This window comes from Panthera pardus, unplaced genomic scaffold (genome assembly GCF_024362965.1).
Source record: "Panthera pardus isolate Hobbes unplaced genomic scaffold, ASM2436296v1 HiC_scaffold_9, whole genome shotgun sequence".
NCBI lineage: Eukaryota > Metazoa > Chordata > Mammalia > Carnivora > Felidae > Panthera > Panthera pardus.
The window spans coordinates 713936-783212 of record NW_026527024.1 but is presented as its reverse complement, the minus strand read 5'-3'; the positions used below and the strand labels follow the sequence as shown (position 1 = coordinate 783212).

Genomic DNA, 69277 nt, shown 5'->3' with positions numbered 1-69277 from the left:
AGACAGGTCGGAAGGAATAGAATAGGATATAAAAATCTAAGCAGAATACACACTATTTGTTTAATGTTTTGTTGCAATCGAGGTTTGGAAGGAATGACCATTTATTATGTTTTTTTTTTTTAATACCTTACAAACTTTCATATTGAGCATTTTTTCTTTTTTTTTTAATTTTTTTAATGTTTATTTATTATTAAGAGACAGAGAGACACAGAACGTGAGCAGGGGAGGGGTGGAGAGAGGGGGAGACATAGAATCTGAAGTAGGCTCCAGGCTCTGAGCTGTCAGCACAGAGCCCTACGCGGGGCTTGAACTCACAAACTGAGAGATCATGACCTGAGCCAAAGTCGGTCGCTTAACCAACTGAGTCACCCAGGCGCCCTGAGCATTTTTTCTGATCACTAAATGAATTCATGAGGTTATTTCAAAGTAGCGTTAATAGTCTCAGCTAAGAAAGCATAATTCCTAGGATTAAATATTCAAGAGATATGCAACACTTTTATGGAGAAATTATAAATAAATGGGAGATAGCGAGGCCCGTAGATGGAAAGACTAAATACAGTAAAGATGATACTTTTCTTCCAAGTTAATATGTAAATTTACCGCAGTTTTATCAAAATGGCAGTAAGATTTTTTGTGAATGTAAACAGATTTTATTTTTTGTTTAAAAAAATTTTTTTAGGGGCGCCTGGGTGGCTCAGTCGGTTAAGCGTCCGACTTCAGCTCAGGTCATGATCTCATGGTTTGTGAGTTTGAGCCCTGTGTAGGGCTCTCTGCTGTCAACACAGAACCTGCTTTGGATCCCCTGCCCTTCCATGCTCGTTCTCTCTCTCTCCCCACTCCAAATAAATAAACTTTAAAAAATAAAAAAAAATAACAGAGAAGACATACACAAGGACAAAGTATTTGTAACCTAATTTAGTCAACAATTAATCAATATACAAGTTATATAAATAAATTGTAGAAATGAGCACCTGGGTGGCTCAGTCAGCTGAGCATCTGACTCTTGGTTTTGGCTCAGGTCATGATCTCAGTTTGTGGGATCGAGCCCTGCATCAGGCTCTGCGCTGATGACGTGGAGCCTGCTTGGGAATCTCCCTCTCCTCTCTCTGTCCCTCCCCTATTTGTGCTGTCCCTCTCTCTCTCAAAATAAGTAAACTTAAAAAAAATGAAATCCTAGAAATGAAAGCATAAGTCACCCAGTAAAAACTATAGGTAAAAGATCTGAACAGTCAGTTCAGAAAACTGAAAACAAATGGTCAGTGGATAAAAGAATGGATTAAAAATTGTGACATATTCAGATAATAGAACACGACACAAAATTAAATCAATTCTGTATATATCAATATGGACAGATCTCAAAATGTTGAATGAAAAATCCAAGCTGCAATATAATAAAGCATTTGTGCATAAAAATTAAAGTAATATTTATAGATACTTATGTGTATTTAAAAATTAAAAACATGAATTGAAAAGTTACTACATGCACATAATGTTCGCTTCTTGGAAGAGAGAATAGGACTGAGTATAAGATATATTGAAGGGGCCCCTGGGTGGCTCGATTTGTTGAGCTTACAGCTCTTGATTTTGGCTCGGGTCATGATCTCACGGTTTGTGAGATCGAGCCCCAAGTTGGGCTCTGTGCTGACAGCATGGAGCCTGCTTGGGATTTTCTCTGTGCCTCTTCCCAGTGCCCCTGCCCTCTCTCTCAAAATAAATAAACATTTAAAAAAAACAATAGGACACCTGGGTGGCTCAGTCGGTTAAGCAGCTGACTCTTGATTTCAGCTCAGGTCATGATCTCATGGTTTGGGAGACTGAGCCCCAAGTTGGGCTCTGCACTGACAGTTGGGAGCCTGCTTGGGATTCTCTTTCCCTCTCTACCCCTCCCCCACTCACACATTTTCTCTCTCTCTCTCTCTCTCTCTCTCTCAAAATAAATAAACTTTAATAAATTTTAGAAAGATTTTAAAAATATTGAAGAGGGACTAAAGAGGACTTGAGTTTCATGTCATATTCTATTTCATTAAAAGGAAGTCTGAAGAAAAATGTTGAATTCTTAAATCAGTAGTATACTGATAACAACCCAGGATACTTGTTATAATGTTCTAATTTTCTGAATCTTTAACTTCTGAAAATTAAAGTAATAATGAAGGCTTTTTGAGCATTTCTTGAAAACATGTTTAAAGTAAGGAATTTAATCAGAGGAGAATAAGTATATTTTAAACAAAAACATGCATTCATTTCTGCTATAACACATCACATGCATTTCTAAAAATCACAGTGCAATGCAAAATCATGTAGTAAAAACCATAGCTTACCGGAGGAATGGTGTTTAGATACACAACATTCAAAAAGTTTGTCAGTGACATGTTGAAAAGATAGGAACCTAGTAAAAACACACTTTTATGCGTGTTAAATTATTAACAAAATAAACTAGCTTAAAAACTACCTGAAATTTGCTTATGGAAGTGGGTGTAAGAAGGGGCGGTGAGGTGGAAGGACCATTATCCGAAATCAGACGGAAAGTTTCAACACCAGGTTTGGAGAGGTTGGGCTCATAAAACAGGGTAATTAATCTGAGGAAGCTGGCGGATTCTTCTCGAAGGGTATGCGCGGGCGTGTTTTGTATATTCCTTCTCATCTCTCTGTGGCAGCCTGGCACGGTTCCTTCCCCTCGCCACTGCTGACATTCTGTAACTGGCTAGTTTGTGTTTAGGGGGCTGTCTCGTGCTCTGTGGGATGTTGACCAGTATCCACTACATGCAAGTAGCAGCTTGCCCAGTCCTGACAAAAGTGTCCCCAGACATTGCCAAACGTCCTCTGGGGTATAAAATTGTCCCCATGTGGAACTGACCTAGAGTTTCTCACTGACAAACTTGCATATAAGCAAGTGTAAAATTTTGTGACAAATTATTTTTGTTTCAGTTTTTTTTTAATGTTTATTTTTGAGAGAGAAAGCGTGAGCAGGGGAGAGGCAGAGAGACAGAGACGGAGAATCCAAAGCAGGCTCCAGGCTCTGAGCTGTCAGCACAGAGCCTGACTTGGGGCTCGAACTCACGAGCTGTGAGATCATGACCTGAGCTGAAGTCAAACACCCAGTCTACTGAGCCACCCAGGCACCCAATACCAATCATGTTAGGACAAATTCACATTTTGAAAACATAGCAGAAATGACTGTTTCATTAAACTTAATGAATCTCTGATATAAATGTAAAGGAATTATTAGATTTTTTTAAAAACGTAAATCTAAGCTTCATATTCAATATAACAAAAAGATGAATAAAAATAAAAGTTGAAACAAACTGGACTTTAATACCCATAGGAAGTAAACACATATGGCAAAACATTGGGAGTTAAAACTGATGTAAAGAAGACAATAGGGGGCGCCTTGGTGGCCCAGTTGGTTGAGTCTCTGACTCTTGGTTTCAGCTCAGGTCATGATCTCACAGTTTTGTGAGTTCCAGCCCCACGTCAGGCTCTGTGCTGACAGTGGGGAGCTGTTTGGGATTCTCCCTCCCTCTGCCCCTTCCCTGCTTACATTCTCTCTGTCTCTCTCAAAATAGATAAATTTAAAAAAAAACTTAAAAAAGAAAGCAATAGGGGCTCCTGGCTGGCTCAGTCAGTAGGGCATGTGACTCTTGATCTCAGGGTTGTGGCTCAAGCCCCACATTGGGTGTAGAGATTACCTAAAAAGAAAAAAAAAATCTTAAATATAATTTGAAAAAGAGAGAAAAGGAAACCATAAAAGAATGTGCATTTAATGTAAATTACTTTAACAAATATATAATTTACATGCTTCTAGTTATAAACCTTAGACAGTTGCATGCTATCACCACTCTTATTCAACATTATTCCAGCCAATACAATAAGAAAAATAAGAAATGATAGGCTTAAATGGTTAAAAGAAATGTTAATTTGCAGATCTCGTTCTCAACATAGACACTCCAAGGCAGTCAACTAAAGTGTTAGCCAACAAGGGAATTCATTTCCAGAATAAACACAAAAATTAGCTTCCCAACCTTTCATAATTAGAAATTTTAGTGGGGGAAAAAAAACCAAAACATAGTAGCAACAAAAACTCTACCATTCCTAGAAATGAACCTGTTGAGAATTATGTAAAATCTACATGAAGAAAACTAATTTTACTAAAGCACATAAAAATGTCTAGAAAAATGAGAAAGATGGTTCTGCGTGGAAAGAACCCATATTTTAGAGGCCCATTTCTCCCCAAATTAATATATTAAGCACATTCGTATCAGAATCCCATGAGAATTTGTATAAATTTGACAAAATATCTTTACTATTTATGTAGAAGAGAAAACAGACAAGGAAAGCCAAGACGTTTTCCTATGGGAAATGATGGAGGTTAGTGGTGGATGGCCATGCCCCCTTAAAAAGCAAAATATGTAGGGGCGCCTGCGTGGCTCAGTCGGTTAAGCGTCCGACTTCGGCTCAGGTCATGATCTCACGGTCTGTGAGTTCGAGCCCCGCGTCGGGCTCTGTGCTGACAGCTCGGAGCCTGGAGCCTGTTTCAGATTCTGTGTCTCCCTCTCTCTGACCCTCCCCCCTTCATGCTCTGTCTCTCTCTGTCTCAAAAATAAATAAAGGTTAAAAAAAAAATAAGAAAAAGCAAAATATCTGATAAAACTATAAGAATTATACTGCAGTATTGGAGCAAAAAAGGATAAATGGAAGTATAAATGGAGTATAAATGGCAAGTATAAATGGAAGCCTAATTAATGAAAAACAATCCCAAATCAGTGGTGAAAGAATAGACTGTTGAGTAAGTTTTGTGATAACTGAAAATCCACTTGGAAAAAGAATTATGTTCCTTCCTGTTATGTTACACATAAATAAGTTCCAGATGGAAAACGGTATAAGTCTAATAAAAGTTATAAGAATGTTATGAAGAATTTAAGAGAATATTTTATAATTTTAGAATAGGAGAAGTCTTCCAAATCAAGATACTAAACCCTAAAGCCACAAAAGAGGTTCTCCTGAAAACTATAATAATATAAGAGAAAAGCAGTGTAGAAGATGGAGAAATTATCTTTATTTGAGAATTTTTATTGTATCCCACCATAAACTTAATAGGATTGATAAATAATATGGCACATTAATTGGATACACAGTAAGTTTACAAAAATCAGTAACTTTTTAAAAAACTATTAATAATAATTTGAAATGGCACCCCAAAAGGGGTGGTCTCATTTACAATTGTTGGAGAGACCACAGAAGACCAGAAATAAAGTTAATAAAAAAGACTCAGAACATTTATGAAGAAAATAATTAAGTTTATTAAGGATAGCAAGCTGGACCAAATGAATGTAGAACATGTTTCTAGATGAGATCAATCTTTCCTAAATGCATATATACAGTTAATGCAGTCCAGACTGGAATTCCAATGCACTTTTTTTGTTGTTGGACTAAATAATTTTGGAGTTTATAAGGAAGGATACATATCTACGAATTCACAGCAGTAACTTTGAAAAGAATGTGAGGAGAGGGTAAGACTTATCATCCCATTATTACAATATTGCATAGGTACTGTAATCAGACACATATAGAAAGTGTAAGAATATATAGATTCACATATTTATGAAAATCTAATACATGCAAAGATTAAAGGTTGGCATTCCAATCTAAGGAGAAAGGATAGTATACTTATTGGTGTGTGATTGGCTCTCCATATGTATCTATTAAAGATGCCAATCTCATCTGTAGAATTTTCTTTGATTTTTACTAAAAATATTAACTTATTTTGAGAGAGAAAGAGATTATGTGAGCAGGGGAGGGGCAGAGAGAGAGAGGGAGAGAGAGAATCCCAAGCAGGCTCCCCACTGTCAGCACTGAGCCTGATGCAGGGCTCCATCTTGCAAACTGTGAGATCATGACCTGAGCCAAAATCGAGAGCCAGAAGCTCAACTGACTGAGCCACCCAGGTGCCCCTCATCTATAGAATTAAATTGCAAATCTAAGGGCAAAAAATATTAGTAGAATATTTGTATAACTTTTTGGTGTGGGGGACATTTAAAAAGCTGGAAACTATGGGGGCACCTGGGTGGCTCAGTCTCACGTCTCTCTCTCAAAATAAACCTTTAAAAAATTGAAAAACAAACCTGGAAACCATGGAAAGGACTGACAGATCAAATTAAAGGCTCAAAATGCTCTATTTGGCAGAAGATAAAATCAAAACACAAACGACTAGGGGAGAAAATGTTTGCTAGTCAATCAAAGGATGATTAACCCTGATATAAAGAAGTTCATTCAAATTATAGGAGTCCACGAGAATGTTGAGCAAAGGATGTGAACAGACATGTACAAAGATACTGGAACATCCTCCGCACCCGAAAAGTATGAAAAGGATGTTAAGCCTCACAAATGAATGCAAATTAAAACAATGAAATTTTTTACCCATTGCACTGGCGAAAAAAAAAAAAAATAATAAAGGTTTAAAAACATGCTGTGCTGATGAAGGTGCAAAGAAATAAGTCTCATTAACAAAAGGGCAAAAGTGCTGGATTTTTTTTGGAAGGCAGTCTAGTGGTGTTTATTAAACTGAACATTTTTATACCTTTTGATTTAGTAGTTCTCCTTTTTAGGCTTTTTAGTGGTAAAAGCACTAGTATATCAGGAAGCATATCAGAGCATTGTTTGTAATTTATAAAGGAAATGGAAACTATATGTCCCATTCATGGGGTACGTGTGCCCATGCAATGGAATATAATGCAGTTTGCAAAAACCTGGTTTTGCCTATACACACTGACCTGGAAAAACACCTGACATATTAAGTGAATGAAGTTACACAGTGCTTTATTCCCTCTTTTGTTTTTAAAAGAAGAAAAATATCCTATACAAATGCATATGTAGTTTGAACAACCATAAAGAACCACGGAAGGTATGGTGGTTAACAGAACCACATGGTTGGAGTAGGGGGAGGAGCAGTTCTCAAGGAGGAAGCTGCTGAATACACAAGAACAGCATCCTCTAAAAAAGTCTTTTAAATTGATGAAAAGGAGGGGCACCTGGTTGGCCAGTGGGTAAAGCGGGTGATTCTTGATCTCAGGGTTGTGAGTTCGAGCTCCATGTTGAGGGTAGAGTTTACTTAAAGAAAATAAATACATTGATGAGAAGGAGCTGAAATCATTTTGAAGCAATAATGACTATGTATGTATTATGTCTGTAATTTCAGTTACCTCTGACTTTTGAAGATGTTGCCATTTATTTCTCTGAACAAGAATGGCAGAATCTGGAGGCATGGCAGAAGGAGCTTTACAAGCATGTAATGAGAACCAATTATGAGATTCTTGTTTCTCTAGGTAAGAAGTGCTTGATTTTGTGGGTAGATCCTGGAAATGGGCCTGAAAGAGGTCTTGGCCACTTGATTTTCCTGTTTGTTAGCTGGCCAGATTTCTCAGAAATTAACTCAGAAAGGTATTTTTGTTTTACCCTAGAGTCATATGTTAAATACACCAGGACTTGGGACTTTTAGTTGCTACACAGTCATAGGGTGCCATGATTTCCATATTGGAGCACTCCTAGCTCCTATCCATAATGTACCCATATTATCTTTAATATGGGTAGTGTCCCTACTTGTCAGCTTTTACAGTGGGGTCTGTATAACTCAGAAAAGCTACGATATTTCCCTGCAGTGAGATTTTGTAAGGCTATACCCTGAGATGTTTAACAGGAGCTGTCTCTGCTTGGTTATAGTAATGTGTTCTTTTTAGTCTTTTTCCTTACTTGGTCTTCGTATGTTTTGTTTTTTTTAAATTTATCAAATGTGATTTTTAAGAATCAGTCTGTTCAGAGAAGTGTCGAATGATGAAGTCTCTGCTTCATCCTCACTCCTGCACTCAGTTCATTTCCCAAGGCAACCACGTTTAACCTTTTCTGTTTTAGTTCTTACTGTGGTGTCCTCCAATCTTACTATCATGCTTGTGTCTCAGTTTCTTGATTTATCACGTCTAGACAGCATTAACTCATTACTATGAAAAATGAGGGATTAACTCACTTACAGGATCTTCTGTCTCCTTTTTTCCCTTTCCCCCGAATTTTGAGGGTTTTTTTTTTTTCAGGCCTCTATGGGCTAACTTTATAACTTAAATAATAAACTTCTAGATCATGTTCTGTGAACTTCATATGACATCTCGATTACTTCAGTGTATGAAGATAAGGTGATTAGTTCTCCTGTACTTCCTGTCACCTCTTCTGCCAGCTCCTAACAGCCATACCACTTCTTTATATCATAAGGTTTCTAATACTTTATATTCTATTCTTTTACCATAATTAAGTTTTCTAGGCTTTACATAGATAGTGTTGTTTCTAAAACATATAATCTAAGATATTACATATTTTTATTTTTACTGAAGAACCAATTAAAGTAATTGAATCTATAGAGAAAGAAAGATAATCTTATTATCATCCATCCTGTTCTACCCAGAAAGAATGTTCCAAACATCAGGATTAAATGGATGTGAAGTGGTATATTGTTGTGGTTTTGATTTGAATTTCCTTAACAGCTAATCATGTTGAGCATCTTTTCATTTGTATACCTTCTTAGGAGAAATGTCTGTTCAAATACTTTGCTCATTTTTAAATTTATTTCTTTGTCTTTTTATTGTTGAGTTTTAAGAGTTCTCCATTTGTAGGGCGCCTGGTGGCTCAGTCTGTTAAGCATCTGACTCTTGATCTCATCTCAGGTCTTGATCTCAGGGTCATGAGTTCAAGCCCTGTGTTGTATTCAAAGCCTATTAAAAACAAATTCCCTATTTGTTTTGGATACTGGACCCTTATCAGATACATAATTTGCAGATAATTTTCTCCCATTCTGTGGTTGTCTGTTCACTTTCTTTATTTTTTAAATTTTTTTTTGGGGGGGGGAGGGAGAGAGAGAGAGAAAGAGAGAGAGAGAGAGAGAAAATATGAGTGGGGGAGGGGCAGAGAGAGGGGAAGGACAGGATCCTAAGCTGGCTTGGTGCTGTTTTTTGACATCTCTTCTCACAGACTGAGATCACGACCTGAGCCGAAGTTGGATGCTTAACCGACTGAGCCACCCAGGTGCCCCTGTTCACTTTCTTGATATTATCCTTTGAAGCACAAAAGTTATCAATTTTCATGAAGCCCAACTTCTTTTTCTTGTGTTGCTTGAGCTTTTGGTGTCATATCTGAGAAACCATTGCTTAATCCAAAGTCACACAGATTCACTCCTATGTTTTCTTCTGAGAGGTTTAGAGTTTCATTGCTTACATTTAGGTCTTTGATACCTTTTGAGTTAATTTTTGTATACAGTGTGAAGTAGGGATCCAACTTCTTTTGCATATGGATATCCAGTTGTCCCAACACCATTTGTTGAAAAGTCTTTCCCCATTGAATTCTCTTGGCACCCTTTTGGAAAATCAGTTTACCATAAATGTAGAGTTTTATTTGTGGATTCTCAATACTGTTTCATTGATGTATATATGTTTGTCTTTTTGATTACCATTACTTTTAGGATCAATTTGTCAAAAAACAAGGCAGATTGGATTCGGGGAATATTGTCATTTTAACAATATCAAGGCTTCCTTTTCATGAACATGGGATATCTTCCTATTCATTTAGGACAAAGTCTCTTTGAACAATATTTTATAGTTTTTATTGTATAAGTCTTGGATTTCTTTTATTAAATTTATTCCTAAATGTTTTATTCTTTTTTGTGTTATTATAAATTGAATTGTTTTCTTGGTTTTGTTTTTTTATTTATTTTTTAATTTTTAAGTTTATTCACTCAGAGAGAGAGAGAGAGAGAGAGAGAGAGAGAGAGAGCGAGAGCGCGCAAGCACAAGCTTGGGAGGGGCAAAGAGAAAGGGAGAGAGAATACCAAGCAGGCTCTGCACCATCAGCTCAAAGCCTGATGTGGAGCTTGAACTCACAAACTGTGAGATCATGACCTGAGCCAACGTTGGACACTTAACTGACTGAGCCACCCAGGCTTTACTTTTGGAAAAATACTTTTATTTTAAAAGATGCTGGGATTTCAACAGATGAAGATTGAGAATAGGTATATGGATTTAAACAAAAGATAGGGATTCCTTTTCTCATGAAAGAAGTCTTAGAATTCTTTTGGGATTGAAGTCAGATTTCAGAGGACAAGGAGGAATCTAGAACAGTGATCTGTCTCCACATGTACTACACCACTCTGACATTTTATTCCTGAGGCAGGCATTGCCCAGCGTACCCTCTTTCTCTTATTTGAACCATACACTGATCTCCCTTTAGCAACCTATGAAGCATACTTTAGATTCTGTTAAATATATTTTATTGAAAGAAAATTTTACTTGAAAATAAATAAATTAAACATTTCTTTTGGGAAATGGGGGTCATATATTAAAGAATCTTGTAACTGTTTTCATCTGTTTATTTCATTGCTTACAACCCTTTTTTCTTTTAAAATAATTTGTTTTTATTAATGTTTTTTAACGTTTATTTTTGAGACAGAGAGAGACAGAGCACGAACAGGGGAGGGGCAGAGAGAGAGGGAGACACAGAATCTGAAACAGGCTCCAGGCTCCGAGCTGTCAGCACAGAGCCTGACTCGGGGCTCGAACTCACGGACCGTGAGATCGTGACCTGAGCCGAAGTCGGACGCTTAACCGACCGAGCCACCCAGGCGCCCCTCAACCCTTTTTATTCTAGCAGAACTCCACCATGTTTGGAGTCATGATTAGCACCGTCACCAGAGAACTTCTGAGAATATTTTAGCTGGAGCTACCTACTTTGAAACTGCCTAGGACAGGCATTCGAGTTATTTTTCCATCTCCCCCTCTTCTCGTGATATCTGTCCAGCTGTCTCCAGAGCTGTCCCACCATTCTCAGAGCACCCTGCTAGTGAGTTTTAGGAAACCCATGGCTAAATACATACTGCTAGACATATGGGGACCAAGACAGGATTTAAACAGTATAACTGATTTAACAGGTCCAGAAAGATGAGGAAGAACTTTTAAGATGTGTGGGCAGTTTTACTCCTCTTTGTGCAAACCTATAATCTATTTTTTGACATCTCTTCTCATACATTATCCCAGGAATACATTTAAAAAATTTAAAAACAACTCCGCGTGCTTTAAATTTAGTGCTCAAAGAAACCAAACTACCCTGTCTAACTTCTTTGTACAGATGATGGACTTCCCAAACCAGAACTAATATCACGGATTGAACAGGGGAAAGAGTTCTTCAAGAACTGGGGAGAATCACAGAAATCAGGAAACATAATTTGCTCTTCAGCTGATCTGCATTTTGGTCCAGTTATTGAGGGACATCTGTTTTGGCGTGAGTATTAAGAAATTAGGGCCCTTTCCTGAGGACATCACATTCAGATATCTTTGTTCCAGTTCTCTGATCATGTCTTCCTGTTTGGCTAGGCTGAGGCTTGATGTCTGGCATATTCTAGAAAAAGGCAGTAAAGCACAGTGGTTAGGAGTATGGGTCCTGGAGTCTGAGTCTGGATCTTGCTTTTCCGGGTCGCCTTGGGCAAGTTATTCAACCTCTCGATATTTCAATTTCCTGGCCTATGAAATGAAGATAATAAAAGCACCTACATTATAGGTTTAAATAGGTTAGTATACATAAAGTGTTAAAATGATACATGGCACACAGTGAGAGCTCAGTAAGTAGGCACTGTTGTTAGTAGGCAGGGCTGGTGTGGGGCGGGGTGGTAGCGAAACTGGTTACCTAAATCCTAGTGACCAAAATTGCTTCCTTCCTATCTGGGAACTGTTGTCTCTACTTGAATACCTAAAACTTAGCTCTCCTCTGTTGTTTCTTGTTATCATAGGAGAGTCTGAAATTTTTGGATTCTTAAAAGGCAGCATTAAAATACGGAATGAGAAAGCCAACGGGAGCATCATTCCCAGAAATTTGTTTAGTTTGCTTAGTTTGTTGCTGCTGCTTTCTGGACAGTAAAGGAGTTTTGCTTCACAAATTCTTTCACTTTTTACCATCTGTTATCAATTCTTCCAAGAAACCTTTTTAAAAGGTTGGTGGGAATAGGGGCGAGGAGTGGGGAACAGAGCCCAAGCCCTGCTGCCTGGCCTGAGGGACATCCCCTGGGTGACATGGGACCGTGGTGTTAGGGTCTATTAGTGACACCGTCATCATGCTGACTCCAGAAATGCCTCCACATCAAAACGGCACAAGTTGGATGGTCCTGTAGTCATGGCGGTGAGCACATGGGGTGTGCAGTATGCCAGGCACATGTTCAACACTGTAACTGCAAGAACTCACTTAATAATCATGACAATCAAATGTCCTGTCGTTTCCCTGTTTCTACGGGAGAAGGAACCAAAGCCAAGAGAGATTCACTTGACAGAGGCTAGACAGCGGAAAGGTGGGATTTGAACCCAGACGGTCTCATTTCAGAGCGTAGGCCCTATTAAGACCTATATTTTCCTTTTTTTTTTTTTTTTTAAGTTTATTTATGTAATCTCTGTACCCAACATGAGGCTCGAACTGATGGCGCTGAGATCAAGAGTGGCATGCTATTCCGACTGAGCCCGCCAAGCGCTCCTAGATTTTCCTCTTTTAAGATAAGTTTTTTTCGGTTTAATTTTAGCAGACTCTCACCAAACTCCTGGTCATTAAATGGAACCATACTGAAATGTCCTTGGTTGTGGAGCTCCGTGGGAGCTGGGTTCCCAGAGGTCACTGTTACTGCTCCCTTTCCTGGTGATACAAACCTTTAGTCATGACAGGAATACGGACTGAAGTTTTGTTTTCCATTTCAGGAAGTCAACAAGCTGTGAATTCAGGAGAAGCTAAATGCCGGTTCCAAGTAGATCTCCTACAGGGCCAGTGCCCCTCTGAACCCTCACTAGGAGGAAGGGCAGATGCTTCCTTCGGGCCTGACGGGAGGATCGCTCTCGTGAATCCACACAGACGTGTCGCATGGGCTCCGATTCCAGTAGTCCCCAGCTGCAGGGAACCTACCCGGAGAGAAGGAATCCCAAGTCGCAGAACTCTGGCTCCCCCTGCCTTTCAGGAGGTCCCCTCCTGGGAGGGCACCCAGCACCCAAGCGCCGTCAGTGAGGAAAGCTTTTGGAGGAAGAGTCACTTAGAGAAGCACCAGAGCCACTTGAGTGACCAGCCGTGTAGGCCCTGGAAGAAATTCAGCAAACAAGCCGATCCACAGCAACAGCGCAGCATCCCTCAGGGTCCGAGGCATTTCCGGTGTCACGACTGCGGGCGCAGCTTCCACCGGAAGCGGTATTTGCTGAGGCATCATCTGGCTGTACCCGCGGGGACGAGCCCCCCGCAGGGCCCTGGATGTAAACGGTGCGGCCCGCGCCAGCAGAGCCTTCTCGGCCACCGCCTCCGGCGCCGGGGGGAGAGGCCTTCCCAGTGCCCCAGGTGCGACCGGAACGCTCTCCCGAAGAACAGCCTGGAGGCTCCCCAGGGCCAGCCCGGCAGCGGGAGGCTGGTCTCCCGTGGCGAAGGTGACCTGGCCCTCCCAGGGAAGGCACGGCGGGCCAGCTTGCGCTCGGGAGGGAAGCCAGGCCCGTGGCCGGGGGCCGCGGAGACTGTCCGGCACCGCCCCGCCGGGGAGAGGCCGTTGTCTTGCCCCGAGGGTGGCGAGCGCCTCGCTGCCGGGTCCCAGCTCGCCGAAGCGCTCGCCAGCCACAAACGGGTGCAAGCGGGAGAGCGGCCCTTCCGGTGCCGGGAGTGCGGCGACAGCTTGCGCCCGAGCGGCTCGCTGGAGGTCCACCGGCGCGCGCACGGCGGCGGCAGACCCTTCTCCTGCGCCAAGTGCGGCAAGGGCTTCGCCAAGCGGTGTAAGCTCACGGAGCACGTCCGAGTGCACAGCGGGGAGAGGCCCTTCGGGTGCGCCGACTGCGGCCGGAGCTTCCGCCAGAGGGGACAGCTGCTGCGGCACCGGCGCCTGCACACGGACGAGAAGCCCTTCCAGTGCCCGGAGTGCGGGCTGAGCTTCCGTCTCCAGAGCATGCTGAGAGCACACCGGCTCCGGCACGGCGGGGAGAGGCCGTTCTCCTGCGGCGAGTGCGGCAGGGGCTTCGCGCACCGCTGCAAGCTCCGGGAGCACCTGCGAGTGCACAGCGGGGAGAGGCCCTTCCGGTGCCCCGAGTGCGGCAAGAGCTTCCGCCTCAAGGGCATCCTGAAGGCCCACCAGCGCACCCACAGCAAGGAGAGGCCCTTCTCGTGCGGGGAGTGCGGCAAGGGCTTCACCCGGCAGTCCAAGCTCGCCGAGCACTTCCGCGTGCACAGCGGCGAGCGGCCCTTCCGCTGCTCCAGCTGCGACCGCAGTTTCCGCCTCAAGGGGCAGCTGCTTAGTCACCAGCGCCTGCACACGGGCGAGAGACCCTTCCAGTGCCCCGAGTGCGGCAAGAGCTACCGCGTCAAGGCCGACATGAAGGCCCACCAGCTGCTGCACGGCGGCCAGATGCCCTTCTCCTGCGAGTGCGGCAAAGGCTTCGCCAAGCAGTCCAAGCTCGTCGAACACGTCCGGACGCACACGGGGGAGAAGCCCTTCCAGTGCCCCACGTGCGACAAGAGTTTCCGCCTGAAGGCGCAGCTGCTCAGCCACCAAGGCCTGCACACAGGCGAGAGACCCTTCCACTGTCCCGAGTGTGATAAGAACTTCCGGGAGAAGGGACACATGCTGAGGCACCAGCGCATACACAGGCCCGAGAGGCCGTTCGCCTGCGGCGACTGTGGCAAGGGCTTCATCTACAAGTCCAAACTTGCCGAACACATCCGCGTGCACGCCAAATCCTGCAGTGCCCCCAGCGAGCCTGACGTCAAGAAGAGGCTCAGCCAGCTGTTCGCAATGATCGAGGCTGACTGGAGTTGAGGCCGGGAAGGGCGTCCAGAGCCTTCCGCAGGCTTGACATTCCCTGGGAATCCACAGCAGCCATAGCGAAACCCGCCGGGAGACAGATTTTAGGAACAGGGGCCCTTTTTTGAGCAAGAATGGAACCAAGTTAGGAGTATGAGAAGCCACAAAGGATTTTCTCGGCTAAAACATCACCAGGAAGGGGCGCCTGGGTGGCCCAGTCACTTGAGCATCCGACTCCTGATTTCGGCTCAGGTCATGATCTCAGGTTGGTGGGTTCGAGCCCCAGATCTGGATCCATGCTGACGGCCCGATCCTGCTTGAGATTCTCTCTTACCCTCTGTCTCTGTCCTTCCCCCCGCTCAGGCGTGGGCGCTCTCTTTCTCTCTCTAAGATAAACATTTAAAACATCACCAGTTCTATTTCCTATCCATTGATAAAAGAGATACCTGTTCTTCTTACCATCTTAAGTGGTAATTTCCCCCCAAATGTTCAGCTAGCTCTGAAATCCCAGCTTGAATTAAGACAAAAGGAAATCCTTCCAGTACTGTTCCCAAAGTTGAGGAGATGAGGTGGCTATTAAATGTCCACTGTTCTCTTTTTCACAGTATGATTCTAAAGTGGGGGTTCAGGTATGTGTGAATTTTGTTGCAGCCCTCATATAATGTTGAATTTGGTTTTGATTCATTTATTTTGAAACTGTGAGCAATAAAACAAGTTCTCTGAATCCTGGTCTGTTTACATGAATGCTGAGGCTTCACGTTATGTTTCGTGGCAGTGATGTATATAGTTCCCCCTAAAGAAAACTGATAATTTCATCGAAGTTTGGTAATCTGAGTTGAAGAAATGTAAAAGCAAGGGTACTAAGGGGAGCCTGGGTGGCTTAGTTGGTTAAGCGCCAGCTCAGGTCATGATCTCACAGTTGGTGAGTTCGAGTCCTGCATCCGGCCCTGTGCTGACAGCTCAGAGCCTGGAGCCTGCTTCAGATTCTGTGTCTGCCCCTCCCCTGCTCGCACTCTGTTTCTCTCAAAAACAAATGATCATTAAAACAATATATATTTTTTTAAAGTGAGGATGCTAAGATGTATAGGGCTAGAATTTAGATGAGAGATGGATTGGGACAGGAGATACAGGTTTAGGAGTTGCAGAATAGGGGAGCTGTTCGAAGCCAAGACAGTGAAGGAGGTTACCAAGAGTGCCTATCTAAGCAGTGACTAAATCTGAGTAAAGACAAAATAAAGCCAAGGGGCACCAGGCTGGCTCAGTGAGCAGAGCATGCGACTTATCTCGGGGTTGTGAATTCTAGCCCCACATTGGGTGTGGAGATTACTTAAAATCTTTAGGAAAAAAATAAATAAAGCTAGACAGCTTTGTCATGCAGCAGTACAGGCAACAACAATTTAGTGTGGAGTTTGAAAGCAAATGTTAAAAGTAAACAGAAGTCCAGGAGATTACCCCACTTGTTACATGAGGTGAAGACGGCAGGAGCACAGAATGTTTGTACATTAGGGACAGAATTCCACTGCAGACAAAGAATTCCTGACTCAGAGGGTTCATGTTTCGTGTAAAGAATGGCTGACCTGAAATTTGGAGGGATGACGGAAAATGAGACTGCAACTAACCTATAACAAACACACTATTAAAACAATGTTTCACAGATGATGTGCTCTGGAACACTAGCTCCAGAGGTATACTTTTTTTTTTCATTGTTTATTTTTGAGAGACAGAGCATGAGTGGGGGAAGAGCAGAGAGAGAGGGAGACACAGAATCCAAAGCAGTCTCCAGGCTCTGAGCTGTCAGCACAGAGCCCGACACGGGGCTTGAACCCACGAACTGTGAGATCTTGACTTGCGCCGAAGTCGGGCGTTTAACCAACTGAGCCGCCCAGGCACCCCTCCAAAGGTGTACTTTTGAAAAAAGAGAAAAGCACCACATGGCCAATTGAGGTAAAAACAGTTTTCCTCTGTTCCCTCCACCCCACCACACACACATGAAGTCTATTAGGAATACCTAATGTATAGTATATTCTTATATTGTGAATATATTTGACCTTGGGATTCTTTTTCAAAAACATTTACTATGACCTTGGGGACATAGAGTTCTGCAGGATTCATTTTGGAAAACATTACTGAAGAGCCCTTTTGGCTCCAGCAAAGCAGCCCTATGTCCGTTAAGAAGAATGAGAATCCGGGGAGCCTGGGTGGTGTAGTCAGTTGAGCATTGGCGTCTTGGTTTCAACTCAGGTCATGAGTTCACTGTTTTCGTGGGTTTGAGTCCTGTGTTGGGCTCTGCGCTGGCAGTGCAGAGCCTGCTTGGGATGCTCACTCCCTCTCGCTCTACTCCTCCCCCACTCAAGCTGTCTCTGTCTCTCTCAGGATAAATAAGTCAATTAAAAAAAAAATTTTTTTTTTAAAGCATGAGAATCCAAGGAAAAGAGGTCTTAGGTTTTATGGGGCAAAGAAAACAGACCTTTAAGTCAGAATAAATTCTTATGTGGTTTAAGAGTACCCTCTTTGCTCAAGTGGTGGGACACCAGCAAAGGTCACTGACAACGTTGAAAGATTATATCATTTAGGCAGGTTTACAATCAGAGCCACGGTGATGTCTGTTGTGTTCACAGAGTAGCCAACCTCAACGTGTGGAGCTAGACTCAATGTAAGCAAAGAAGGTGGATGCCCGTGGTGGGGACCCTGCCAGCAGGATGTGATCAGGAACCCAGTAGAGGTTTCATGGGAGACTGAAGGCCGGAGCCTCTAGTTTGCTGTTCTCACTTATTGCCTGTTACCCTTGCAGGATTTCACAGATGGTAAAAGATCCAGAGTGTTCAAAATATTGTTAAAAACTAGAGGTGCCTTGGAGAAAGTCAAGAAGAAAGGTAAGATCCAACTAAACCCAAGTACTCCTTTCAATTCTTTTTAGACTTTATATAGATATAAATATATAAGGAATATAATAAATATATAGAATAATTTATAATTCTAAATTCCGAATTTTAGCATTATAAGGAGCAGGAAGATTTTTTATTCCAATCTCTAATGTTACAGAGGAGGAAACCAAAGGTATAGTAAATGTCTCACCCATAGTTAGTGGCTGGGTTGGGACTCTGTGGGTCCCCAGGTACGAGGGCAGGGATCCTTCCACCACACTTAATTGGAAATTCAGGAAATTCATATTCTGTGCATGAGAAATACCAAGTGCTTAAAGTAATAAAACCAGTACAGTTAACTAAACCAATTAATTTGTTGCAGAAGAGAGGGGAAAACGTTTTCAAAATACGAAAGAAGATTGCAAAGAAAGAGAACAGAAAAAAAAAACAACTAATGAGGACAAAATCACACAGGCCTAAGGAGATTATTAGCATCTGGAAGAGACCAAAAGAGTAATGAAAGGTATTTTTTTTTTAATAGGGAAGAAAAGCAGAGAATTAATGGAAACCCTTTATGATTATAAGAACAAAATGATTAGGGATAAAACACAAACATGTTTCAGACTGAATGTAATTCACTGCCTTACTCTTTACCAAGCAAGTTTGCGGGGGAGGTTTTCATCAACTTAACAAGGGCAGTTTGGAGTGATTAAATAACTACAGATCCAGAAACTTTTAGGTATAATTGACAAAATAAAGGACAGTTTGTTATCAGAAATTTTTTTTAACGTTAAAAAAAATTTTTTTAATGTTTATTTGTTTTTGAGAAAGAGACAGAGCATGAGCGAGGAGGGGCAGAGAGAGAGGGAGACACAGAATCCGAAGCAGTCTCCAGGCTCTGAACTGTCAGCTCAGAGCCCCAATGTGAGGCTTGGACTGATGAGCTGTGAGATCATGACCTGAGCCGAAGTTGGATGCTTAACTGACTGAGCCACCCAGGTGCCCCTGTCATCAGAAGTTTTAAAATGAAATGGAACGGAGCATCTGGGTGGCCCAGTACGTTGAGCGTCTGACTTTGGCTCAGGCCATGATCTCATGGTTCATGAATTAGAGCCCCACATTGGCCTTGCTGCTGTCAGCATAGAGCCCTCTTTGGATCCTCTGTCTTCCTTTCTCTCTGCCCCTCCCTGACTCTTTCTCTCTCTCTCAAAATAAATAAAAAATAACAGCCTCCACATTACATCCTTAACTTACAAACACTCATGCTGGTGAGTGCTAGCTGGGTCATCTGACCATTGAATAGTAGTAGAATATGCCACCCCCAAATATGCCACTTTGGCATAAGGAAAGCAATGGAAAGGAAGCAGATACAAGTTTCCTGCCTTCCCCCCATTTGCCTAAAAGCAGGACGTCAATTTCCAAAGCTGTGCCTCGGAAATCGCCCATTGGTTTCTACCGATGCCTACTTATCAGGAAGGACAAAAGTTAATCCAGAGACAACGTTAGACTCTAGCGGCCTGGAGACAGCACCAGAGAAATCTACATAACGAACATTACTAACTAGCCTTTACTCATCGTTAGAGTACCTTCCTCAGTTTGCCTCCCTTATCACCTTCCCCCACCCCCAAGCTCCTTATAAAAGCTAAAGGACTTGTTCTGAGCCCAAGGCAGTCCAGACCTTTCCTGAAACGACGGAACGGTGAAAACCACCATGGTGAGTAAGTGAGTGGCGGAGAGGTGGGTGGAGGGGTGCAATGACTCACAATTTCATTTTGAAGAGGGGCAATTTGGGTCAGGAAAAATTGAGGCAGAAAAAGGAACGTTATGCACGGTCCAATTCCATGACTTATATGCCGGTCAATCTTGGATCTAACCTTGTGTAGCCTCCAAAGGAGGAAGGGTCAGAGCTGTGGAGTGCAATTCCAGTTCTCCCAGTCCGGAGAGCAGGGGAGATCCGGATGCTGTTAAAGGATGCACAGAGCTGCCGACGCTCCCGGAGCAATCTGCTCCTCCTGCCCGCAGGCGGCACTGTGGGGGCCGAGTTCAGGCGCAGGAAAGGCAACATTTCCCGGATGCCTTGCGTATCTCCAGGGCGACGGCCGCCGCTGGGGCAGGCGCCGCCCCCAGAGGTCGACGGCCCAGCCTTCCTGGTGGCAGTGTGCGGGGTGGGTGGGGATGGGGGCTGCCGCAGTGACTGGGCATCAGGAAGGGGCAGCTGGTGCCGGACGGAAGCGAGACTCCGGCTGGAACCAGCCTGGGGTGTTGGATCACGCAGATGCTTTAGGTGCAGCATCAGGTGTGAGCCGTGACATCTCGGCCGGGCAGAGAGGTTGGCCCTCGGTCCCAGGGTGGCCTGCTGGTGCGGTTCCGGCCAGTAGGAGGCGCCCTCCGAGAAAGTCGGACGGTGGAATCTGCAGCCCTGGCCCAGCCCTCCAACCTGAGCTTGTGTTGTGGGATCCGGAGAGGGCCGTGCAGACAAATCCGTGCGCTCAGCCCTGAACTGAGTTCCTTGAAGCAGAGACTGATTTTTTTCTCTTCTTACCCATCCAGTGTATGGCCCCAGTGGGCGCTCTCCGAACGCTTGTTGAATCAATCAATGAATTAATGAACGTAGAGCCCTACACATAGCTACTGAATCTACAGTCAGCCCTGGGCTGAGTGTTCTAGTTTCCCTGAAGCTGAGTTTGCGTGTTGGTGAGGTGCAAAATAGGAGAAAGAACAGAGGAAATGATGGCTGAGAAAAGGAAAGAAGCCCTACAGGGGGACGGGGGGACGTATGATAGATAGTACAACTCTAAATTGCAGTGATAGGGACCGTCACTCTAGTAGTTCTTAAGAAAATGGTAATGATGGTCCTAAGTCTTATTTTAGTTTCAAGGTTTTCAAAGACCCCCGGGGTGACAGTAACTCAATTTCCGATACTTAGCCTAATTTGAAACAATGTTTCCCAAGAAACATGGCAATTAATTTCTTACTGCCTTTTTCACTAATGCAAAAAAGAAAGAAAGAAAAAAAAAGTATTAAAAATAGAATCCTTAGTGATTGTAATCTAACTCACTCATTTTATGGGTGAGTAAAGCGAGTTACAGAGATTGAAGTGACTTCCTCCACGTGACAGATAATACGACTTTGGTTTCCTGAGTTCCAGTTCTATGCCTGCCTGCCTTCCTTCCTTCCTTCCTTCCTTCCTTCCTTCCTTCCTTCCTTCCCTTCAACAAATACCTGTTAGGACTTGTTTCCTTTAACAAATATTAATAAAATTCACAATACTGCTTCTCTTGGGTTGTGACTGCCTAATTAGCTTCTGTTCCACATTTTCCAGGTTATCAGACATATCCAGCTTTCAGACATTTTCCTTGTTCCCCTTTGTCACCTTCTTCTAGGTAAAGTGACTATCTGATTTTATGGTGCTAAAGGTAATTGGTGTTCTGACACTTGTAAAGTGTTCTTGGGCCAAATAATCAGTGTTCAGTTTAAATTTCATTTTAGTGGAGCAACACAGTACCAAATGTAGAAACCTCTGCAGATGTAACTTTCTGTATTTCTTTCTCATAAACGCATGAGTGTTTGAATCACAGAAAATGTTGAAGGCAGTTCTGTGCATACTTCATCACGCACTACCACGTTGACATGACTGTGTCCTGTGGTATGTGCTCAAATGTTCATTTAATTGATTCAAAGTACTCATTTCAAGTTGTGTTTCTCCAGTTACAAATGAGTGTCTATGGCATTTCCAATGACTGCTTTATGAGTCGCCCTACGACACACAGATCCTTCTTCTAAAACGAGAACCTATGTATTCAATATTCTACCTCTGCCGGGGGCAAATCTGGTTTGGGTGAAGTATAGGTTAACTTGCAGAAAAAGGACAGCAAAATCGTTGCAAGCCGTGCCTGTCGTACATATTGAAAAGTGTGGCTTCTCAAGATCCACGAACTCCTTATCTGAGACGAACAAAGGTAGAAGGTGTCTAAATATTTCTGATGAGGACAGGCGTGGAGCCATCCTGCGACAAAGGCAAGTGTGTTTGTGGGGCCAGGCGGCAGGGTCCTTTGATGATGTAGTCGTCTGTTTCTGAGCACAGGAGGAAGATCTGGATGAGCATCCGAAGGAAACCTTCACGCATGTTATAAAGAATATCTATGAGACTGATCTTTCTAGGCATGATGGGGCTTTGTTGAAAAATTGAGAGTAATTCATGAAATCAAAGACTAAGCAAGTCTCAGCAATTCATTCCTTCTTTATGTTTGCTGACTGGCCAGGCTTTCATGAGATGGCAACCTTCTTTATCAGTAGGATTTCCTGACCTACCCATCCAATGACTTTTGAAGTCACATATATTTATTTTGAAGCCACTTCCTGTTGAAGATTCAGCAGCGAATCAGAAAGTCTTCCACATAGGAGTGAAAGAGTGTAACTGTATGGGAAAATCATTCCGTTTCTCCATTCTCTTAGAATTTTCAGGCAGGGAGAAGAGAAAACCTCCCGCAATTTTACTATTTGCAAAACATGTCATAACTCCTTTATTCTTTGAGAGTGACTTACATGGGGGGAAAACACCCTCCTTCCTGCTGGATCAGAACGAGGAAGGATGTGGCCCTAAGAACTGCTCAGCCAACACATGGAAGCAGAACTGAGAGACAGGGAAACCTCTTCCTGTTAACATCGTTTGAGCCCTGGCGTGACCTGTGCCTGAACTAATACTACCCCTGGCTCCTCAGTTATGTGAACCAGAAACATTTACTTCTTGTTTAAAATGTTTCAGGTTGAGTTTTCTTTTACAAAATAAAGAATCCTAATTGGGGCACCTGGGTGGCTCCGTCCGGTAAGCCTCAGACTTCGGCTTAGGTCACAATCTCATGGTTCATGAGTTCGAGCCCCGCGTCAGGATCGGCACTGACAGCTCAGAGTCTATGGCCTGCTTAGATTCTGTATCTCCCTCTCTCTCTGCCACTCCCCTACTCACACTCTCTTTCTCAAATAAATAAATAAATAAATAAAACGTTAAAGAAATAAAGACATAGAGATAGCTAACAGAAGGGGGGAGTTTGCAAGTAATAGAGACTAAAGTCTGGAATTGGCTGCTTAGAGAAAGTTAGAATGGAGAAAAGCAATGAGTGTTTTGGTCTGAGAAGTTGACAGTCTTCGTTAATAGTAACTGTCACCTGTTGAATCTTGGGGCTCCGACCGTGTACATACTAGCATGTAGCACTGTGGACTTGGCAGGTAGAAAAAAATATTCAGGTGTGGCAGCTTGCTTGTTTCAGCCCTCGGTACATTTCTAGAAAAAAGAGACAGCTTCAGGCTGTCAGGACCTTCATAACTTTCAAGAATGCAGGACAGTTGCTTTATAGAATGTCCCCCAGTTTGAGTGTGCCTGATGAGTCTTCAGGATTAAGTTAAGGTTATTTCCCTTCAGAGGGATGGACAAGAAGTGATGCTGTGTTCTCATCACATCTTGTTGGGTAGCACAGGATTTCAATTTGTTCTGTTACTGATGATGTTCACCTTAATCAGTTGACCCAGGTCGTGTCTGCCAGACTTCTCCACTGTGAAGTTGCTTTTTTTCTTCTCTGTGATTATTAACTATGCGGTGATTTCGTGGGGATGTATTTGAAGCCATGTAAATATCCCATTCCTCATCGAATTCTCCATTGATTAAGGTATAAATTTTATATCTCTGTGGCCCATAGGTTCTTTTATTCTTATTTTATCCAGTGGTTTATAATTCCTTTCTGTCAGTATTTATTTTAATGCTCCAATTTTCCCAAGTTTGGCCCACAAGGGGGGCCCTACACAGGCTTCTTTCTGTGTCTTTTTGACATGTTCCCATCATTCCTGAGCAACTTCCTTTGTTCTCTGGCACAGTTATTCCAGGCTCATCTTCCGTTTTTCCCTGTCCTAGTGCTGGAGCTGACATTTCAACAGGGATCCTTGGTTCCTTTTAGTGGGCAGTGGATCAGAAGCCAAGATCTGCCACCAGCAGTGTTCATTGTTACTCTGGGGCCCTCTCAGTGCCTAGAGTGAGGACGTACATACACATAACACATACATGTTTACATTTACACACTTCCCTTTCTCTTTTTAAAAAATGACTCCCCAGCAATACTGCCAATTTCAATCCAACACCACAGGGTCCATTCAAGTTTGTCCCTTCCCATATTTGTAACTCTGTCTCCGACAATGAGAAGCCTTGCTCCCACTGTCCTTAATATAGTTATGTAACTGACCGATCCCCTTGTATGTAACCCATCTCACCTGGCCACTGCCACTCCCTGCCCTTAGCAGATGCCCTCCTTGCCCCACTGTGGGTGTGACACTGAGCTCTGGACTGACCTCCCCCCACCCTTGAATCCACCGCTGGTGTGGATGCCCACCACACCATTAAATGGCTCCACTTAATGATTTTGGAACTGAATTGTTCAGGAAAGGAAGAGAAAGAGGAAGGAAAGGAAAAGGTGGTGACACAGTTCACGGAAAGGGTTTAGTTGACAAAACGAATCGGTGTAGAAGCAGAAAAGATCAAAAGGAGATCATGTAATATGCAAGAGGATATATGACTGAAATTAACCCCAAAAGTGAGTCTATAGAGTTATAGATTTGGGAATCGTTTAAATAAATGTGATCTAATGCTATAGTATTAGGAGTAGTTCACTGAGATCATAAACATCAACGGCAAAGTGTGACAGCCATGGCTGAGGTTTGGAAATCACACCCAGTCAAAGGGCAGCACCAGAAAGAAAAGCAGTCCTGTGCGTTTGCCCAGCACTGAGATGGCCAGGTACTGTCCTGCCCTCGGGAGACTCACAGTCTAGTGGGCAGAAAGAGGAGTAAACGGGCAGATATAGTGAAGTGGAAAAAGCGTCAGGCTAGAGGGAAACCAGCAGTGTGAGGATAACACACAGGAAGGTCACTTGACCCAACCTGGAGGGACCGGGGAAGCGGTCCTGGAGAAACAGTCATCTCAGCTGAGTCCCGACAACCGACGAGTGGGTGGCTGCTGCCCGAGTAGACTAGAAGCTGATAGAAGCGCAGACTGGACAGGCTAACAGAGCCAGGGAGGAAAGGAACGCGCATTTTCGACAAAGCGGTCCACGTGTGGTCTATGAAAGAAGGCAGATTCCGGTCCCTGGAAGGAGGCAGTGTAGACTCAACCTCAGACCGCGGCGCTCCCTCGCCGGCCCCGCCGGCCCCGCCCCCCGCCGGCCCCGGCCCCGCCCCCGCCCCTCCTCCGACCCCGCCCCGACCGCGCTGTCTCCTGGCATCTGCTGCCTAAGCTGCAGCCAGTCATTTCCTCCGCTCCTTCCTGGCACCGTGTTGTCCAGCTTCTTAGAGAACGGTTGGAACGGCCTGTTCTGAACACAACAGTCCTAATACTTGGGTTAGAGGCTACCATCTGCGCATGCCTGCCAGCGTTTCTCCTGGGGTAGTATCTCCCCTACTACCACAAAATGTTACCACCCCGGGCTTTTTCGTCACGTGACAGGTGTACCAAAACAGGCGCCTCAAATCCAAGTAAAGGTTACATCCTTGGAGTGCTGACCGTTTTATTTTCCCTTCCCGGCACCACAGGGTCGTCAGGGGGTTAGGTTTTTGTTTGTATTTCCTCTCGCCCGGTATCTTGTGCCTTTCGTGAAACATGGGAATTCTAGCACCACTGAATGTGCTTTTGGACGTAAAGTTGGAGGAAACTAATCCACCTCTCGGTGACCTCTCTTCAGACGGTGATAGTCCCAAACCAGTCGCGATACCCCAGACTGAAATGGGCAAGAGCCACTTGCTCTTTGCGGATCCAGGGGAAAGGAGACAGAAAAGACAGTTAACTCCCATGCTGGTGAGCTTGTGGATTTGAAGAGATCAGAGCGTGGCTGTTTTGGGGCAATCACACTGGCTTTTCAGACGCTGTACTGAGATTATACAAATCCCTTCTCTTAGTCTCCTTGGTATGGGGGGGTCGGGGAATGGAAGTGACTGAACTAGAAAAGGGCTCATTGCTCTTCTAGAAAGGAATAAGAGATGTTGGTTTATTCACTGTTTGATTTATACAGCTGATATAAAAAAACAGGACAAAAACCCTAAGAGGTGACCAAGATGTCATCTCTGTCCCCCAGATAAATAAATAAACTTGGGGGGGGGGATAAAGGCCTGGGAAGCCATTCTTTAAAAAAAAATAAATATAAGTTTCTGCTTTTATAGAATGAGCCTTATCCCAAAGTCTCCCTTTGACACCAGTCATAAGCTGAAAATGTGACTGTAACATAGTTGAGAGGATCCGAGGCATCTGGTTCCACTTCCTCTCTGTTCTTTATGGGGAATCTGCCCAAGTCCTGGCATCCTTATTTTGATTGCCTTATACCTTGGTATATCATGTATTCAGGGTCAATGCCAATAATAATCTGGGGACGAAATTAACAACCTCCCTGAAGTTCAAGAAGTCACTTTCTCCTCCACAAGATGCTTTGGAGAAGGTCAGATAGCCATAGTCCGTAGGACACAGATTTTCAAAGTCGGAATTCAAAGGCAAGGGAAGAGTTCTGTGCAAAGACTGGCCGAGCAACCACTCAGGTTACTTAAGCCTATGAGGATACGCATAGATTCATCTCCAGAGTTGCACGCGCAGGGATTCTACCCAGAGACCCTGCGCACAAAACCTACAGCAACCTGGATCAAAAGGTAGCAGCTTAAAATACTGTGTCTTGCTGGTGTTTCAGGGCCATTGGCAAAAAATCATTGAAAAATACAAAACTGTACAAAACAAAAACCAAACTTTTCTCTCTCAAGTTATAGTAAAGCTTTTTAACATTTTTTTAATGTCTTATTTATTTTTGAGAGAGAGAGACAGAGTGTGAGTAGGGGAGGGGCAAGAAGAGAGGAGACACCGAATCCAAAGCAGGCTACGCGCTCTGAGCTGTCAGCACAGAGCTGGACGTGGGCCTTGAATTCACAAACCATGAGATCATGACCTGAGCCGAAATCGGACGCTGAAACGACTGAGCCACCCAGGTACCCCACAAAGCTTTTTGAAGTAGGTAGGTTGTCCCATTGTGTTATGCTTTATGAGACATTATTATTTTTTTTTTTAGTGTTTATTTATTTTTAAGAGAGACAGAGACAGAGTGCAAGCGGGGAGGGGCAAAGAGAGAGAGGGAGACACAGAATCCAAAGCAGGCTCCAGGCTCTGAGCTGTCAGCGCAGAGCCTGACACTGGGCTCGAACTCACGGACTGCAAGATAATGACCTGAGCAGAAGTAGGACGCTCAGCTGACTGAGTCACCCAGATACTCCTTTAAAACATTATTAATTTAATAACAGATGTTCGATAACCTTAATCTGTTCATTGAAATGTTTCAGCTTTACATTGGCTGATAATAATTTCCTTATGTACAAGACATAGATGTCTAACTTAGAATTTAAATCTCATTTTGTTTACAAACAAAGTTACTTTCATGGATACATCCAAGTGCTGTGAAAATGGAAGAGAGCTTATTGTTTTATGATCCCTACATAGTTATACAACAGACATAATATGGCTCATCCAAATGCCTCCAAGCAATTTAAGAATATTTTGATTAACCAAATGGAGAAGCCATAGCTCATTCATGAAATTAAAGTCTACAGAATGTTTCTCTTTAGAGCTTTTCGTACAATGGCAATGAGATCAGCATTTATAGCAATTTAATGTAATTCACCTAAATGCAACTGCAGCTTTTTTTAGAAGATCAAAACATGATGCTGATTTTTACATATTACCAGCTATTCTATGCTGCTTAAAATCATGTAAGTGAACTATCTATAGGACTTAAGTCACCATATGTTTTTGTGTGAAAGTTTTATTTTATTTATTTATTTATAAAGTGTATTTATTTTGAGAGAGTGCATGAGCAGGGGAGGGACAGAGACAGAAGGAGAGAGAGAATCCCACTCAGGGCTGTGTGCTGTCAGCACAGAGCCCAGTGTGGGGCTTGAATCAACAAACCATGAGATCATGACCTGAGGCTAAACCAAGAGTTGGCCGCTTAACCAAATGAGCCACCCAGGTTCTCCTTTTCTTTCATTAAAGTATAGTTGACACACAATGTTACATTAGTTTCAGATGTACAAGCTTCTGTGGTTTTTTAAAAAAAAAAAGCCACAGTAAATCATTCCATATTAAAATATCAGTGAACATAAGACTTGTGAAATTAACTTTCTCATTCACCAGTGGCCAAAGACTTCCCTCATTGGAAATGACTGTATGTTCCAATGGGTTTTCTTTTTTTTTTTTTTTAAATGTTTTAAAGAAATTTTTTTTTTAACATTTATTTATTTTGGGGACAGAGAGAGACAGAGCATGAACGGGGGAGGGGCAGAGAGAGAGGGAGACACAGAATCGGAAACAGGCTCCAGGCTCTGAGCCATCAGCCCAGAGCCTGACGCGGGGCTCGAACTCACGGACCGCGAGATCGTGACCTGGCTGAAGTTGGACGCCCAACCGACTGCGCCACCCAGGCGCCCCTTTTCTTTCTTTTTTTTTTTTTTTTAAAGAATTTTTTTTTTCAACATTTATTTATTTTTGGGACAGAGAGAGACAGAGCATGAACGGGGGAGGGGCAGAGAGAGAGGGAGACACAGAATCTTTTTTTTTAATGTTTTAAATGTTTATTTATTTTTGAGAGAGAGAGAGAAAGAGGGACAGAGTGTAAATAGGGGAGGGGCAAAGAGAGAGAAAGGGAGACACAGAATCTGAAGCAGGCTTCAGGCTCTGAGCCATCAGCACAGAGCCCGATGTGCGGCTGGAACCCACAGACCGTGAGATCATGACCTGAGCCAAAGCTGGGCACCCCCCCGCCCCCCACAGTGGCTTTTCTTTATTGCCTATCAGTAAGTAGCTTGTTAGCTCAACTGGACGTCTCACCAGAGCAGTGAGAACAAGGTGAAGGACAAAATCCCTGAGTGGGTCAATTTAATGTATCAAGTCTACTGCCATAGACTTATTTTTTTCAACAGAATTCCTTAGAGATTATGTCAAAATACCATCTACAGAGTGTGTATTAGGTTTGAGCACTAGATGGCAAGACTGCAAAATCAGTTCCTTTCACAGGGAGCTTTGCTTTTTCTACTGTGCTTCAGCAAAGACAGGGCCATGGACTGCCCAACTCAAGGGAGTATGTTATTGACTGAATGTCTGTGTCCCCATCCACCCTCTCCCACCATTTCATATGTTAAATCCTAATGCCCAATGTGACGGTATTAGGAAGCGGAGCCTTTGAGAGGTGATTAGGTCATGGCTTATCATCTACTCTTCTTGAACATTTGTAAAGACATCATAAAGAAACCTCAGGGCCACTCTGCACACAACTGAGGAAGTACTGTTAACATTGGAATCGAAGTGAATGTAAATGCTGGACCACAACCGACAGGGAATACAATGTGAATCGTGTCCTGTCTTGGTCCATTCGGGCTACCATCACAGGATTCCACAGACTGGGTGGATTATGAAAAACAGAAGCTTATTTCTCACAGTTCAGAGGCTACAAGTCCCAGACCAAGGCATCAGCAGATTCCACATCTGGTGAGGACCGCTTCCTGATCCCTAGATGTCAGTCTGTCACTGGGGCCTCGAGGTTAGGGTCTGGGATCTCTTTTATAAGGACACTGATCTCATTCCCAAAGGAAGTTTATTTATTTTGAGAGAGGAGAGAGAGAGAGAGAACGCATGCGTGAAGGGCAGAGAGAGAGGGAGAGAGAATCCCAAGCAGGCTCAGCACTGGCACCTCAGAGCCTGACATGGGGCTTGAAATCATGAACTGTGAGATCATCAACGAAGCTGATACAAGAGTCGGATGCTTAACCGACTGAGCCACCCAGGCGCCCCAAGACCACCTTCTATCTGGTGTTTCTGACTCTGGGTGCTTCTCTACTTCCACATGATCATCGGAGTATCTTTATAAAATGCAAACATTATCATGCTACTCCTCTGCTTAAAATTCTTCACTCACTCTTCATTGCCATCAGGCCAGGGCCTTTTTTTTTTTTTTTTTTTTTTACAGTTTCTTTATTTATTTTGAGAGAATCAGAGACAGCACGAATAGGGAAGGGCAGAGAGAGAATGAGAGACACAGAATCCCAAGCAGGCTCTGCACTGTCAGTGCAGAGCCAGACATGGGGCTCTAACCCACGAAACTGTGAGATCGTGACCTGAGCCAAAACTAGTCAGGTGCCTAACTGAGCCACCCAGGTGCCCCCAAAGCCTTTTATTATCTGACTCTGTCTTCTTCAGCTTCATCCCTTGCTGTACCTCCTGTCGCTATATCTCAGCTATACTAAATAACCTGCTTTTCTCCAAATTCCCCATGTTCCAGTTCTTTGCATGGGCTCCCCTTACATGGAATGCCTCTCACTATGCATCCAAGTTGTGTTATGTTTCCCATCCTTTGTGTTCTAATTCCTTGTGTAGACTCTCCTATATCCACCATCACCACCTGCCTGATTCATGGTCTAAAGCTATAATTAGAGGGAAGTTTGTAGCACAAAATGCCTATATTAGAAAAGAAGAAAGGCCACCAAGCCATGACCTTAGCTTCCACCTTAAGAAACTGGAGGGGGGAAAAAAAAAAGGTAAATGAAACCTGAAGTAAGCTGAAGAAAAGAAATAAATATTAGAGCTGAAATCAGTGGAACAGAAAAGAAAAATCGATGCAACCAAAAACTGATTCTTTGAGAAGCCCAATAAAATTTATAAATCTCTAGCCAGACTAATAAAAAGACAGAAGACAAAAATTATCAACATAGCACTGAGAGATGACCTCACTACAGATTCTATAGTTACTTAATATATAAGAAAAGAATATTATGTACTTTATGCCAATAAATTTGATAAGTTATGTGAAATGAGGAAATTCCCATTAACTATCAAAGCTCACCCAAGAAGAAATAGAAAACCTGAATAGCCCTATGTCAATTAAGGAATTGAATTTATGCTTACAATCTTTCCCACAAAGAAAACTTCACTAGAGAATTTTATCAAACATTTAAGAAAGAAAAATATATCAAAACTCTTCCAAAAAACTGAGAGCAAACACTTCCCAATTCATTCTATGAGGCCAACATTATGTGACATCAAAAATATCCCTTTTACATAGATGTATAAATTCAATAAAATTTTAGTAAATGAAATCCAACAATATGTAAAAATAATAATACATCATGACCAAGTGCAGTTTGTCTCAGGAATGCAAGATTGGCTTAATTTTTGAAAATCCATCACTATATTGGGGCACCTGGGTGGCTCAGTTGGTTAAGCATCAGACTTCGGCTCAGGTCATGATCTTGTGGTTCATGAATTCGAGCCCAGCATCGGGCTCTCTGCTGTCAGTGCAGAGCCCATTTTGGATCCTCTGCATCCCCCTCTCTCTGCCCCTCCCCACTTGCACTTTCTCTCTCTCTCTCTCAAAAATAAACATAAAAAAAGAAAATCAATATAATAATCTACATGAAAAGACTAAAGAAGAAAAACCATTCCTAATTAAAAAACAAAAAACTTCCAGAAAACTAGGAATCAGAAGGGAACTTACTCAACCTGATAAAGGGCATCTACTAAAAATCTATAGCTAACATCCTATATAATGGGAAACGCTGAATTATTTCCCTAAAATAGGGAACAAGACAAGGATATTCACTCTTACTACTTCTTTCCAACATTGTACTGGAGGTTCTGGCCAGTGGAATAAGGAAAGGCAAAGAAATGAGAGGCATCTATAATGAAAAAGAAGTAAACTGTCTTTATTCGCAGAGGATATGATTTATGTAGAAAATCCAATGGAATCTACAACAAAGCTACCAAAACTATTGTGAGTTTAGTAAGGCTGCATTATTCAAGGTCAATACAAAAAATCAATTGTACTCCCATATGTTTGCAATGGACAGTAGGAATTTGAAATTTGTAAAATGTACTTTGGGGGCACCTGAGAGGCTCAGTCAGTTAAGCGTCCAACTTCAGCTCAGGTTATGATCTCACGGTTAGTGGGTTTGAGCCCGGCATCAGGCTCTGTTCTGACAGCTCGGAGCCTGGAGCCTGCTTCAGATTCTGTGTCTCCTCTCTCTGCCCCTCCTCTACTCATGCTCTGTCTCTCTCTCACAAAAATAAATAAGCATTAAAAAAAATAAAAAAATAAAATGTACTTTAAAATAGCATAAAATATTACAAAGCACATGGAAGATTGCACACTGATAACTACTTGGCACATAGTAGGTACTTAATAAATATTGAATGAGTGAATAAAGTGGCCGGGTCTAACCTCAAGACCATGTAATATAACTCCAGAGCCTCTACTCCTACCCTTTCACAACAAATACAGTAGTTTTTGTCTGTAATATAAACTTATTATGTCTTTAATTTAACTCTTCCTGTTTGTTTATTTGTTTATTATGTTTTTATTTTATTTTTGAGAGAAAGAGACACACAGTGAGAGTGGGGGAGGGGCAGAGAGAGATGGAGACAGAATCCGAAGCGGGTTCCAGGCTCCAAGCTGTCAGCACAGAGCCCGACACAGGGCTTGAACTCACAGACTGACTGCAAGATCATGACCTGAGACAAAGTCAGACGCCCAGCTGACTGAGCCACCCAGGCGCCCCTAACTCTTACTGTTTAATTTCCACAAATACCAGTAATGTCTTTTTAGTAACAGCTACCAAATGCCTGGAACCTTCTAGCATTTGGTGACAGCAAAATTTAAATACTAAGGGAATAATCTTAGTTTGACTCTTAAACCATCTTAAGAGTTTCTTCACCTTAGAACAATGAGAAATAGTGGCCAAGACCATTGGCTTAATCAAGAAATAACTGTGCCAGTTACCTCTTTCTGTAAACTTGGAAAGAATGTCTTGTCACAGACAACCTCCTGCCAGAAAATGTCAACTTGGCCTTACTTTCAATGGTTGGCCACACCTGTATGTGTGAATGTTTCCCTATTTTGAAACATATCAAAAGCAGTCTCTTCTGCAGCTGCTGAAATATTGTTATACCCTAAAATGTAATGATAGAATCTAAGTACAGTGTCCTAACAATGCACAGAATGAATTGAAGGAGTATGGTGGGTATTCTCAGGCAACTAACAGCGTCCTGAGTGTGGGCCCAGGACCTCTTCTCCATCTCTAATCTTAGTTAAAGGCAGACCCTTCAAGAGAAAGCACAGTTCTCTAGGAAGATAACAGTATGGGAAAAATGATTATAATGTAATATTAAGTTTAAAATGTAGGATAGGAAATTACACACAGGTGTATCTCTGGTTACGATATCTGGCTGAATAAGCAGGTATTTGTGGAAATGAATTCCCCAGTGTGGGGCTTGAACTCCCAACACTGAGATTAAGACATGGAAGCTTAACCCACTGAGCCACCCAGGCACCCCTATACTACAAATGCTTTAAAACAGAATGTATTTAGGGGCCCTTGTGTGTCTCAGTCAGTTAAGCATTGGACTTTGGCTCAGGTCATGATATCTCTGTTTGTGAGTTTGAGCCCTGCATCTCGTTCTGTGCTGACAGCTCAGAGTCTGGCTTGCTCAGAGTCTGGCCTGGTTCAGATTCTGTGTCTCCCTCTCTCTCTCTCTTCTTCTCCTCCACTCGTGCTCTGTCTCTCTCTGTCTCAAAAATAAGTAAACATTTAAAAAAGGAATGTGTTTAATTTCACAAGTAATGCGATACTGACTACACAAACACACACACACGCACACACACGCACACAAACACACATTCATACTGCATTTTGAAACGTTTCCTTTCATACCTTGTGTCAATAGAGATTCTTAGTGAAATTAGTTGTATTTGTCCCACATCCAGGCACATGGGGCTCTCTTTCCTCTCAGTTTAATATGGATCTATAGAGGGGTGCCTGGGTAGCTCAGTTGGTTGAGCATCGGACTTCAGCTCAGGTCATGATCTCGCAGTTTGTGAGTTCGAGCCCTGCACTGGGCTCTGTGCTGACAGCTCAGAGCCTGGAGCCTGCTTTGGATTCTGTGTCTCCATCTCTCTCTCTCTCTCTCTCCCCCCGCCCCCACTCATGTTCTGTCTCTCTCTCTCTCTCAAAATAAACATTGAAAAAACTTCTTTAAAATATAGATCTGTAGGGGCACCTGGGTGGCTCAGTCAGTTAAGCGTCCCACTTCAGCTCAGGTCATGATCTCACGGTTCATGAGTTCGAGCCCCGCATCGGGCTCTGTGCTGAGAGCTCAGAGCCTGGATCCTGCTTCGGATTCTGTGTCTCCCCCTCTCTCTACCCCTCCCCAGCTCACGCTCTGTGTCTCTGTCTCTCAATAATAAATAGACATTAAAAAAATAAAAAAAAATAAAATAAAATATAGATCTGTAGAAAATTGCCATGAAAGACAAAAATTCTGGGTGAGCTCTAGTTGATGAGAATCATGTAGTGTATAGAATTGTTGATTTACTATATTATACACCTAATACAACACTGTTAAATATACTGGAATTAAAAAATACATAAAAATAAAATGATATTGAATTATTCGATAGTCTACACTAATAGCATTCTAATAAGTCACTCAGTGTATACTTAGTTGCAGAATGTCTTTCCGCCCTACAAAATTGAGAGAACCATCAGATTGATAGGAATTCAATAAAAATTTTTAAATTAAAATGTTCTAAATGATAAAGCCTGTAAGTAGCCAGCTTTCTTTCTTCCTAACATAATCTGTATACACAGAAAAATTCTCCTGGACCACAGTCCCCTCCCCTCCCCAATTTGTCTTCTTTAATTCTTTAGGCATACTAATCCTCACATGTGGAAGAAATCTCAAACCACAGGTTTGGCATACAAAAATTATAATTTTTTTTTACAAAAATTATTTTAACCTAATTTTCTTTTCAGTTGTCAAGAGGGAAAACTTGGACCATATTTAGATATATGTAAGCCACTAGATTGCCTACCTGGTATTGCACCTTTGCTGAAAATCACAAGAGCAATAAACAACATGAGACAAAATTTGGACAAGCAACTGATGGTCTGTTCGCAGATGAAACCATGGAGAGCAGCTTCCAGAACTCTTAGGTCTGGATTACCTTTACTGCATATTCATCCCCGCTCCCCAGCTCAATATATGTTTTAACCCAGGGGGGAAAAATGCAAACTTTTATTTGCTCATACACACACAAAAAAACTGAGAAGCCCACGAACAAAGAGCAGACTCAAGAGCCACTTTCCCTTCTTTTCCCATTAACAGAACTGGCTCAGTCCCCTCTGCTGCTTCGACCTCAACCCTCCTCTTATCGGGCTGGTTTTACGAACTGCCCTTCTCCCTGGAGCTCCTCTAAGGACACGTGTTCTTCCTGCCAAGCTCCGCTGAGGGACCCGGAGCCCCGCCCCGCCCCACATTCCCAGGTTCCACCCCGCCCAGCGCGCCGACGGCCAATCGCGCCCCAATGCGCAGCCCGGCCCCGCCCCTCTGGCCCTGGCCCGCCGCCTTTGTTCTCCCTCACTCCCTCTCTCAGCCTGTGCGCTCCCGGCAAACCGAGTGGCAGCCGCTGATTGGTGGCTGCAGCGCAGCCAATCAGAAGGGGGCACCTCACGTTAGGGCTCGGAGCTTTAAACGCGCGAGCCGCGGGGCGCGCGGAGGAGGACGGGGAGGAGGGCCGGAGAGGAGGGCGGCGCCGCGGAGCACCGACGCGCAGCGAGGCGCACGCGGCCCGTGCCTCCAGTCCGCTTGGGATTGGCCGGGCGGTGGGTTCCCCGCCCCCAGCCGAGCGCCGGCGAGGACTTCCTGGGGGGGTTTCTCGCTTTCCCTCCGGTTTCGCTCGCGAGGCGAGGGCCCGAGGTCCGGGAGTGCCCAGGGGCCGAAGGCGTGGGGAGGCCGCGCTGCGCACTGCCACGATGAGGCCCCGGAAAGCCTGCCTGCTGGTGCTGCTCCTGGCGCTGGCGCAGCTGCTGGCGGTGGCGAGCGCCGGGGGGCCGGACGAAGGTGAGCGGCCAGCGGTGGGCCGCGCCTGATGGGCCGCAGGGGCCCACGGGTGAGATCCGGGGTGGGTGCGACCCTGGACCGGTGGGTTCCGTGCGGAGCCCCTCCGCTACTGGCGGCAACTTGCTGGAGTTTGAGGGCAGTAGCGGTGGGCGGGATCGCTTAGGAGATCCCGGGAGAGGACGGCGGCGGAGGCCTCTTAGCAAGCCCTTGCCTACCAGGTTTGGGACGCGGAGAGGGTGTCAGGTGCCTTTTCTGCAACTGGCTCCTTCACCCAGATTCTAATCAGTTTTTACTCGTGTTCAGATTGACTGCTCGCTCTTGGCAAGGGTGCTGGTTAAAATTTCCAGGCGAGCACGCCCAGGGAGCGGGAAGGCAGAGGGGGCCACTGTTTGCAAAACAGGTCTTGGTGAAGGGGCGAGAGTGGGAGCTCTCCCGGGCAGCGGCGGGCCGCAGGCATCTTACTTTTTAAAAATGCGGTTTGTAGATTTGGGAAGAAATAGCACCTGGGTTTTGGTTTGAGGGAGAAAGGGACGGCTTGGTTTGCATTTGTTAGAAACCAGAGGTTCCATTTCCTCTGCGCCTGTTTATTCAACACCTACTATGTGCCAGTCACCAAGCAGGCTTCTGGGAGTATACGATGAGCGTGGCCGTGGCCCATAGAGCTCCCGCTCTAGTACGAACATTAGACAGCTACTAGCCATCGTTGCCACATTTTTCTTTGAAACCAGCTCGCTGCAAACAAATGGTATGAGAAAACGTCCATAATTAGAAAGCAGTAGTAGTCACGAAAAGAATACTGTTCCTAGAGAACAGGCATCCCATTCCTGGTCTTAACTTTCTTCCTCTCTGGCCTTTCTCTCCTGATGACCTCTTTTTTTTTTTTTTTCCCCTAGCCAGTTTGTTCCAGTATAAATAACCCCCCTTTTCTAATAGTAGTGCGTAGGGGGAAGTGTGTGAACTTTATACCCTTTCAGACAGATTGAGTAACTTCTGTGTGGGTCACTGATTCAAGCCTTCGCCAAAACAGAAAAGGAAGTAAAATTCGGCACGTGGTGGAAAAAGCACCTGCCGAAAGGAACCGGATAACGGTGTGTCTTGGGACCTTTATCCAAATCATCTGATGCTTATTTAAATACAGAGGCCCAAAATATACCAAAGCAGATTGCAGGGGTGTGCCCTGGAATCTGTATTTTAAACTTCTTCATTGATTTCATATGCACATTAAACTTTGGGAGGCACCTCAAAGTTTCAGGACTAGTGAGGCTGGAGAGTAGTTTTTGGAACGCAGCTAAAAAGCAAAATAATTTTGTCTTGATTTTGATCCAGTGACTCTTTGGGGGGCAGTTCTCAAGAGGCCTGAGAGAGTGGCAGACTTGGGTGGACCCCAAGGGTTATTAGGACCAGCAAGTGTATCATTTGGGTGACAGGTCACTAATCCCATGAAGGCCCTGGGAAGCAGTTGCCCCTGGGGTGATCCCAGGAATCTCTGGAGTTGTCATGGTCATGGTGGGTCTTGCAGGGCATGTGCTTTTGAGGTGGGGGCGCGTTGGGGAGGGGCTTCTAGTCCCTACCTTGACCCTTTCCCATCCCTGAGGGAGGGGTTCCCTGCCCCTTCACTTTCATAGGTAACTTGTCCTGCGGATTTATTTTGGCACCACATTTCCCTCCACCCTAGATGTTCCCAGTCTTTAGGTTTTGATTTTGTTTTGCCTCTTACATGTTAGATTCAGACAGCACAGTGGTGTCTGGGATCTAAAAGACACTCCTCCCCTTCCCCCATCCCGAGAATATGGCTGCCAAATAGAACTTAAGCTCTGGTGGTATAAGCCTTAGGTTGTGGGACTTTCTGTGTCTCAGATTAGAAATCAATGGTACTTTTCACATCTTTACATCCAGCTAAAAATAGTGAAGGAAAATACTTTGATGCAGGTGGTTGTCTGTTTTTTATCTGGGATTGGTTTAGATTTAAAAGTGAAGTGGAAAGTCACTTGGGTGCAGTGCTAAAGAACTGCTCAGCCCCTCTCTCTTCATTCCTGAGAAGTAATTACCACCTGATTCCGCCTAAAACTTTCGGCATATTGCGAAGAAAATCTGCTGTGACAGTATACCAGAGCAGTTGAGTGGTCAGGATTCTCCATCCACTGAGTAGTTTTGTGATCCTTGGGCACGTGACTAATACTCTGTGTGCCTTCGTTTCTGTATTTGTAAAGTGCATGTAATGTTTCCCTCCAGGGGTGAGAGAGTGTGTTTAAAAAGCTCAGCACAGGGGCGCCTGGGTGGCGCAGTCGGTTAAGCGTCCGACTTCAGCCAGGTCACGATCTCACGGTCCTTGAGTTCGAGCTCCGCGTCAGGCTCTGGGCTGATGGCTCGGAGCCTGGAGCCTGTTTCCGATTCTGTGTCTCCCTCTCTCTCTGCCCCTCCCCCGTTCATGCTCTGTCTCTCTCTGTCCCAAAAATAAATAAAAAACGTTGAAAAAAAATTTAAAAAATAAAAAAAAAAAATAAATAAAAAGCTCAGCACAGTGCTTGGCACCTAATAAATATCACCTCTAATGATCTGTCTGATAACAAATTTCTTTTTTTCCTTGTTTAATGCAAGCTTCATGGTTTTTACCTGATGGTGGTTTATCCACCTGTTCTAGGCACTTCTCTGGTGGGGATTGAAGAGTGAGCAGCTGAGGAGGTAGAATGAGGACATCTTGAAAGAGTTGCCTGTGTCCAGGCTGGGCAAGGCTCCGGTGTTGTCGTCAGATAAACAGTGGAGAGTGGACAGGGATGGCAGAGGCCTGGCTGGAGGAGGGGCCCCCACTTCTGGAGTGGTCTTACCGTGTAGGCTGAGCATTGTGGAGGTGGTGTGAGGGGCTTCATTGGCCTCATGCTAAAGAGAATGGCATCCATCCAGAAGATGCTGGAAGGCTTTGGATTTTTTTTTTTTTTTTTTTTTCTGATTTTATTTTTATTTCCCTGTGCTTTGTGCAGAATTTACTCCCTGGCCATAAGTTTTTCTTCAGTTTCTTCTGGGATATCTTTTTCTTCTGTGCAACTTCCTCTCCTCGTGTAGGAACAGTCTGCTCTTTTTCTGTGGGGCTCATCTCAATGTGGCAGGGAGAGCTCAGGTATGGGTCAGTCTGACCATGAGCCCTGTAAGTTCTATGCCACATCTTGGGGGCTCTGTTCACCTGGATGTGCTCAATGACCAGAGAATTTACATCTAAACCCTTAAGTTCAGCATTAGTCTCTGCCTTTTTAAACATGTGCAGTAGAAATTCAACACTCTTCTTGGGCCACCGACCCTGTGTCCAGCCCCACTCTTTGGCCTGGGCACACCTACCAACCCCACCATTGTAGTGTGGGAATGGCACACATTGCTTCTGCAAAGTGACATGTTTCAGATGCTTGGTGGCTTTTCGGATATGCATGCCCTTGATGGCCTCGGCAGTTTCCCGTGTATTCTTAAAGTGAACACGAAGATTTGAACCTCTTGATTTGCATGACTTTGTCGGGTTTTCCGGGTCAAGTGAGTACTGAACCATTTCAGAGATCATCTCAGGCCACTTACACAAAGAGGTGGATGTATTTTCTATCCTAGAATGTCCCAATCTTAAAAGTGAAGCCCAGTGAAAAAATGGCCTGCCCATTAAAATATGGGATATTTTTGGGGCGCCTGGTGGCTCAGTCAGTTAAGCATCCAACTTCAGCTCAGGTCACGATCTCACAGTTCGTGGGTTTGAGCCCCACATAGTGCTCTGTGCTGACAGCTCAGAGCCTGGAGCCTGCTTCGGATTTGGTGTCTCCCTCTCTCTCTACCCCTCCCCTCCTCACGCTCTGTGTGTGTGTATGTGTCTCCCTCTCTCTCTCTCTCAAATATAAATATTAAAAAAAATTTTTTTTAAATGTGGGGTGTTTTCCTTGCAGGAGTGGGTGGGTTCCTAGTACGTAGGAATATAGAGACATTGCCTACTCAGATTGTAGTGGGTCCAGTCCTGGGGTTATCTGCAAGCTGGGAAGGGATGGAAAGGTAGAGGCATGACTTAATGCATTTGAGAGTCTTTAATTATGTAGGGAATGCCCTGTCATTTTGTTTGTTGTCATTTAAACCAAAAAAAACTTTTTTTTTCAAGTATCAAGAAATGAGTTCACTTTTTTTTTAGATTTTTTTTTTTAAGTTTATTTTGAGAGAGAGCATCTGAGTGAGCATGAGCAGGGGAGGGGCAGAGAGAGAGAGAGAGAGAGAGAGAGAGAATCCCAAGCAGGCTACACACTGTCAGCGTGGATTCCGCAAGGATTCCAGCTCGGGGTTCGAACTCATGAACAGTGAGATTGTGACCTGAGCCGAAACCAAAAGTCAGATGCTTAATTGACTGAGCTACCAGGCACCCCAAAATGAGTTCACTCTTAAGGAACTCTGTCCCGTGGTAGCTCAGGGACACCCACTTAAGAGCACTCACTAGTTGTGCTCACAGACCCGATCAGGCTGAGCGTAGGTGAGAAGGCATCTTTGTTTTTTCTTTTTGTAAAATTCACCTTATCCCCATTCTCCGAGCGGATCGCCAAGTGCTTCCTCCTCCCCCGCTGTATTTCCTAGCTTAAAGCGCAGATTAAGTTTCCCGGTGCTTTCTTTCCAGCCGGCCTCCAGTGTTTCCATTTGCTTGCAAGTTAATCTCATTCTCGAATGGGCAGGGCAGTCAGGCAGTGAGCGTGGGTCCGCATGGCCCACAGGCCCTGCCTCACTGCTGTCAACAGGCTGTCCGGCCCGCGCGAGCCTCTGGAGGCAGGGCGTGGGGTGCCTCGTAGCCCCGACTTGGAGCAGAGAACCTGCAGAACATTCCCGCGTCAAGCCCTCAAGTGCGCAGCCGTTACACAGGTCATCGTGGGTAGGACTTTAAAGCGAAGGGTGGGCAGATTGGCCTTCTGGAGAGCCAACGGAGCTGCTGTCCCACAGGCTGTAACAGGAAAGCTCAGTACTGAGTTCTTGCCTTGCGGGCTTGGGGTGGGCGGTATTTCCAGAAGAACCTGGGGGAGCCCTCGCCGGCCAGTTTTAAACTCAGGTTCCCAAGAGCCTTAGGTTCTCAGATTGACAGAAGACCTGAGTGTATGGTGTTGCCTGCCAGTGACCAGGGGAGGGGATTCGGTTTAGGCCGCCAGCCTAAGAGGTGGAGACGGAGCCCGAGCCCGCTTTGTCTTCCTCCAGGACCTGCCTTCCTCCACATCCAGGAAGCCTGGTGACATTGCTGGGGGCCCGGGGCCTCTGCAGGAGGGAGGCCAGGGAAAGAGCACACGTCAGAGGGCGATGGCCCTGGGGGCAGGGTTGGGGGGCACCAGTCCCAGGAAAGGAGAGTCTGCTCGGTTCATACTTGTCAAATCGGTGGCTTTTCTTTTGGGATTTTAGAGGCCATTCTTCCTCCCCCCACAAAGGAGGAAATCTTACACCGTAAGCTGGAGAGAGACGTGGAAGCCAGGAAAAAGCAGCAGGATGCGTGAAGGGACGCGGTTGAGGGTTTTTTATAATTAGTTTGCCGATTGGTAGATTTTCACGGAAACGGGCAAAGCTGCCAGGCCACCCGGACCCATTCCCTGGCTCGTCCCGGCAGCCGCGGAGCCAGCCCTGGACTAGTCAGGGGCAGGGCTGAGCCAGGGCGAGTCCCGGAGGTTCCAGAATCCCGAGGCTGACTTCACCCTCAGCCCCAAACACAGAACCACCGGGGCTGCTCTGTCTCCCAGGGAGCCCCTCCAGAAGGAAGAACGGGACCCTGGCCATGACCTGGCTCTGGGGTTGCTGCCATTCTGGTACTTCCTGCACCTCTGTCTGCCGATGCGACAGCAGCCGGGGATCCTGGTTAACAACAGCTCATGGTGCCCCGTACGTGTAGTTTGGTGGAAGATTCCTGTATCCCTGGGTAGTGAGCTAAACTCCCAGATTCTCGTGTTCTGGGAAGAGAGCTTTGCTTCCGGGCAAGGCATCCCATGAAGGTGTGGTTTGTGTATTTTTGACGCGTGTTGACCCTGTAAATCTTCACAATTCTTCGTGGGAGAGCTCCCACCCTGGAGATCGCTGGGGTTAGTCAGAGAACTGGAATTGGTCAGTAGTCCATCCTCCAGAACGAAAAGTGTGGTGCTGTCTGGGGGGCCCGGCACGTGTTTGTTACGGGAGATTGAGTGAGGCCCTACTTGTGGGAAGCGTAGTCAGTGAGGAAGAAGATGTCGTTGAAAGTTGGCCTTGCCCTGGAGCACAAACATGAGGTAACCAGAGAATGAGGTGCCCTAAAAAGTAAAGCGTGGGATGTGGATAAAGGAGCTTTGCTACAGGGGTGAGGCCTGGAAAGCCCGCAGAGGGGTGGTGTTGAGGAGCGGATCAGATCCCAGTGCAGGGGGAGGCGCCGACGGTGAGGGTTCCCCCAGGCTGGGCAGGGGGCACGTGGAGCTAGGCTGCGGGGCTGCGTCTGCACAGGCGCCTCGTCCTGCCCTCAAGCCCCGCTGGGGCGTTGAGACTTTAAATTCTAGACCTGTGGTTTTCAAACCCTTTAACCGGGACCTCCCTTGAAGCGAAATCCTAAGTGGCTCCCCAGTGTACAGCCTGGGAGCGGAATTCCGTGGAACGCGGTCCTTAGCAGTTCAGAATGTGAACGTGTCCTCTGATAGCCACGGCCGGGGCGTGGGCACGTGTAACAGGCTGTGCCGCCATGGAGACCCGTGTTGGCGACAGACACGTCCCTTGTACAGGTTCTACCCTGAATTTCTGGGGTGGGGGAGGCCTGATGTCACCACCCCGGCTCGTGGTGGTCCTCAGGGGCCACTCAGGACTCATGCCACACTTTGAGGGCTTGGGGTCCTAGGAAAGTTTTTAAGGAGGAGAGTCCCCAGGTTCCCAACATTGTGGGTATTTGCTGCTCAGATTCTTCTAATAAGGAAGATGCCATTGAGGATGAAGAGGAGGAGGAGGAGGACGACGACGACGAGGAAGACGACTTGGAAGTGAAAGAAGAAAATGGGGTCCTGATCCTGAACGACGCAAACTTTGATAACTTTGTGGCAGACAAAGACACGGTGCTGCTGGAGTTTTATGCTCCATGGTAAGGACCCTCATCCTCCTCGCTCCGCCAGCCTGGACGAGGGGTTCCTCTGGGCTGTCACGCTTGGTGCCTCGCGGGCGTCCAGACCCCGGCGGGGTGGGAGTGTCCGGGTGCAGGAACGCCGGGGACCCCGCGTCCAGGGAGCCGGCCCTCGTGGAACGCGGTCCTTAGCAGTTCAGAATGTGAACGTGACCTCTGATAGCCACGGCCGGGGCGTGGGCACGTTTAACAAGCTGTGCCGCCGCGGAGACCCGCGTTGGCGACAGACACGTCCCTTGTTAGAGATTCTACCCTGACCTGTGTCAAGGCCACCCCACCTCCCTGCTCCCACCACATGCTGCCCGAGTGCAAGCCTGGCCCACGGTGGTTTCCGGTGTGGAAGGGCGCACAGTCCCCGGGCCCCGCTCGTTCTATCCTCCCCCCCACCACTGTGTGCAGTGTTATAGCTCTGTGTCCCTTCCTCCTCCCCTCTCCTGCTGGCCTCTGTTCCTTCTTGTCGTCCTCTTTCCTCTGCCCTCCTTGGTTCACTTTTGAGACAAGATAGTTAAGATATACTCACGTGGTTGGTCCCGCGTTTGATGTTCAAGTGAGAGGTGTTCCGTACAAGGTAACTAAGTAGTCCTTACAACAGGTTCGTGAGGTCATATTATTAACTAACAGTAATAATAGATCACCACTTCTCGCTTTTTGCTCTTGTGACTCCAAATAGCTTTTTAAGGAGTTAATTAATTGTTATTATTTTTTTGAAGTGAACGTAACCTCAGGACTGTGTTGTCTTCATAACGTAACAAGAGAAGAAGCTTAGAACTGGGTCACTTGGCCCTTTCTCTTCTTATCTCCTCCCAGTTCAAAATGCTTGCGTCTCTTAATAGCTGGCATTCTCTTAGATCTGCAGTTGGGCTCAACACATTCAGGCCTCAGCACAATCCTCTTTGTAGTTTTAGCCTTTTTTCTGGAAAATCAGCTGTGTGTGCCCACCATAGCCACTCTGCTTCCTGTCATAATGTCGCTTTCCCTGGGTGTAAGGAGAATCTTTGCCTTCTTGTACCGTGTCACTTTGTGGGGTTGGCGCTTGCCACATGTCTTGCGGAAAGTCCGGCGGGTTTTAGGAACGTTCACCATGGCTGCAAGAATGCTAACGGCACAGAAAGCTAATTTATTTTTTTAAAGGCCCTGTGTCCAACATGGGGCTTGAACTCCTAACCTCAAGATCAAGAGTCACACGCTCCACTGACTGAGCCAGCCAGGTGCCCTCCAGATAGCTTTCTGTGTGGATTATGGCAATCAGTATGTACCATATTGAACATTAAAACGGAGAAATTTCAATACTAATTCATCTTTAATGATAACCCTTACGTGTTAACATCACTATGCGGACGTTGTGATCTGTGATGTAGCCTCTGGAAAACTCCACCGTGTGCTCTGAGGGAATGCACGAAGACAACCAGAAGGGTCTTTGGTAAAGAAGTTTTTTTGTTTTTTTTTTTAATGTTTTTATGTATTTTTGAGACAGAGACAGAGCATGAGTGGGGGAGGGGCAGAGAGAGAGGGAGACACAGAATCCGAAGCAGGCTCCAGGCTCCGAGCTGTCCGCACAGAGCCTGATGCGGGGCTCAAACTCACGGACCGTGAGATCATGACCTGAGCTGAAGTCGGATGCTTAACCGTCTGAGCCACCCAGGCGCCCCTGGTAAAGAGTTTTTAACCTCATAGACCCCTCCCAAGGGGTCCCTTGATGGACTTTGAGAAGCTTACAGGTGAAAGCACTGGGGTTTGGAGGTGTTGGGAGTGTGTGTCCAGCCCGGAGCGGGAACTCTGGCCTACGTCTGTCTGACTCCAGCCACCGTGGCTTCCTCGTTGTGTTACCTTGTGTCTGTCTCTCTTGACTGCGATCATTCTGGTCCCGGTGCCCCGGCGTTTGTGTGCATTGCTGGGTATAAGTCTCCGTGGGTACAGCTAACCTGCTTCTCCTTCCCTAAATCTCTTTCTCAGGTGTGGACATTGCAAGCAGTTTGCTCCAGAATATGAAAAAATCGCCAATGCCTTGAAGGAGAATGACCCTCCCATTCCTGTGGCCAAGATTGACGCGACCTCGGAGTCGGCGCTGGCCAGCAGGTTTGGCGTGAGCGGCTACCCCACCATCAAGGTCCTTAAGAAGGGGCAGGCTGTGGACTACGAGGGCTCCCGGACCCAGGAAGGTGCGTGGAGCCTGAGCTGCAGGGGGAGGTGAGGCCGGGACTGTCTTCCCACAGGAAAGCTGAGAGAGGGGGAGTTTGGGTAATAGAGAGGAAGACCAGTTGTGTGGGCTGGGAGTGGTCCCCGCTGGAATGTTCCAGGTAACTGAGATCAAAATAAACTTGTCCTAGGGTGGCAGGGGTCTCTTCCCGTTTCAGACCATGAAACTCCAGATCTGGAGGCCGTGTGTCACATGCTGCCCGAGGCCAGGTTCTCGGCGGCGCTGTAGAGCTTCCGTCAGACTCAGCTGGTGGGCTCCCGCAGCCCGTGCTGAGCCCCTTCCCAGCCTTCCAGTTCACTACGCTTCAGGTCAGGCGCGATGATGTGCATTCCTTATAGGCTCCCCGGGCTTACTGAGGCTGTGGGTCCAGAACCCCATATTAGGAACTACAGGCTCTGGGAGCTAGGTGGTTCTTCCAAAACCAAGCCCGAGGGATCCCTGCCTGACTGACATTAGGCACAAGCTAAATTCTTTTTTATTTTTTTATTTTTTTAACGTTTATTTATTTTTGAGATAGAGAGAGACAGAGCATGAATGGGGGAGGGTCGGAGAGAGAGGGAGACACAGAATCTGAAACAGGCTCCAGGCTCTGAGCTGTCAGCACAGAGCCTGACGCGGGGCTCGAACTCACGGACCGCGAGATCATGACCTGAGCCGAAGTCGGACGCCCAACTGACTGAGCCACCCAGGCGCCCCGCTAAATTCTTTTTTTAACGAATGAACAAATCAAGTTGTGGTATCTTCACCATATCTTTTTTTTTTTTTTTTAATGGTCATTTATTTCTGAGGGAGAGAGTCAGAGCGTGAGCAGGGGGGAGGGGCAGATAGAGGGGGAGACACAGAATCCAAATCAGGCTCCAGGCTCCAGGCTCCAGACTCGAAGCTATCAGCACAGAACCTGATGCAGGGCTCGAACTCACAAACTGCAAGATCATGACCTGAGCGGAAGTTGGAGAACTAACCAACTGAGCCACCCAGGTGCCCCTCTTCACCATATCTCTTAATCACTAGGAAAAAGAAAATTATGTTACGTTTTCCTTTTCTGGTGTGGTATGGCACTGACTAAGGTTTGGGTCTTACAGTCGTGACATAGCACTGGTCCCGGACAAGTGTCTTCTCCTTGTCAGGCCTCAAGTTCCTCGTCCGAGGAACAGGAGGTCACTTGGGTCTGATCTGAATTCTCTTTGAGCTGGTGTGAGGGTCAGTCCTATGATCTTCTAAGCACTGGAGCCCATTGTAGGTGCACGAAGAAGACCTCACATCCATCAGTACTTACTTTCACATTGTGTCTGTCTGAGAACTTACCAGAAATATGTTTGTGTGGTTCAGAATTCAAGGAGGTAGATAAGGGATAGCCTTTCCACCCTGAGCCTGGCTATCTGGCTCCCTTCCAGGAAGGTGGCAGCGTGTGTGTGTGTGTGTGTGTGTGTGTGTGTGTGTGTGTGTGATTTTCACACAGTTGTCAGCATATCATGTGCACATTCGTGTTTTACCTAACAAATAATGTCTTACCCATGTCAGCACATAGAGGAACTTCATGGAAGGACAGGCTGAAAGCCGTGTACTTCTCGTTTAAAAGTAAACAGGCTTGGTGTGTCTGGGTGGCTCAGTTGGTTAAGCGTCTGACTCTTGGTTTCAGCTCAGGTCATGATCTCCTGGTTCGTGAGTTTGAGCCCCGAGTTGGGCTCTGCTGACAGCGTGGGGCCTGCTTGGGATTTTCTCTCCCTCCCTCTGCTGTCCGCCCCGCCCCATGCGCACGCCCACACGTTTACTCTCTCAAAATAGATAAATAAAGTAAAACCTTAAAGGCTTATATATGTGGACATCTGGTCCCAACATTTGACCCCTAGCGGTGTGGCCAGTTTGGAATCTTGAGAGCAGTGTGGCCTCCAAGTGCGTTTTAGTACATGGGCCTCCCCGACGATGGTGGCGAGGGGGTTCACGCCGTGGACATGCCGTGCGTCTGCTGCTGTGCTTACTTCCGTCTGAAGGCTCCTGCTTTGCGGGAGTGGCTCTCAGATCCGGCTCCTTGGTGAGTGCAGAGCAAAAGAAAAAAAGAAGAATGTAAAGTGTGCCCGCACTGCTCCTAAGAGCCACTTGGAAGGTGCCTCGTGAGAGTCTGTTCCGTGTCCCACTCGCGTCGCTGACTCCATCTCTGGGGAGCGGGGCCACGACTGGGCCCGTCTGTAATGCCTTCCGAGGTGACGCTGACGCGGCCCCGGGCAGCAGGGGGAGGGGCTGCTCCTCCTCGTTTTCCTTGATTTTTGCGGACGTGTCGGGACGCGTGCCGGATGTAACATGACGAAACGCGCGTGGCTCTGTACCTGAGAAGGGGACGCCCTCGAGGCTACTCCGAGGCACGTGTGGTCAGACATTGGGAGACCCCCTCTGTTGGCCTGCGGTGAGCACCGCAGCGGGGCAAGAACAGGGTCTCACTCGCCAGCTGGCGTTGGGCGGTCGGAGAAGTCACCAGGGGATGGAAAAAGGGCAGGAGGGGGTTTGGTGGAAACCGTGGACCTTCGACCCTGAACCGTGGCCTCAAACTGCGGAGCGGCGCTGGTGAGAGCTGCCGGTGGATTTGGGGAAATCAGACGTTTCCCGTTCTCCTCGAGGCCCTGCCACTTGTCTGTCGGCGCCTCCCCGCCTGCCTCTGTGGTGAGGTCTGCCCGTGCTCAGTCTTGTGTGGTTTCTTTCAGAAATCGTAGCCAAGGTCAAAGAGATCTCCCAGCCCAGCTGGACGCCCCCACCAGAAGTCACGCTTGTGCTGACCAAGGATAACTTCGATGAAGTGGTGAACGATGCAGACATCATTCTGGTGGAGTTCTATGCCCCCTGGTAAGATGCCATCTGTCCCATGTACTCGGGTACGATGAGCCCTGTCCCGCGTTCGGTTCCCCCATAGCCCCTGGGTAGAGGGCGTCAGAGACAGACGCCTGCGTGTGAAGCAGAACGGGGTCCTGCCACGGCCCTCCCCCCTCCGCCCGGCCGTGCGTGAAGGCCGAACCGACTGCTGAGTCCTCCAGAGAGCGGTGGTCTTTTCCCAGATGACAGGACGAGGTAGACACAGGCCTGTAGCACAGAGGAGAGTGGAGCCCGTGTGTGGGGCCACAAGGCGGTCCATGTTCCCTCATGCGCCAGGCCTGTGCCTGCTGGGTCCATCTGTCATCACGCGCCTGCCCTGCCCAGCGATGTGCCGAGGGCGTGTCCCTGAGGAAACACGCAGGAAGGCGCTGGGACGGCCGTGGCTCTGGGGGGCAGTGTGAGGGGACACGGCCGTAGCAGGTGTGGAAATGCTGTTCACGGAAGTTCGTCCAGCTGTGATGAGGAGGACCTTGCGGAGCTGCCACCGCGGTGGGTAGGGTGGTGGCAGCTGGTGGCCTCGGGCCGCCTCTTCCCGCCTCGCTGCCTCCTGAGGGGTTCGAACCATGGTTTTATCTGTCTTCGTCTCCACTCGTGGCTGTTTGTTCTGGAACAGATCTTCGAAGATGACCCTCAGCCTCGCTTCATGCTCCAGATATGTCCCCTTCTCCAGTCGGAGCCTCCAGGGTCCCGCGGCCCTCCTGCCTTCTGCCTTCTCCACTCGCCCTGCCTCCTTTCCTCTTGTCCATCACAACCCTGGCCTCTCGATGCCACTGGGCCCCCTGCCCAACCCCCCGGCCTCAGGGCTTCAGCTTTTGTAGGAGAGAAACAGCAGAACCTGGCCGGGGGCGCCTGAAGAGCTCTTGTCTGGGGGCTGTGGCCCTAGCACGTGGGTTGGGATCGAAGCCTGCTCCCTGTCAGAGAACTGGAATCCTCAGCTCTGCGGAGGAAGTGGGCCAGTCCCTTAGAGTTGAGGAGGGGCGTGGCCTGCGTGACCCCAGCATACGCAGGTGACGTGGCCAGTTCTGGCCCCCAGATTGTAGGCGACGACAGAACTCAAGAGGAGAGCAGAAAGGATCAGAATGCGGGGGCAGGGATCATTCAGGGGAGGGGACCCGGACGTGGGAAAGAAGATGCCGGAAAGAAAGGCAGTCGGAGAGTGGCTGGTGGAGGTGCTGTGTGTGGTTCTTGTGCTTCATGAGGAGAGCACGGAGGTGTGGGCAGCCGGAGAAGACAGAGCAAAGCAAAGTGGACTGTCTTCAAGGCAGGTGTGAGCGTCGAGGCCAGGGGTCCAGGAGGATGGTCAGCCTTCGCAGTTCACCTTGGCGCATTCATCACGGGGCAGCTAGCGGTCCTGACTCTGGAGCAGGCTTGCTTTTCGTCAGGGTGTGCGGTGTAGACCAGAGTCAGGAATGTGACCGCGGGGCAGACGACAGTGACCCCAGGCTCTGGATTCTGCAGCAGAAGTCACTCCACTTGGTCTCACGGGGTGTGCACGTGCGGAGAGAAGACGGGGTGGTGGGAGGAGGAAGGAAGGCCTGGGGCACGTGGAGAGCAGGGCCGCCATGGCCCCTCTTGTGAGGTTTCCGGCACAAAGGGGACCCGGGAGGTGGTGCCGGTGCTGGAGGAGAGACGGCTGTGAGGTTACGTCTCACGACGGGTTATGGATCCTAAGTTCTAGTTGCCGGGGGCTGGGCTCAGCTGCCCGTTGACGTCACAGGCTCAGTAAATGCTCAGAGAGCAGGTTCACCTGGTTTCTGACCCCACGGAGAACAGTTCTTGTAGCTGCAGACAGTTCACTTGCTGTAGGGTGCAGCCCCGAGGCGTCCGGGGACCCTGACAAGGCAGTGCTTTGTTCAGCTCACTACGCGGAGCCCGTGACTTGCGAGGTCCTTGCCCCCGTGTGAGCCGTCGGTTCTTGGTACGGAGTCCTCAGGCCCACCCTCTGCTGCCCTGCTGGGCGGCGTCCGCGAGGGTTGGTTACTGTTCGTCCTTGTGCTTTTGTTAATGTGGTTATTTCGGTCTGTCCTCCCCTCACCCACCTTTGACCAACTCACGTCCGCTTCCTACCTGTCTCTCTCGTCCCAGATCAACTGTCACCTCCTGTATGAAGCCATCCCTGACCTGTGTCCTTCCCTGTCCTGACTGCAATGGAGAAAAATTGTTGTTTTTCTTTGCCTTTCCCATGTCTTACCCGCCCTCCCCCCCAACTCCCTCCTGTTTGTGTGTGTGTGTTGTGTGCACCTTGTGTGAGTGGCACCTGTGATGTCACGCTGGCCTCCGGAGTGGCCCGGCTCCACCCCCTCCCCGAGGAGACGTTCAGAGGTTTGCAGGGTCTAACGGAGCTGCTCGAGGGCCGGGCCTCTGTGTCTCGCTCGGATGGGAGACTGTGTTCGTGCTGGAACAGGCTCCTGACAACGGTCGCTTCTTACAGGTGTGGACACTGCAAGAAATTGGCCCCCGAGTACGAGAAGGCGGCCAAGGAGCTGAGCCAGCGTTCCCCCCCGATCCCCCTGGCCAAGGTCGACGCCACTGCCGAAACAGACCTGGCCAAGAGGTTCGACGTCTCTAGCTATCCCACCCTGAAAATCTTCCGCAAGGGAAAACCCTTTGATTACAACGGCCCACGGGAAAAATACGGTAGGCTTGCCTCCTGGTGTTCCCTCAGCGGGGAGGGGGGTGTCCTGGGGGACATAGGGGGCCGGGGAGAGCGGTGGGTGGAGCGCCTCGGAGCCCCTCGCCCCTCCTCAGGCGTGTGCTCGGCTCCCAGGGATCGTGGACTACATGATCGAGCAGTCGGGGCCGCCCTCCAAGGCGATCGTGGCTCTGAAGCAGGTCCAGGAGTTCCTGAAGGACGGGGACGATGTCATCATAATCGGGGTCTTTACGGCGGAGAGTGACCCGGCCTACCAGCAGTACCAGGAAGCCGGTAAGTAGTGGCACTCTGGGCTGGATGAAGCGAACGTGCCCAGGCCGTCTGAGGTTGTCGGGGAGTCTGCTGCTCCTGTTTGAAGCTCCTGGGGCGTCACTCGAGGGGACAGCTTGATGAAGGATTGCAATAGCATCTGTGGGAACAGACTTGCCTTTCTGGGGTTGGGGTTAGAGGTCAGTCCCTGTTGCCTTGAATACACACGGGTGATAGGATCGTATACTGAGTGTGCCGTCTCCCTGGGCTCTGAGGAGGAGCAGGGCCACGGTCACGTTCATCCACGTTCGTTGTCTCCCTGTCTCTCCAGGCACCCCTTCCCAGTCCCTCTGCAAGGGCAGGGTCTTGACCAGAAAGTGAGGGTTTCTGACTCTGGCCTGGGTTCGAATCCTGGCTCTGCCATTATTAGCATAAGGACCACAGGTGGCGACTTGGTGTTTTCTACATCAGAGGTTGTTACGTTAATTGAGCTGATGTGGACAAAGCACCTAGCAAACGTGCCTGGTAATGCTAAGGTCCAGTGTTAGCGTTGAGAGGTGAACAGCAGTCAGAGGTGGCGTTCTGCGGGGCACGTCGCACTCGCCCCATCCTGAGACCCACTGTCAGGCTCCTGCCTGGTGGCAGGCGTACTTGCCCTGCTGGATGACTCTGGGTCAGGAGTGGAAGATGTGTTCTTTCAGCAGCCCTGAGGATGCCCTCCGGCCTTGTTGCGTCCTTTCCGATGCCCTACACCCCACTCCAAACACGGCTTGGTTTTTTGCTTTAGAGTAGCGGCTGCAACTTTTCAATGCACCGGTTGCCACTTAGTGCTAATTTCTGTGCTGCACGAGAACGATCGTGTGTCCATCAAGTGCAGATGAACGTGGTAAAACCGACAGTAGAGGGAAATCCCATTTCCGTGTCCAACGCGGGAGCCAAGGTGCTTCATCAGTCTTAACTGATGAAGTAACCGTGTCACCTGCTGGGAACTAGCCAGGAAGAAACATGCTGAGGGAAGCCCCAGCCTACCCAGGGGTTACAGGGTAGACTTCCATGTTTCTGTCGAGGAGGGGCTGAGGCCCGGGGAGGCCTAAAGTCACATAATGAGCAGGTCTCAGAATTAGAATTTGAATCTAAGTCTGGCTGATTTTGAAAGCCGTCTCCCACCTCCCCCAGAACGTATGTTTCCTATAACCAGTCGCCCTGCAGGATGGGGGGACCCATTGGAGGTCTTACCCAGTGCTTGGACCACAGACTCCGCTCAGGATGGGTCTGGATGCCTCAGTGAGGACAGCGTGGAGAACTGACGTGCGTTCCCCCCCCCACCGGGGGATTCAGGGCATGGATGGAGAAACTGGCCTGCGGGCCAGATCCAGCCCCTGCCTGGTCTCCTTAGTCTTTTAGGGCCGCAGCCACGCTTTATTACATGCTGTCTAACTGCTCTGACACTGCAATGCAAAGTTGAGTGCTTAGGAGAGTATGGCCTACAGAGCCAAAGATCTTGTCTGGTCCTTTCCGGAAGGTTTGCCAACCCCCGTTCTAGAGTATTCTCAGGCTGGGGGGTTTCATCTTGAGAGTCTGAGAAGATCTAAGTGAAAGTGTGTATAGCAAAAGGCCTGCAGCCTGCAAACGGGCCAGCCACCAGTCCGAGGGGGAGAGGCCAGCCCACTCGCAGGGGCTGCGTGTGAAAAGCCGCCTTGTGGGTATAACAGAGTGTGACGCTCCCCTGTTCACACGAACTGTCTGGGGGTTTAATGTGTTTCTCAGCATTGGAGACAGTAGCTCTTGACCAGTTAACTCTGAGCTGTTTCGTGAGCGGTTATCTTTTTTTTTTTTAAGCCAATTCTGATACAGAAGTTCTAAGGCAATACACCTGTACCAAGTTTGTTTTTTTTTTTTTTTTTTTTTTTTTAAATGTTTATTTATTTTTGAGACAGAGAGAGACAGAGCATGAATGGGGGAGGGGCAGAGAGAGAGGGAGACACAGGATTGGAAGCAGGCTCCGGGCTCTGAGCCATCAGCCCAGAGCCCGACGCGGGGCTCGAACTCACGAACCGTGAGATCGTGACCTGAGCTGAAGTCGGACGCTCAACCGACTGAGCCACCCAGGCGCCCCTGTACCAAGTTTTAAAATCCAAACCTCAAGTGTTCATACTCTAGGTATCGTCCACACAGAATTCACAGTGGGAATCATGGTCTTTGCAGGGCAACAGCTTTAAGAGTCATGAGTTAAGCCTAGATCTGTCAGGCAGTTTAATAAACTGTGTACTTACCATTCTGTTACTTCCTCAGCCAACAACCTAAGAGAAGATTACAAATTCCACCACACTTTCAGCACTGAAATAGCAAAGTTCTTGAAAGTCTCCTCTGGGAAGTTGGTTGTAATGCAGCCTGAGAAATTCCAGTCCAAATTCGAGCCCAGGAGCTACGTGATGGAGATCCAGGTGCGTGAGGGCTCAGCGGCCACCGCAGCCCCAGGCTGCCTTTTTTCTTTTTTTTTTTTTTTTTAAATATTTATTTAAATTCCAGTTAGCCTACAACATACTATTAGTTTCAGGCATGTGGAATTGATCACTGTGTTGTACACCCAGGCTTCTGATCGGCCTCAGGCTGCTGGTTGAGCCAACGCTGGGGTTCTGAGCCTGGAGCCTTTCCAGGCCCCCGTTTCCCGACCCCATGGTAAAGGTGCAGGTTCCTGGGAGGCTGAAGACGTGAGCGCAGGCAGCAGGGTGGTCGGTGGTTTATTGGGGGGTCTGGGGGCCTCACACCCCTGCCAGCATTGCTCCCTCTCTTCATGCTCCTGCAGCCCAGCGCCAGCTTCCCTGGGTGCCCGGCCACTGCGGGCCTGGCCTGCATGTCCAGCGTTGCTCTGGGCCAGGACGTGCTCCTCTCTCTGACCTAGGCCCCCTTAGCCGAAGGGCAGGCGAGGCCCTGAGGGTACAGAGCGATGCAGGCCTCTCTCCACCGGATGGAGCTGTGGAATGCGGCACATGGGGTTGGCCTTGCTTTTCTTTCCGCTGGCCTACCCAGCCCCCCTCTTCCGAAACCGTGCGACACACTCCCTTGAGAAGGGCGTGAGGGGTTCCTGGCCCGGGGTGAGCCTGGATCCAGCTCCGTGTCCGGAGTGCTTCACGGGTGCCCGGCGCTTCTGTGAGCGGATCTTCAGATTTGGAAGAACCGTCGACGCCAAGGGTCCCAGAGCTCTCCTTGGATAGACGGGGCTGCAGAGCAGTGAGCTATGGCCCAGACTGCCACCACCGGTTAGGGGCAGGCTGAGGGAAAGCTGCAAGTGCCCCCACTCCCCCGCCAGGGCTCTCCTGAGACCTGGAGGGTGTGGCGGCCCAGGCAGGGTGAGCACCGTAGGGAGCAGCCTCGTACCTTCTGATCCATTTTTGTGAACAGGGGGCATGTGGGGCCTTGGAGAGGCCACCTTGAATCTTTCTGATTCCCTGGGTCATGAACACCATGGCTCCTCCTTGGAGTCTCACTCATGGCCACATCTGCTCATCTGCTCAGGCTCAGGGCCCCTCTCTTCCCCTGGACATACGGGGGCTGCTCCCTCTCCTGTCCCTTCCGCCTCCTCTTCAGGCGACCCCAGGAACCAGGCACCGTTCCAGGTGGTGTGCATGTTCCCGGGAAAGAGGTCTGCAGCTTTCCATAGAGAGCTTCAAGGGGTCCTTAACCCCCAAAAGGTTAAGGGCCACTTGGTCTAGTTTATAATACGCGTCGCTGCCTTTTACTCTTTACCTTAAATGGATCGGTGATGGGGCACCTAGGTGGCTCAGTCGGTTAAGTGTCCCGATTCTTGATTTCGGCTCAGGTCATGATCTCGCGGTTCGTGAGTTCGAGCCCCGCATCGGGCTCCGTGCTGACAGTGCGGAGCCTGCTTGGGATTCTCTCTCTCCTTCTCTTTTAGCTCCTCCCCTGCTTGCTTGCTCTCTGGCTCTCAAAACAAATGAATAAACTTTAAAACAAATAAATAGATTGGCATTGCTTACATGCCACCTTTGTTGCCGGAATTATTTAAGACTGCTTTGTAAAAATTTACACAACACAGTGAAATGCGATTTTGTAAAAGGTGGATTTGGAAATCTGGGCGAAGGAGAGACCGAGGCAGGACAGGCACGGTGAAGCCAGGTGCAAAGTCAGCACAAGAAGCGTTGCCAGAAGAAAGTAGCTGTTTGCTTGCAGGATGTGAGGCCGGCTCTGCCCTTGAGTTCGGCGCAGGCCTGTGGGTGGCACGTGCCCAGCTGTAGAGCACGTGTGCCCTGGGGCCACTCTGCTTTACTCTTGAGGTCACCTTCCAGGTGATGTTCAGTCCAGCGGCTGTCCTGACCTGCCGTCCTCTTTGCGCGCTTTTCCAGCACTTTCCCCCTGCTCCTTCCCCTCCCCTGGGACTTTGTACCCTGCTGGGTTCCTGCCGTTTCCTCCCCTGGAGCGCCTTCCCCCTCCCACCTGGCAATTCCTGCCATCCTTTAGTGCTACACAGGGCCACCTCCCTGACTGTCCCATCCTGACAGGACTGGGGCCCAGAGCCAAGAGTGTGGTGTTCCCCAACCACTTGCAGCTGTGTGACCTGGGTGAGCAACTCAGCCTGGCCGTGCCTCAGTTTCTTCCTCTGTAATGTGTTTGTGAGGCTGGTGTCTGGAGGTTCTGATTCAGAGACTGTCTTACCATGAGTCAGGGGGCCCTGCGTGTCCCTTGGGGCGGTCGCCTGAGTTCCGTGTCCCCAAGCCACTGCCGCTGTGCCCAGCTGGTCACAGGTGCTGCATAAATTGTCAGTCGGGTCCATCTCATCTGGAAAACACTTGGGAAGCCTCGTGAACCAGCTTTAAGAGCCACTGTTGTTGAGCCTGTCCAAGGACGGGTGCCTGGTACCAGACAGCTGAGCCCCGCACGCCCCGCCTCCTGGCCCTGTCTCAGGAGGGGCGGCCTCAGGTGCAGCAGCCTCCAGCCACACAGCTCTGTCTGGCTCCGCGTTTCCCTGAGAGCTTGGCCGGGCTCTGGTGTAACCGGTAGTCATGGGTGTTGTTTCTCAAGGTAGGATTCGAAGCCCAGCATAGCTGCTCAGCAGGTGTGTGCCCCTGGGCCTCCCTCCCTTCACCTCTGTAAAATGCCCCTGGTGGGGCTGTAGTGAAGGTCACATGAGGGGAAGATAGATCGTTCCACTCTGTTCAGCCGTGGGAACAGCCGTTGTCTGGAAGCCCGCCTTCCCGCAGCAGTTTCTTTTCCTTTCTTTAAAAAAAATTTTTTTTTTTATTTTGAGAGACACACAGAGAGAGAGAGAGAGAGAGAGAGGGAGAAAACGTGAGTTGGGGAGGGGCAGAGAGAGGGAGAGAATTCCTAGCAGACACACGATCAGCATTGAGCCTGACGCAGGGCTCAACCCCACGAACCCTGAGATCATGACCTGAGCCGCAGTCAGATGCTTCACCGGCTGAGCCACCCAGGTGCCCCCTGCAGCTGTTTCTAATTGACACCGATGGGGAGCCCAGACCCAGAGGAAAGGTCACATGCTGTCTGCCGTAGCCTGAGAAGCTCACTTAGGGGTCAGTGGAGGCAAGGGGCCCTGAAAGACACCAGGGTCTTACTGGGTGTGCTCCCCCAGCAGCTCCCCTCCAGACGGCTCCTCTCCCATGCCCGTCCCTTCGGAGCTGTTATTCCTTAACAGTGGCAGCCGAAGGTGGGGTGAGATGAGCCCCGCCTCCGTGAAACTGCTCCTCACCTGCCCCCCCCCCTTTTTTTTTTTTTGCAGAGCACCACCGAGGGGTCAGCCATCAGGGACCACGTGTTGAAGCACACCTTGCCCCTGGTGGGCCATCGCAAGACCTCCAATGACGCCAAGCGGTACACGCGGCGCCCCCTGGTGGTCGTCTACTACAGCGTGGACTTCAGCTTTGATTACAGAGCTGGTGAGACCCCAGGGCCTGTCCAGCGGAGGGGGGCTCTTGGTGGGGGCTCTTGGCTCTCGCACTTAGGAATCCTGCACCTAAGACCTTGCGGGTTCGCAAGGGTGTATTTTGTATTTGTGGTTCCAAGGCAATTTTCCTTCCTTGCTACATAGAGCTGCCCTTCTTCCTTCCTTTTTTAGCACGAGGGGAGCTTAGTGTGGAGTCCAGAGATCTCTTAGAGATGGGGCGGCAGAGCTGGGACTAGACCAGCCCCTGATCCTCAGGCAGGCAGGGGTTTATGTCACTGGACACAGGCCACTTGGGCTCATTGGGCTTTTGAGCAAGGTCCACCTGCTCAGGGAGGACGCTTTTCAGAAATGCTAATCTCTCCAAGTGAGGCTTGAGCCTGGTCAGAGAGTCTGAGCCACAGAATCTTAAACTTGATCTCTACGGCTCAGCTCACAGTGCTCCGTCCCATTTCAGCCACTCAGTTTTGGCGGAACAAGGTCCTGGAGGTGGCCAAGGACTTCCCCGAGTACACCTTCGCCGTGGCTGATGAGGATGACTTTGCCACGGAGGTGAAGGACCTGGGGCTCAGCGAGAGTGGCGAGGACGTCAATGCAGCCATCCTGGACGAGGGCGGGCGGAAGTTCGCCATGGAGCCCGACGAGTTTGACTCTGACACCCTCCGTGAGTTCGTCAGAGCTTTCAAAAAAGGTGAGCCTTGGTCTTGAGCTTCCCCACATGGAGCCTGGGGGCGGGAGGGGTGGTTACCTGGTGCTCCAACACTGCATCCCCCGACTCCCTTCTGGTGAGCCTGGCCCTGCGTGTATTCTCCTGTACCTGGGGGGTGGGAGAATGGACACAGACAGGCCCCATGCTCGCTTGCTTTTCTTTTTTGTAACAAAAGGCTGGTATCTCGGAAATTTCGAGAAGCCCTATTTTTAAAATGTTTAATGTGTAAAGCAGGCTTTTGGACCTAGAAGTAAGTTTTGTACACGTGGAAAACTTGCTCTGAGGCATCAGGGTATCTCTGTTGATCTGGGTGAGCACCTCGGCCCAGTTTTTGGCGTGGGGCGGAGTCCTCTGCGGACCTCGTTCCGCCGTCTGCCAACGTTCCCTGTGCTGGTACCTGCAGGCCTTCCCTGCCCCGGCTGCCGGCTCTTCCCAGAGCCCCTTCGTACCAGGTGGCCCCCCTCCTGTGACCTCCTTGCCGGACGGGGCCCAGCGTCCCATCGGGCCTGGGGTGTGACCGTCAACAGGCTCTCTGGCCTTTACAGGAACTGGGAGAGTAGAAGGGGTGAGGAGGCTAGAGAGCTAAGGGGCCCGCTAGTAGAGGTGGGCTCCACCTGGCCTGGCACATTGGATTCGCCCGTCCTGCACTCGGGCTGGCCTCGCCACTTGGTCCTGTGAGGGCCGCCAGAGCCCAGGGCCTTTGCAGCACTCACACGCTCCCCTGCTTGCTTTCCCGGGCAGGAAAACTAAAGCCGGTTGTCAAGTCCCAGCCAGTGCCCAAGAGCAACAAGGGACCTGTCAAGGTCGTGGTGGGGAAGACGTTTGACTCCATCGTGATGGACCCCAAGAAGGACGTCCTCATCGAATTCTACGCGCCCTGGTGCGGGCACTGCAAGCAGCTGGAGCCCGAGTATACCGCCCTCGGCAAGAAGTACAAGGGCCACAAGAATCTGGTCATCGCCAAGATGGACGCCACCGCCAACGACATCCCCAACAACCGCTACAAAGTCGAGGGGTTCCCGACCATCTACTTTGCCCCCAGCGGGGACAAAAAGAACCCGATAAAGTTTGAGGATGGAAACCGAGATCTGGAACATTTGAGCAAGTTTGTAGAAGAACATGCCACAAAACTGAGCAGGACCAGGGAGGAGCTTTGAAGGCCTCGAGTGAGGTCTGTGGCGGGCGGGAGGGACCAGACACTGTAGCCACCAGCGGCCGGTGACCAGAGGCCCAGCGAGCCGTGAGGCTGGCGGGTTAGCGCAAGGGCAGTATCTCTTTTTGGTTTTTAATTTTTTTATACTCTGGTGTTTCACCTCATGCTCTGAATACTGAATAGATATGAATGACTCAGTAGATTAGCCCAGATTTTTACAGAGGATACGTCTATTTTTACCATTATTTGGGGTTTGATTTTTTTTTAACCTTCCATTTTCTTTAATATATTTCTTCAAAGCAGATAAGTTGAATCTCTTCTGTGTGAATGTTTTTTTCTTTTAATTTAAAATTTAAGAAAACAGTTTGCCAAATCACAATTTTTTTTTGTTTTGTTTTTTGTTTTTTTTGCCTTTTATTTTACCGTTGTCTGAGGAATTACTAGTTGAAGATCTGACGGTCCCTGTGCTTTCGTTTTCATTTCTTCCCGTACGGCACCAAGAACTGTCACCAAGCCCCGTGCCGAGATGTCAGCCACCCCCGTCTCTGCGGGACTGGGCGTCATCGTGCCTTCTGCTTTCACACCCAGGACTGTGGGGCGAGGAGGTCTCCGGGTCCCCTAGACCCTGGGAGTCAGCTTCCAGGGCTCCGCCTCGGGGTCGGGGGGACGGAGGCCGCCTGCCCACCTGGTTAGGCCGGCCCCACCTCTTGGCGTCAGTACTGCCGGAGGAGAGGTGACCTAGGGCACGGGTGATGGAAAAGATAGATTAGGCTCTCATGATGGAATAAAGCAATTACTGGAAATTACCCGTCACCGTGTCAGAGAATGTCCGCTCCGTCCTGGAGCCTGGGTTGAGCTGAAGATGGGGAGGGCTGGCCGTCCTGCAGGTGCCTGTTGCCACAGACGCCCCGAGCATTCGGGGAGTGGGGTGTCCTGGCGGAGGTGGGGGGGGGGCATCGGCGATCTAGCTCCCGGTTGTGTGGACGGCAGGGGTGGAGGCTGAGGAGACTGTCCCCAGCACTTCAGGAGCCCGGGAGGAGGGCATGGTGCGGCCCCGACATGGGGGTCTGGGGGATTCGTGCGTGACGGGAGCCTCGTTCCAGTGGTTCCATTCGCCTCCACCTCCCCTCCCCTGACACTCCCCTGCTCCTGACGTGACTAACATAGAAGTGAGGAGGACGACAGTTCTGGAGCCAGCGGCAGCTTTCAGCAGTGACGTGTGATTGTGGCGGGGGCCGGCTGGGGGCCAGGAAGCAGGTCTTAGGTCTTGGGGTGGGGCCGCCTGGGTGGGCCTTTCCAGACGACCCCTTTCCAGCCAAGTGGCCCAAGCACGGGAGGGTGGTGCTGCTCTGGTAAGTTCTCCGAGTGGCCAGTGCAGTAGGTCTAGGTCCACCTGTGTGTCCTCTCCCACTGGGAGAAGGAGCGGGTCTCCCCTTGGGCTGGATGCCAGAAGATTCCGGAGTGGAGGTGGGTGTGGGGCTTGAAGAGGCAAACCCCTCCGGCACTGCCGGGAGAACCGAGTGGTTCTTTTCCTGGGGCTTCGGTGTGGTCGGTACACACAAGGCCGTGTGTATTTGCTTATCACCCATGTGAAACAGGTCACCAGGATTTTGCCGCATCTTCATCTGTCCGTCCCCCTTCTTTTCTCTGTCGCTGCTGCGGACTTGAGGATGCTCTTCGCACCTCAGCACAGCCACCAAAGTGAATGATTTCATCCCGTACCCAGTGCACGGTCACGTGTGCCCGCGTGTCTCAAAAATGGCTCGTGACGTTTGGTCTGTTTGACTCCGCACAGTGCCTGCTCTGGGCTTGTCTCTTGTGCCCGTCACCCGCTGGCTTTTCCCTGCAGCCTCCACTCGGCGGAAGCAGTGACAAGGGGTCAGTCGAATCTGTTGTTTGTGTCGCGTGTACAAGTTTGAGGAATGTTCGATGTTCGCGGTCTCGGCCTCTCCAGGAGGTACGTAGACACCTGGAGGGAGCTGAGTGTAGAAAACAGCACCAAATCCGGAAGGCTGAAGATTCGAGCCGTTGACCGTGTGCCTGCTAGGATCCGGGGTCCGGCATGCGCTGTTCCCAAAGCCTTAATCCAGGCTGACTGCTCCTTTGCCGTGTGACTGGGGGCAAGTTACCTAACTCCTTGCGTAACATGAAGCCCCAGCCTCTGCAGCGTGCCTGTAGGGACCCCGTGCAGGACGTGTGCTGGCTCAGCTCGTCCCTGGCAGGGGTTCGTCGCGGGTAGGTCCATCGCTGAGTCCCAGGCTTGGAGTTCTCGTTGACAAAGGCACACCCCTCTTGTCAGTGATTGTCTCTAACCCAGCGTGTGCCAACCGAAGGATGGGATTGCCGGTGCATAAAAGAGGAAGTTGGTGAACAGAACATCAGACACCGGAGCAAAGCTCTGCAGAGCTCTGAAATGCTAAATCTGAGGCCTTTCCCATCTATGTGGGAAGTGCTTGTCTTTTTGTCTCTCCAGCCCATTGTGATGGGCCGGGATGGGGCCCCTGACTGTGCGTTGTGCGGATAAGATAGACCACAAATGGAGGGTTTGGGTCTGTTTGTATGTATAAAATGCAGATTCTTTGTGGACCCCAGTGCTGGCCTACTGAATCAGATCCAGCAGGATTGGGGCCTAGTATCAGTTTTCAGAAGTTCCAAAATACAATCGCATTTCACCCCTGAAATGAAGGCAGGACAGGTGTTATGACCTCCATCACATAATGAAGGAAGTGGGGGTCAGAGAGATTAAATAATTTGCCCAGGGGCGCTGGGGTGGCTCAAGTCAGTTAAACATCCAACTCTTGATTGCGGCTCAGGTCGTGATCTGCTTCATGGGATTGAGCCCAGAGTCGGGCCCATGTCAGGCTCTATGCTGACGGCCCGGAGCCTGCTTCTGATTCTCTTGTCTCCCTCTCTCTGCCTCTCCCCCTGCTTGTGCGTGTGTGTATGCGTGCTCTATCTCAAAAATAAACACTTAAAAACAATGTAATTTGCCCAAAGCCATTGGAACTAGAACTCAGAACTAGTTAAGGCCCCAGCATTTCCCCAGATGTGTTGAAAGAACATTTCTAAAGAAGATTAATAAATGCTCCATTAAAGTTGAATTCTGTTAGGGGCGCCTGGGTGGCTCAGTCGGTTGAGCGTCCGACTTCAGCTCAGGTCATGATCTCGCGGAGAACCAGATCCCTGGGTTGACCAGGCTCGAGGGCCGGGCAGGGCCCCACTGTCCCCTCCTCCCCCTTGGCTACCACGGCTCCCTGTGCACTTGGCCCAGCCCCAGAGTTCTCTAGTTCAGTGTGTTCCAACACACCTTAGATTATGGGGATCCTGTGGCAGAGAGGAGGACAAAGGACCACTTGTCAGTAAAAATGGAGACGGGGGCCTTTTCGAAAGTGATGGCTGTTGCCTGCAGAAGGAATCTTGTGGGAAGGGAACGCTCTGTATTCTTTTCTGGCTTTTCTTCTGTGAGCTCAGCTCAGGTTGGATTAAAAACTGAAGCCTCAGTCACGAGTATGTAGGAATCCTGAATTCTCCCTCTCCCTGCCTGCTACGAGAGTATCCTACCTGGAAATCACAGGTAACACGTTGGCTGGAGACTTGAGGGACCTTCAAGGTCAGAGGTCGAAAACCAGTGTTCAAGGGGCTGGACAGGCAGGTTAACTGCACAAAGGGGCGGGTGGACACTAGGGAGTGGTGGGGACCAGGGCACAGTTGAGATTGTGTCCCACTTGGAGGGGGTACTCGTGGCCTGGGGGAATCCGGGCCTGCTGTGGCTGTTCAGGTGCTTTAAAAAGAAAAGCCAGGATTTTAACGTGAAATCGCCCAGTTTTAAAATGTTGCATCTAATTCACTGTTGTAACGGTACTATGTGGGCCAAAGAAAAGGCTCCCGAGAGCTGGATTCTGTTAGAAACCGCAGACCTCACCAAAACCCCTCTTTGTTCTTCCTGACTTTTACAATCACAGAGGATGCACGGAGTGCAAAAAGGCTTAAGAATTGGTTTCCTTCGGAAAAGCTGGAGATTGCAGTCTGGTGCTGGAATTTGGGCTGGGTTTGGGTTGTTCTGCTGGATTGCTGGCTACATGGCACCGGCCGTGGCCTGTGCTTGAACCACACTGGAACACGGGACGGCCGCCCGGCCAGGCAGACGCGCCCCATTTCCAGGGTCACCTGGGTGCAGCGCGTGGTCAGCCTCTTCCCGTTATTTCTCTGACCCCATGGGAGCACCCCCGACAGGGACACCTGCTAAGCCACGTTTCTTACCACTGCCCTTTGCTCACCCCAAAGCTAGTTTGGGCCTCGGAAGCAGCAGCAGTTCCCTGGGGGCTGAGCCAGCCAGGCTCCAAGCCCACCAGCATCTGCTGTTCCTGCTGAAGCCTTGATGCTTCTAACTCCCTCCTGTTTGGGAAACTGAGGCCTGGAGAAAAAATAGGCTTGCTCGAGTCACAGAGGTGGCCCAGGGCCCTTCCAAATACTCCAGACTACAAACTACGAAGCTACCGTCCGTATTTTCTGTTTCAACGTCCTGGGGTTCCAAGACTCTTCCCTCATTGCTGAATTGGCACAGGGCACGGACTCTGTTGTCCCCTGTGCTGCCACCAGCCCAGGCTCCTGAGGCGATGACCTTGTGGCAGCCAGACGCCCAGCCTCTTCACACGGCCCTGCCCTTGTCACTCAGGCCACAGACTGAAGTGTCCCTTGGCCCTTTCTTCCCAGCTCCCCTCTTCTGGGTTTCAAAACCAAAGGAGTGGAGAGGGAGCCATGTTGTTTTTAGAAGGGGTCTGTTTACAATACACAGTGGTCACCGAGGGGGGCGGAGGGAGGTGACCTGGCTCTTCAGAAGCGCCTAGAATTTTTTGTTTTATTTATTTTTGATGCGGGGAGGGGCAGAGAGGGAGACGGAATCCAAAGTAGCCTCCAGGCTCTCTGAGCTGTCAGCACAGGGCCCAGTGTGTGGCTCGAACTCATCAACTGTGAGATCATAACCAACTGAGCCACCAAGGCGCCCCTAGAAGCGCTTTGAGAAAATGTTCCTGAGGAAGGGCAACGTGGCACAGGCTGGGCTGGGCTGGGGTGAGGGCAGCATCCCCTGAGCCTCTCCGGGGAGGGGGGATCCAGTCATGTAGACTGGCACCTGCCAGGGGGCCCTTCTCTCCGGCCCTTTGAGGCTCTGTTTCTAAGGAAGACGGATGTGGGGACCAAGGAGAGGGCCTCCTTATGGAAAGAAGGATGAAACCCGAGGAGAAAATTCTGGAGTGGGGGCCGTAGGGAGGAGGCGGTCCATTGAAATTCCAGAGGAGTCAGGAGGGATTTTTTTTTTTAGGCTTTTAACTCCCCTGTGAGTTAGGAAATGATGCCTCGGATGGAATGAGTGTATGGGGGCCTGGGGGACACCAGAAAGCCCCCCAGAGCTACTGAAGGTTCCTGTCCCCACGCCCACCGGTGTCCCCGCATTGGCAGGCGCCAGCACCTGCGTGGGACTGTGGGGAGAGGGGTGGAGGCAGGCCATTTATCTTTGAAGGATTAAGAGGAAACCTGCTAAGCCATGGACACAGATTCTTGGGGAACAGGTGCGTCCATGACGCCACGACTGCCGGGACATGGGGCTCCAGGACCTACTGTGAACTGCACCCTGGAAGCCTCGGTGGGGAGCGGCCAGTTGGGTCCATCCTCACTACTGGGACCACTGCAGCCCATGCAGTGATGCGTTGAGAAAAAGCAAAGCCCAGCAGGAACCGGGGCCGTGGACCCAACATTTGTGTCCCCCTGACATCTGTACGTTGAAGCCCTAGTCCCCAGTGGGATGGCATTTGGGCAGTTGGGACTCTGGGAGGCACATAGGTTGAGATGAGGTCACGAGGGTGGGGGGCCCCCATGATGGGATCGGTGTCCTCACAAGGAGAGGAAAAGACAGCCTTCTGTCTCCCTCGTGTGGGGACCCAGGGGGAAGGTGGTCCGTTGACAAGCCAGGAAGAGAGTCCTCTCGGAGAACAGAACCCATGGGCACCTTGATCTTGGACTTCTGGCTTCCAGAACGGTGAGAAGTATGTGCCTTGTTGTCTAAGCCTCGCCCAGCCTGTGGTGCTTTGTTATAACCCCCAAGCCAGGGAAACAGCCAGTATCCCTGGTGTGACTAAGCAGGGCCCTGTCCCAGGGGGCCACTCCACTGGGCCCGAAAGGGTCTGTCAACTGGGTGCCAAAGTCAGACGGACCCCCATGGGGCCAGGGAAGCCCCGCGGGGGGTGTCTCTTTATCTCATTTTGTTGTTGCTGTTGGCTTTATCTTCACGATTCAAAGGCAGGACAGGGCTTAAGAGGAGAGACGTTTGATTTCCAGCCAGCTCTCCCGGTGGATGCCGGTGGGTCATAAGAAAAAGACTTCTGTCTACACCAGTTTCTCATATAGTATTTTAACTGTCATTCCTTCCAGTTTTGTTGTTGTTCCCTCACTCCCTTGCAGTCCAGGGAAGTAACATAGGAGGAGGCCAAGGGCAGCTGGCCATCTAAAAAAGTAAGATAACATTGAGATGCATCTCTGTGTCACCCACACGGACCTGCCCCTACAGGCGGGGGCCCTCCCTGGTCCAGTCCACGGATGGGGCCTCCTGCGAAGGAAGGAGGGGCCTGCCCTGACCGCACAGTGTTTCTCACCCTGTGGGGCTGACCAGGCCACAAGGTGAAGGGTCAAGGGAGGACAGACCTGACGGACGGCCCCACAGTCCCCTCGGCCTTCTGTGGGGCTGTCTGGACACAGGATGTGTGGCCCTCCAGGGGAGGGCTCTGGGCCAGCAGGCAGGGCGGGAGGCAGGCACATCTCCACACGCCTGCGACAGAGAAGCGGGGAGGTTGGTGGGTGCTGGGGACCAGGCTGGGCCTGGAATCGTATTACACTCACTGCTCCAGACCCAGCCTGCCACCACCCAGCTGGTTACTAATGGGGAACCCCCACACTACTCCCAGCCTCATTTGTCTCAGCCATACGACTAGAAAAAACATCACCAATCCTACGCCTTCACGGATTGTCATGAGGACCAAATGTAATGGGTGTGATTAGTTGAAAATATGTTTAGAACTTGAGGTAGAACTCACAGGACAAGCGTTCCTGGGTGGCTCGACCGGTGGAACGTCTGGCTCTTGGTTTCGGCTCAGGTCATGATCTCATGGTGAGATCGAGCCCGGAGTCAGGCTCTGCGCTGTGAGCACAGAGCCTGCTCGGGGATTCTGTCTCTCTCCCTCTCTCTCTGCCCCTCCCCCTCTTGCTCACGCTCAAAACAAACAAACAACTGAGAACAAACTGAGGGTTGATGGGGGATGGGAAGGAGAGGAGGGTGGGTGATGGGTATTGAGGAGGGCACCTTTTGGGATGAGCACTGGGTGTTGTATGGAAACCAATTTGACAATAAATTTCATATACTGAAAAAAAAGAAAAGAAAAAACAAACAAACAAAAAAAGACTTCAGGGGGTGGGGAGAGGGAAAATGGGTGATGGGCATCGAGGAGGGCACTTGTTGGGATGAGCACTGGGTGTTGCATGGAAACCAATTTGACAATAAATTTCATATACTGAAAAAAAAGAAAAGAAAAAACAAACAAACAAAAAAAGACTTCAGGGGGTGGGGAGAGGGAAAATGGGTGATGGGCATTGAGGAGGGCACTTGTTGGGATGAGCACTGGGGGTTGCATGGAAGCCAATTGGACAATAAATCATATTAAAAAGAATTCGCAGAACATAAAATTCACCATCTTAATTGTACATATCAGTGGCATTTGGTCCAATCGCAGCGCTGTGCAGCCCACCTCCATCTAGTTCTAACGGGTGTTAATCACCTGCAAAGGGAAGCCGGTGCCCCTTAGGCAACCACCGGTCTGCCTTCTGTCTCTGTGGAGTCACTGATGCTGGACAGCTCCCAGCTGGACTCATCCACTAGGGTGACCTTGTGCGTGTGGCTCCTTCCACGTAGCAATGACGTGTTCAAGGTTCATCCATGTGGCTGCACGTAGCAGTATTTCATCCCTTCTCATGGCCAAATGATTTTCCATTGTAGGCACAGAGCACCTTTGGGTGACCCGTTCACGCTTTGCGGGACACTCCAGAGCATTTCCGGGTTTGGGCTACGGTGAGAAATGCTGCTGTGAACACGCGTGTGCATGGATTTGTTTGAGCGCCTGCTTGCAAGTCTTTGGGGTCCCTACCTAAGCGTGGAATTGCTGGGTGGTGTGGGTAACTCACGTGGGGCTCTTTGAGCCGTTAAGTTGAAAGCATTTTTGTGAAGTCAGAGTGGGAGGAAGTGGAAATTACCATTACGTCAGTCACCTTCCCCTGAGGACACTCTGGTTTGCCACTGTCTTTTTAAAAACTGTCCCCTGGGCTCTGGGCGCCACCTGACCTGAGCGCATCTCAGAGAGACTACGGCAGCCAACTTCTGTGTAACTAAGCTGGTATTTGTATTTTTACTCTGTGAGAGTCTCTTATGTGGCATCTGCTCAGATTAAAAAAAAAATTCTTAACTGAAAAGGGGAACTTCAGCTCTGTTGATTTGTATCAATTATATTGTTAGTTTGTATCTGTTAGTTTCTTGTTAGTCTGTGTCTGTTGAGCCAGGGAAAATGTTTCTGAACCTTGAGGGCTAACTTTAAAGAAAAAAAAAATATTTTTTTAAAGTTTATTTATTTATTTTGAGAGAGGGCGAGCAGGGAGGTTGGTGGGTGTTGGGGACCAGGCTGGGCTTGGAATCGTATTACACTTACTGCTCTAGACCCAGCCTGCCACCCCTGGGGCAGCCAGTGGGGCAAGGGCAGAGAAAGAGGAGAGGGAGAATCCCGAGCAGGCTCTGCGCTGTCAGCACGGAGTCCAGTGAGGGATGGGAACATGAACTGAGCTGAAGTCAAGAGCCGGGCACTTAATAGACTGAGCCAACCAGGTGCCCCAAGAGCTAACTTCCTTATAGGGCTCTTTAATGAGCCAGGCTGAACAACTCTCTACATGGCCTCACATTTAGTCCCCCCAACCTGCTAAAAATGGATACTCTGATTATGCCCACTTTAGGTGAGAAACTGAGGCTCAAGCTGGGTAAACAACTTGTCCAAAGACGCACAGCTAGTGGATAGTGAAATCTAGGACCCGAGGTGAGGTGAGATGAGCCCAGGCTGTAAATCTCTAGTGCCTTCTGGATTCTCACAACATATCACCTATTGTGCCATCAATCTAGGGCCATCTTCAGCTCAGACCGGGTCTGGCCAACGAACAACACCATGGCAGTAACACCAGCACGCCTCTCCCAGGATGGCATCAACCCCCCTCAGCAGCCTCTGCTCCAGGTTGTTGAATGGCTTCCAGCCCACTGGACCCAACCCACACCCAGGCAGAAGAAGGGATGTAATCAACCGGGGCAGACACCAGCGACACTGAAAAAACAGAAAGTAACTATTCTGTTCGGTGTTTGGTTTTTTTCCCTTGTTAATTTCAAGCTGGCTCCCGCTGTCATATCCACCTCCTTCATAATCCATACCAGAATGTTGCTAGAAAGCGACAGCAATTTAGAGAAGGTAATTTATGAAACTCTTGCTCTCACTTTTCTCCTCCCGAAAAGGGAGACATTTCCCTATGTCTAGTTTTCCGAGGTTGTTCATTTTCCTTAATCTCACGTATTCACTCAACACGTTTACTGAGCACCTGCTACCTGCCAGGCATTGTGCTTGGCACCAAAAGGAATCAGATGGCGATTCTCCTTTCACATCAGCTTGGGGTACCCAGGGGCACGTCTTCTCTGGCCAAGGTGGGGAGGGGCAGCTTCCTGCCCGCCCTGTTCCCCCCACCCCCCACCCCCTCCGGTCTGCTCCCTAGTAGTTGGGTCTGCCCTTCCTAGGGAGCAAAACGGAGCTGTGAGCTCTGGGGGCCTCTACGTCCTGTTCCAGAATATTCCCATCCTTGTCTCTCCAGGTTCATCCCTACTGTCCTCTCGCTGTTCTTTGCCCTGAGGGGGAACTCTGGGTCTTTCTGAGGTTTGCCTCTCTGACACTTTCACCGAAATCTGTTCCGCTTGCTTCCCCTGGTCATCTTGGCTTCTGCCTTTTGAATTCTGAAGTCCTAAGCAGCATCCAAGCTTTGGGGGTGTTTCAGATGCCTCCTCCTCCCGTTCCTGTAGTGGTTTCTGTTTTCCATCAGTCGGGGTTTAAGGAGGAGGACGGCGATCTTGGGCAGACGGGGGAGGCATCTCTGCCCTTCGGAAGGGGGCAGACTCTGCCAAGATGGAAGGGCGGCCTCTTCCAGGGTGCGGAGCTCTGCTGGGGTCACAGAGGCAGGCAAGCACAGGACTTCGTGTGCTCCGCCTCGGAGTCGCCTCCGGACCTCACAGGTCCCCCTGGTCACACGCGGTAAACAAAGGAGGTCAGCGCTGATTGGGCAGCTCGCCCAGACCCTGCGCCTGGATCCACTCCAGACAAACAGGACTTGAAAAGAGACGCCCTAGTGGCGAGATGCTAATTTTGCATTCTCTTTCCCAGGATGCTCAGCAGTGCTTCTGATTCCGGTTGTTAAATACATTTACGGTATCTCCTGGTAAATGGATGCACTGAGGAGTTCTTAGAGGATGCGTACAGTTGTGTCCTGTGAATATAGTTGTTTATAAACAGTAACTGAAGTGTCGCCACAAGCTAAAAATGAATACGTACTTGGGCTTTAAATACTGGAAGCAGAAGTGTGGTCTGTTGGCTGGTCCGAAGGTAGTGAGTTATCTCAATTGGTTGTTCACAGTCAGTTACAGATCGAACTCCTTGTTCTACTCTTTCCCCC

The 69277-nt window shown here is 48.6% G+C and overlaps 3 protein-coding genes, 2 long non-coding RNA genes and 1 pseudogene across 5 annotated transcripts in view; 3 read left to right on the top strand and 3 right to left on the bottom strand.

Annotated features, from left to right (window-relative positions):
- Nucleotides 1-15548, top strand: part of ZNF786 (zinc finger protein 786) — a 16126-nt gene extending 578 nt beyond the window's left edge. The window contains exons 2-4 of the mRNA XM_019453121.2: nt 7193-7319; nt 11152-11304; nt 12759-15548. Coding sequence (XP_019308666.2) covers nt 7193-7319; nt 11152-11304; nt 12759-14839 — 2361 coding nt within the window. The 3' untranslated portion in view covers nt 14840-15548. The remainder of the gene's footprint in view (nt 1-7192; nt 7320-11151; nt 11305-12758) is intronic.
- Nucleotides 15549-16551: 1003 nt separating this feature from the next.
- On the top strand, nt 16552-18923 carry LOC128775874 (uncharacterized). The gene is made up of 2 exons (XR_008420815.1): nt 16552-17697; nt 18071-18923. It is a non-coding gene; the product is annotated as an uncharacterized LOC128775874 (long non-coding RNA).
- Nucleotides 18924-35285: 16362 nt separating this feature from the next.
- Nucleotides 35286-59295, top strand: PDIA4 (protein disulfide isomerase family A member 4). Its single transcript, XM_019453115.2, has 10 exons — nt 35286-35641; nt 42533-42710; nt 44703-44908; nt 47643-47781; nt 50240-50445; nt 50576-50734; nt 53003-53154; nt 56466-56622; nt 57085-57318; nt 58078-59295. The coding sequence occupies exons 1-10, from the start codon at nt 35554-35556 to the stop codon at nt 58491-58493; spliced, it is 1935 nt and encodes a 644-aa protein (XP_019308660.2). The 5' UTR covers nt 35286-35553; the 3' UTR covers nt 58494-59295.
- On the bottom strand, nt 35941-39200 carry LOC109269223 (60S ribosomal protein L17-like). The gene is made up of 2 exons (XM_053898738.1): nt 38627-39200; nt 35941-36026 (listed from the first exon to the last, which is right to left on the bottom strand). Exons 1-2 carry the CDS (start codon nt 39183-39185, stop codon nt 35941-35943), a joined length of 645 nt encoding a protein of 214 aa, XP_053754713.1. The 5' UTR covers nt 39186-39200.
- Nucleotides 43502-43832, bottom strand: LOC128775867 (60S ribosomal protein L36a-like; annotated as a pseudogene).
- A 5580-nt stretch (nt 59296-64875) lies between the features above and the next one.
- On the bottom strand, nt 64876-65297 carry LOC109269220 (uncharacterized). Its single transcript, XR_002080992.2, has 2 exons — nt 65186-65297; nt 64876-64988 (listed from the first exon to the last, which is right to left on the bottom strand). It is a non-coding gene; the product is annotated as an uncharacterized LOC109269220 (long non-coding RNA).
- Nucleotides 65298-69277: the final 3980 nt, after the last annotated feature.

Excerpts from the sequence above, each read along its gene's own strand:
- PDIA4 (XM_019453115.2), top strand. The coding sequence starts at position 35,554 with ATGAGGCCCCGGAAAGCCTGCCTGCTGGTGCTGCTCCTGGCGCTGGCG. Across the intron at positions 53,155-56,465 it reads GCTACGTGATGGAGATCCAG|AGCACCACCGAGGGGTCAGC; the intron begins GTGCGTGAGGGC and ends TTTTTTTTGCAG. Across the intron at positions 57,319-58,077 it reads CGTCAGAGCTTTCAAAAAAG|GAAAACTAAAGCCGGTTGTC; the intron begins GTGAGCCTTGGT and ends TTTCCCGGGCAG.
- LOC109269223 (XM_053898738.1), bottom strand. The coding sequence starts at position 39,185 with ATGATCTCTGAAATGGTTCAGTACTCACTTGACCCGGAAAACCCGACA. Across the intron at positions 36,027-38,626 it reads GAAAAACTTATGGCCAGGGA|TGGCCCCCTCTGCCTTCCCG; the intron begins GTAAATTCTGCA and ends TTTTGCAAACAG.